Raw genomic sequence first — 60387 nt, forward strand, 5'->3', positions numbered from 1 at the left:
GAGGGACTGTAAGTGAGAACGCAAATGTCTGAGTCACTTTCTCTGGACATATTCAGAAACCTTTCCTGCAGCTCTCTTTAGTAAAGTATCTGAAAACATCTCAGAGTGAGTCAACATGAGCAGAAAATGTCCTTAAAATTCAAAACTGAAGTATCTCACAAATACCTCAGGATGAGTGAGAGGTATGAGGACAAGGGCCTATCCACCGACATGTCCACACCTCGTTTTCTCTGCGGTTTTCAGCCTTCATACTGAAAACACATGTAGTAGATGGCTTCTGCATCAGATGGACTAAGGTTCAGCCGTCTCTGCAGTTTCCTCTTTCATCTTTTTGGAATTAGCTCCACAAAGGAAGTTGTTTCCCGTTGTCTGTTTGTCTCTGAGCAGGTTTACGCTAAAACTGCACCAACGACTTCCAGGACAAATTGCTGTAATGGTCGTTCTGATGGAGAAGCACGAGTTTCTCTTCACGTGTGCACTCTCTGGTTTTTGTTTATTCTCTTCTAGTTATAACAATCGGAATAAATAGCCTGATGAGAAGACTTCACGGTCGTGTTTACAGTTTCTATCTCTGAGCAGATGTGAAACGTAGGATTTTAATTCAGGCCGAGATTAATTTCAACACTTTCATTAGGAGCACATCACCGGGATGTTAATTGACTCAATCACAGCAGTGTTCTTAGTGACGGCTTCATTCACTGATGATGCACTGAGCAGCTTGTTGGTGTTTATCTTTGGGAGAATACAATCAGTCGGTGTGTGTGTGTGGGGGGGGGGGGGGGGAGCCCAAGGGACCCTTTGATTATTGATTCCCTGTCCGGTAAACAAAAAATACACCCGGTGCAGCTGAGAGTCACATCATCTGTTCCTCATTTAGACGTAACACACTTAACATTGTTTGTCCTTGGCACCGACTCATTTAATAATGCAAATGTGATGTTGGCTCTTTCTGTTACGCTCGTGGGTAAATATGAACTCAGACCCCCCCCCCTGCCCTCCTCCTGGCGGTGGTGACACACACACACACACACACACACACAAGCTTCAAACTGGGCACATGTTGGGATAAAGGCTGCTTCGACTATGAAAAGGGAAAAAGTGAAGACAAGAGAGAAGCTGAGGAAAGACCTGGGGGGGGGGGGGGGGGGTCATGGAGCTCTAAAGGCTGATTTGCAGGTGAAATGATGGCACACTCTGCTTTGTGGCCATTGTCCTGCGCTCCGGCCAGATGGCCTCCTAAAGTGCTTCAGAGCTGAACCCCCCCCCCCCCCCACACACACACACACTCACACACACACACAGTGGGGGTGCATGTGCGGCCGGGGGGGTTCTGTCTCACTAATGGGCTAATTTGGCAGCTACAGCTCATATTAAGTGGTTTAATTTTAAGACTGACAGCCCCGTCCCTAGGATTGTGATTATGAGAGATCTCATAAAACCTCCCATAATGCATTTCACATAAGATAATATGATGTAATATACGACAGACCATAAGAATGACCCATGTGGGGAAATCTCCCCTGCACAGTGTCTGCGGTATAAAAACACACGGTATATAAAAACCTGCAATAACTTTAAAAATGTTGTGTCCAACTTATAACTTGAATTGATTTTTTTTTCCTATGTTTTCACAGGGACACTTTAACATTATCAGCGTACTCACAAAGCCAACGATCTGTTTTCTCACAGGACTGCAGCTATATTGAAAAACACAATCATCTTCAAATCTATATAGCGACGGCGTAATTTATAAATCTCAGACCAGTGTTTTGAAGCTTTACTGTGTTTTTTAAAACCTGAAAACTTGGGCCTGTGAAAGATTATAGCCACAGGCAAATTTTCACAATGCACCAGAGAAATGTTGCACATAAGAATTAATTTCTTCCTATAATACAAATAAATGTTTTTACAGTTATCTTCTGCAGGAACCTGGAAGGCATTCACTTTACTGGACTATTTGTGAGGCATTCACAGGAGAACTGAAGCAAACTTTCAGAACTTTTGGGATAAGAAATCAAATCAAAAAGGTGAAGAAAGTTCTGCACATCAAAAAAATGTCTTGGGTGCCTTTGAATAATCAATTTGCATTAATCAACAAGTGAATTCCAAGTTATTATTCATCATGTTTCTGTTTGCAAATGGAAAGTCTCTGTGCACAATGCTGAAAGGAAAACACCCCGGAGCAGAAAATGCAAGAACAACAAAAATAAGGAATCAAACAGTTTATTAAAACTGAAATATTTGTGGACATTTACAAGCGTCTTGCGTCTCGGCCATTGAGGACAAAATAGTGCTTTTTGTAAATATCATTAATCGAAGCAAATCCGTACATTTACATCCATTCACAAGATATAAGACAAACAAAAACAAAAATACATTCACTTGTTTGAATGTTCAAAAACTGGAAAAACAACATCTTGATAAATTAAACAAACATTTTTAGAATAAATATAAAAATGCCCATAAATAATATAAATAACGCAAAATTGTAGAATTTCATGTCAGGAACACAAACACACACAAAATAAAAATGAAATACTTTAAATTAAAATAACGTTAAATCCCATTGGTCCAGTCCATGTGGATGTTCTGCATGTGGGAATATGAATAGTCTTTAAGTTGTGTTGTTGTTCATCGTATTGTTTTGCACTGAGCTGCGTCACTGGAGCTTGTGTGGGTCTGGATCTTGGTTTCTGTCGATCTCCTCCTCTTTGCGAAGAAATCTGCCAGGAAAACAAGAAGAGAGAACAAGTTAGGATGAGTCCAGGTTCTCTAAATAAGAATATGTAAGAGGATGAAGTGAAATATTAAAAGACACATTGTGCATTTGCACTTGTCTACTTGTTCCTCACCTGTAATTCGTGCGTAATTCCGGGGTTTGGCTGCGGGTTTGGAGAGAGACCTCTTCCTCCGGACGGGCGTCACCTCAGCGGGACGCTTGGTGTTGAGGATGCGGGGACAGTTCTCCTGATTTGTCCCTGCGCTTCCTCCCCTGTCATCAGCACCACCACCACCATCACCACCAGCAGCACCAGCAGAAGAACCATCCTCATCCCCAGTGACCGGGGCACCGACAGCCTCCCTTGGCTCCGCAGGCTCCAGGTAGAAGGCAGCAGCGCAGTCCGATGGTATCTCCTCCCACTGGAACCGGCCGGGCAGCGGCGTCTCCGCCTGGAAGTTGAAGTTCCAGCGGCGGCTGTCCTGCTCGCTCATCTCCCGCAGCCTCTGCCTCAGGTCCCGGCGCAGCTGCTCCTGGTCCACGGGGCCGAACAGACTCCGGCACACCGACTCCCTGCGACTGATGGAGGTCATTGTGCAGATGGGTTTCCTGGTGGAGCTGGAGAGTCTCTGTGCAGATTGAATGAGTGAAGCTGCTGCTGTCTCCGTCTCGGCCTCTTGTTCTGGTGCGTAATTCGGCTGCAGGGCGTTTTAAAAGCGACGGGACGCACGGTGCCGTGTTTGTACACAATGAGCGCAGGACGCTGATTGGCTGCAGCGGTCTGAATTGGAGGTTAAAGGGGCGGAGGGTGAGGGTCATCCATTGTGTGATGACGACCATTGACACAATAAATAAAAAACTCATTGTTTATATATAAATGAACATAGTTAGTTTAGGGTTGAACCCCAGTGGCCCCAGTGGTAGATGTTGAATAAATCCCCAAATATCACAAAAGAAATGTGGGCCACCTTTGGCACCTTTATTTGACAGGAGGTATGCTATGGCCCAATTTCCATCATCCCTAGTGCTATGTAGCCCGGATGTGGGCAGAGTCTGGGCCAAAACGATTCTGCTATGGGGAATCAAACCAGCCTGTTTGGAAAGGGCTGTTTACTTGGCCTGTGTTGATGCTCTGCAGCTTCTGGAGAATTAATTATTCACAATAAACTGTCACTTTTTATTGTTTGTGCTGGACGTTGTGTGCAGAGCTTTTTAAACACAGTAGAAAACTTCACGTTCATCCTTCCTGGTTTATCTGCAATGAAGATTTTATTCTCAATGACTTCAGACCCAAGTCCACAACTTTTCAAGAGAAACGCTCTGTAACTCAGCTCCATATAAAGCATTAAGGCAACAAAGTGAACATTACGCTATAACCTTGAGGACAAACTCTGTGACCGGAAGTGATTCTATGAATGTTTCTGTCAAGACGGAGATCAGCACCATCAACTAAAGTATAAATCTCTGTGTCAGGTTGATGTTGCTGCTGTAGTTTATCCGTGGACGTAGAAGAAGACATGTTCAACTTGCCCCCGATGAATTTGTATTAATTTGAAGGTGTTGTGGGTCTAAACTGCACCAAAGTTAACACGGCTGTTCCCGAGGACATTGAGAATTCACATACCAAGTGTGAAGCTGATAAAATTAATGGTTTACACACACAGACAGTCAGATGTAGATACAATGATAAAGTTTTTTCTAACCAACCATCAGTCTTGAATCTTATTCTAGGATCATGTGACATCTACATTTGTAAGTGTTGTCATTGTGAGTCCATCCTACTTTTCATCTTCTCTCCCTGTTGCAACTGTTAGTGAGTGAAGCCCCCTGGTTGCAGTCGTTCTGTCCCTGTGCCGCCTCTGTGAGTTTCATCTTCTCAGTGAACTGAATCAAAATGCAGTACTGCAGCCGAGCCTCCAGGGAGCGGTGATAAGTGGCCGCTACCGGGATTTCTGCCTGCGGGCCAAAGAGGCCGGAGTCTTCTCGAGACTGAGAGTTAAGTGGATGGTCTGAAAGGAGAACTGGTTCAAATCAGGAGAAGAGGTTTTCTTTAAGTTACATTTAGGTCAAGACCAGAGTAATTAAAAAGTCGTTGCTTTAATTGCTTTTCATTCCCATCGGAAGAGGAGTGTCCACAGGTTGGAGTTTGTACAAATGTTCTCGTTTTTGCATTTCCCTTCGAAACCCAAATCCCGTGTGTGATCATTAATATCTGAAAGTTTAATTTCTACTCAAGTAAAAAATTATTTCTTTAACTTTGACTGAGAAACCAGAGGAAGGAGGAACGTCCTCACTCACCTTATCAAACTCTTATAGCTCCCAGTGACACCACAGACTGGTTTTCTGACCACACACTGTGCAGCACCACTGGAGACATGGGGGGGTTATGGGTCTTGCACCAGGGCACCTTGACTTGGTCCTGACCTGGCCACAACTGACTGGGATTCAAACCTTCACAGGCTCATTATAATATGAAAAAATGGTTTTGGAATATTGAGCCAGGAGTCTGGAAAGTTGCTGCTCATCGATGTGTTCGGTTGAGTTCAGCTCAGTTGTTGTGTCCCAGGTGGGAAACTTGGCTCGAGTCAGGAGCACAAGATAAAAACAACAGTACAATACAAAAAACAATAATAAAATGAAAGTACAGATATGATCCATGCAGAGATGTCTCCATAACAACTATACAAAGACCGATCCACAACACCCCCGATCCCCAAAATGACCGAGTGGAGATTAAGCTTCACCACGTCTCTAACTTGGCTCTGCTTCGGCACAAACAACGTTCAGATGTTGTGTTATTGATCAGAGTTTTCTACAGGATGCAACTTTGTTTGTGAACTTTCATTATGTAAAAAAACATATTTTATTTACCTTGTGTTCCACTTTAATTGTCTCTGATCCTGTAACATCTATTCTACTGCTTACTAAGATCTAACAAGTGCTGTTTATGTAGATACCAGGATTATTCATATAGACCTTGTAATTGCAGAGATATACTCGTTTATTATTATTTTAGTCGTGCATGAGCCAGGTGGAGAGATTAAATTATTTTCCTGTTGTCCACTGATTTGAAATTTATACAGTTATAAAATTGTATATTAGTGTATACTCTATATATACAGTCTATGGTGTATACATATTGAAGGAAGTAAGTCTCGTGACACCTGAAGTGTGTTTTTGGCCAGCAGGGGCTTTTGATGCTGATGAGAGGAAAGTGTCCCCAGCCAACCGACATGCAAAGTAACGGAGCCGATGCAGGATTGGCCGGAGGGAGAGTCCCACCTTTGACACACTTCCTGTTGGCCCAGGTACTTCACCTGAGGGACAGAAGGAAAACTTCCCTTCACAGGTGTGGTTCAGCAGGAGAAGGTGATCTGTCCCAGACATGCAGGAGAGAAAAGAAGTACCTCTGGTGAGTGTTTATCACATTTAAACAGGCCTATGAAAGAATACTATATATTTTGTGTTTAAACTTAAAACTTTGAGTCTACTCTTTGTATTTTTCTTCTTTATGTGTTGCATGATGTAAAATTGCATATGGTTTTATTTATTTCTGTTCTATTGAGGAAATCATTGAAGGTTTTGACTTGAAGATGAAGCCCAAGTTGTGGGTTTGGTGTTTTTCTGACCTATAATACTGCAAGTACAGTATTTCTTCACAACAATCACGTACTAAATTAATATTTATATTCATCAAAACCTTTTTATGTATAAATGAATAAACTCTCATGCCTTATTGCATTAATACAGAAAGAAAAAATACCAGGCGTCAAGTAATTTATTCAAGATTGGACAATCATTTCAGATCAATAGTTTTCCTCAAAAGTTTATATTTCTTTCTTCAGGTGGATATGTACATTTATTCTGTGTTTATTTTCCAACGATGGATCTTTTGGATCATGTGTCTAAACATGATTTTGATTCATTGACTCATATGCTGCAGCTGTGTATTGGCTTTCTGCTTCAGTTACACAAATTGAGTCAAACGTCCCAGATCAGCTTCTGTTCCTCCTGAGAAAAGAGGAGTTCATGCTGGAGCCCCACAGACACACAGTTGGCCGTCCCTCCCTCCTTCTACCTTTGCATGCAAATCGTCCTGTTTGCATACCCAGTCGTCTTCTCTCTCCCCGACCCGGACTCGCAGTCAAATAAAAGCTCCCACAACAAGCTGCTGGCTTACATTAGAGCAGATGGCTCCACACTAAATGACTCTCAGCGTGCCTGTTAACCACCGCGCCACCGCTCTATTAAAACACTTTCCTCTCAGTTCAAGGTGCATGGGGGGGGGGGGGGTTGCTGGTTTCTGTCAGAGAAATACACACTTCTGCTGCACCTTTTTTTTTTCATCATCTTTCACGAGCGGTTCAAGTGCCAGATGCAAATAAGGCTGGCAAATGAAAGTCATCGTTTACTCAGGCAAAGGGATAATCTTATTAAAAATGAAACAGTTTCTTTTCTGAGCTCGGAGCCATTTATTCCTATGAACATAATCATTGCGAGAAATATGGACTGTGGCTGTTTTCAGGCAAAACACTGCACACACCACATTGTGCACACTTGTATAGAAATAGTTTTATGTTTAAAAGGTCTTGTTGGAGCTAAATATACATTTTTCATGTTCTATATATATATGTATATTTACACCTATGTCATCTACTCTATATGAGTGACACCTTTTTGTGTTTCAAAGATCAGGCAGGAAGCTCTTTGCATATGAGGCGAGGAGGAAAATCCTGATAATTTTGCATTGACCACAAGTACTTCTAAGGACCTTTGCATATGTGATAAGTGAGTGGTTAGTGAGTCATAAAGCATTAAGGGAAGAGGTTGGAAGTAATATCTCTGTTTTACTTTTGTGTGCAAGGGGACGCTGCAGCCGCGGACACGATGCCTCCAATGTGGGGATGTACTGGAGTGGTCGGAGGAGCACAGGTCTGTGTGTGTGTGTGTGTGTGTGTGTGTGTGTGTGTGTGTGAGAGAGTGCAAACCAATGAATCATAAACCAATCTATACCATACATCCATGACTATATAGGTCAAAGCTCTTATCTGAAGCGAGTGATGGCCCCGTTCAATATTCAAGGTGAAAAAAGAGAAGAAAAGAATCAGATCCCCAGAAAATAGATGTCCAGATCAGTCCGCTGATTCACGGACCATTAGAGGCCTCAGTTGATTCCAAGTCCAGTTTCCCGTTTAATTATACATGAGAGCGGGACATCGTTCCCGAGCTGTAGAATAAAAATGCTCCCCTCTAATGTTAAATACTAAGAAAAGCAAAGTGCTGCATCCTTGATACAGTAGATTAAACTATAAAGCACGTGAAGTACCTCCAATGAAACTAAATCATACAAACAAGGTTTTATTCAAAGAAACAAAACACGTGTTTGGATTGTTAATCCATTTTTCTGCATCTGGATCCACTTCAACGTGAGACGCCTCTGATGCCCAATTAAGGGATGAAAGTGAATATTAAATTACACTGGAGATTAATTAAGTTATATGTCAAACAAAAGAAGAATAAACCTGACTTGTAAACAAAATAACAAAAGAAAGAGTCCACATTTGTTTTCCTGTTGAGGAGGAATTTATTTAACGGGGATTTATAAGTGGCTTCACGGTGGCATTTGTCTTTCTCTTGCCTTTGATCCACAGCTTCACTGTCCTGAAACGCCGATCAAGCTAAATCCCTGATAACATGCAAACGAGCAAACAGAAGTAAACAGTCACCTCTTTGATGCAGGTTAGATCACTGAGTGGTTAAAGGAGAGATTGTGACTTTCCATGTAGAAGCTGTAGAGATCAGATTAAAACTTCAGATTCAGGCCCAAGTGCCTCAAACCTAAATTATCTAGATTGTCCCTAACCCAGCAGCTAAGGTGTTGTGACTCTGGGTTCAGTCAGACTTTAAAAAGCTGAGAGTTGAGTCTGCGTCGGAAGGTTCCTCGCTACTTTCTCGACTCCTGGAAAGTGCGAGGACATGATGTTCCAGGTGAGCAGTTCACCTGAGACTGCGCCTCGGGAGGAAGATCTCTTTTTTTCTTCTTCTTCTTCTTTTAACTTTGTGCTTTCGTAGAACCGACTGTATATCTTTGTGTCTGTCAGTGTCCTGCTGGGCTGCTCCTGCTGCTCCACGGCAGATGAAACACTGGAGAAAGTAGCCAGAGGCCTGGCCAGCAGAATGAAGAGGGAGAGGAGTCACTGGGCAGACGGAAGAGTGGGAGACATCGACTTCACCGGCTCCACTAAGAAGAGAGGAAAGGTGAAGAGCAGGCGGCATGAGAGATACCGTGGGTTCTATAACGGGAGGTTGGCCCCGAGCGCCGCTGACATGTCAACTTGTCCGTGTGTGTTCAGTTTGTGAGGGTGTCCAGCAACACCGACCCGGTCCTGATCTACCAGATGCTGACGGAGGAGTGGGGCCTGGCTCCTCCGCACCTGGTGGTGGCGCTGGTGGGAGGAGACGAGCTGGCCCAGATGAAGCCCTGGCTGAGGGACACTCTGAGGAAGGGACTGGTGAAGGCGGCCCAGAGCACAGGTCCCAGTAACCTCATCTGTTGACCGGCTGCAGGATTAATATAGAAACACGTCTCAGAGATAAAAGCTCTTTCTTTTCATTTTTGCATTTAGATGCACGAGGCATAAATTATTTATAGTTTTTTCATGTGTTTTTTAAGTGCATGATTATAAAAATATTTTTCCATCAATTTTAATCTATGTAAGGAGGACTAACACTGAAGGCTTTATAAATACATATGGTAAAAATATAATTAGCACCATCAATGGACCAGCTGCTTATAGGAAAATACCAGAACGCAACTTTCCAACTTAGTAAATATTCCTTATTTGTTTCTCTGGACCTATACAAACACACACACACACACACACACACACACACACACACACACACACACTCACACACTCATATGCATCTGCTCCCTCTGTTCTCCAGGGGCCTGGATTTTGACTAATGGGCTTCGTTTCGGCATCACCAAGCACTTGGGCCAGGCGGTGAGAGATCACTCCTTGGCCAGCACCTCCTCTAAAGTTCGTGTAGTGGCCATTGGCATCGCCCCCTGGAACATGATCCACAACCGAGAGGCTCTGCTCTCTGCCAAGGTTCCACCCACACACACACACACACACACACACACACACACACACAAACACACACAGACACACAAAGATAATCCAAAAAACAGCAAAGCAGCAACGGCTATACGTCTCCCTGCTTCTCAAGGTGGATGAGCCCACTGCCTACAAGCCACAGGACCTGCCGCATGGCTCGGTGTATTCCCTGGACAGCCATCACTCCCACTTTGTGCTGGTGGAGGAGGATCCCAGCCGGCCGGGAGCCACCAGTGAAATGAGGGTGAAGCTGCTCAAGCACATCTCCCTCCAGCGCACTGGCTACGGAGGTAAAGCCCCTCTGGGTCACTGCTGGGAACCAGTAATAGGATGAGAATCGTTTCCTCAAGTGGCGATAATAAAAATACCAGAATGCAGAATGACTCCATTAGATGTTGAAGTCCTGCATTGGCTGTTTCTTATATAAAATGCACACAAAAAATAAACCGTAAAATGTGCTTAAATATTATAAGTGGGAGTACTCAATCTGACAAATGGTCCCTTTCATGGTGTTAAATATTCAATGTGTTAACCATAATTCAACTGTGGTGCTGTTTGTAGTTCAGGTAGCTGCTTTATTCACTGCCAGCTTCAAAAGAGCCTGATTCATATTTCATCTGTTGGAAAAAATCATATGGTTTAGAATTGTAGACATACGCAGGGATGAGAGTAAATGTGCTCAGAACAGTAGCCTCGGTATCTGCTGTTGAACCAAATACTTTAAGATACACAGCTTCACGACGCCTCGGAGTAATCAAAAGTACTTTTGGGGGTTTTTCCTTGTAAACAAACAAGTTGTTTACTCACCGTGTTTACCTCGAGGTCTAAGAAATGTGTCCAATGCATTTCTCTTCCTCAAGGAAAATATTTATGAAAGCCAATGTTTTGAATAGTACAAATTATAATAACTCATATAGTTTGTACCTTGTGTTCTTGTCGACTGCAGTTTCAGGGCCATCGCTGTGATTCCTTGTGTATTAACCACATAGACTGTAAATAAGGATGGAGGGACACAAAAATGAAGCCAAAATATCACAAAATGTGTTTATTTTTTCATCCTTTTCTCACCTGCATATTTTATATTTGTCCTCAGGCCTCCGAAACTGTCTTAAATTTACCAATCTGATCAGGTAACATCACCCTTTTAGTCCAACTGCTCACAACTGGCAAACAGAAGCTGAGGAATAAAAGCTATTTGTCACCATGAGTACAAAAAACCACTTTGGGCAGAGATGGGTTGTTTTGCAGTTGGCAGGAGAAACGGATGCATCATTCACACGAGAGCGGAAAGGAAATAACAGAGCGGCAGTAACTTGAGATGCAAAACAATAGTATCATGAATTGTTGGTGCTTTCAGGTGCAGGCAGTTTTGAGATCCCTGTTCTGTGTCTCCTGGTTCACGGGGAGCCCAGGATCCTGCAAGTAAGTTGGATTTCATTATGCAACTAGCTAAGGTTTTCAAACAAGGCCCCCTTTTTGGAATAAAGCCAGATATCTGCTGTGTCATGGTGAACGTGCATCTTCTGACTTTGAACGCTGGTTTGAGATTCACGCTCCGGATCAAATCTTTCTGTTTACACAAAACGAATCTCTGCGAGTTAAAAGCCTGTCAAGACACCCAGTGATTTGCATAACTAGACCCATATCTGAGGAGATTAGAGAGGACGTCTTGCACCGATCATTTCCCTCCTCTGTTGATATTTACCGGCGAAGTTATTAAGTCAAAAACAATGAGCTCGTCTGCCCCGTCTGCACACTGTGTCCCCTTCTGCAGAGGATGCACAAAGGCATTGGCAATTCCACACCATGGCTGATTCTGGCCGGCTCGGGAGGCGTGGCCGACATCCTGGTCACGCTGATGAATAGCGGCTGCTGGGATGCGGACGGCGTTCGCGAGCTGCTGCTGGACACCTTTCCAAATGCCCACCACAGCACAGACATCAGTAACTGGGTCAAGCTGGTGAGAGCCAAGTGCACACAGCATGGAGGCAGCCACATGCACAGATACACACATCACAGGGCCCGAGCGTTGCCAGAAAAATGGGGCACAGTGGGAAAGAGTGAGAGAGAAAGTAACGTAATGAATGCTAATGTTTCATCCTTATCACGAAAATGTGTATGTGATGACCTAATTAACAATATGAAGGGGGGGGGGGGGGATACAGATAATATAACTTATACTTCTCAAGCTGACAGTGAAGGGGTTGAAAGAAAATTGCACTTTACTTGAATATCTGTCCACCTGTCGTTCAGATCCAGAAGGTTCTCGATCACGGGCATCTCCTCACCGTGCACGACCCCCAGCAGGAGAGCTCTGAGCTGGACACGGTCATCCTCAAAGCTCTGGTCAAGGGTAAGGTGCTTCTTCTGAGGAACGAGTTATCAAGGAACTTGCCAAAAAAATCTCCTTGAAATCCCGTGTGATGATGTGTGTTTGTGTGTGTTCCTCAGCTTGTAAGAGCCAGAGTCAGGAGGCTCAGGACTTCCTGGACGAACTGAAGCTGGCCGTGGCCTGGAACAGGGTGGACATTGCCAAGAGTGACATCTTCAATGGAGACGTGGAGTGGAAGGTGAGAGACGTACAGAGACACTTCTTCAGAGGTTTAATGACACTCCAGGAAGTATCCTTGCCCTACATTCACTGAGGCTAACGCTGTGAAGTGTGTATTTATGTATTTACAACATTTCCTGGTATAAGGGACGAAACTTGTACCATTGGATGACATTGCTTGCACGATATGACATAACATAATATATCACATACATTAAACACCGTTCTTGACCTTATAGTGACATCATGATGACATCATACCTGGAATGTGATCGCTAATCATTTTTTGATCTATATAAACCCTAGGTCTTGTCTATAGTTTTTCAAAGCGTCTAAAAATGTATTTTTGATCAATGCATGATGTCATTTTGTGAATTCTTTGCAACTTCTTTATGGCGTCACTTATTGGACGACATCACAAAATGGGGATTAGGGATCCAGCCCTGTTATTAGTGGATACATCTAGGAGTCGACACTGTGGTAAAGACCCGTGATCTCTGCAGGCTCAGGACCTCGAGGAGGTGATGATGGACGCACTGATCAACGACAAACCAGACTTCGTTCGCCTCTTCGTGGACAACGGCGTGAACCTGGGCGAGTTCCTCACCTACGGCCGTCTGCAGGAGCTTTACTGGTCCGTGTCGGAGAAGAGCCTCCTCCACAACCTGCTCCTGAAGAAGTACGAGGAGAAGCAGCTGCTGCTCGGGGCCGCCAGGACGCCCGGTCCGCCCGGCAGCCATCCGCCCGACCAGGGGAAACCCCGCTTCACGCTCTTCGAGGTTGCCAAAGTGCTGAAAGACTTTCTCCACGACTCCTGCAAAGGCTTTTACCAAAAGATTCCCACAGTGAGTGTCTGCGCCGGGGAAATCACATGCTTACGAATTTCAGCTGATAAATTAGGTTCCATTTGGTGTCGTTGTGTTGAGGGAATTATTCAAATCAGGCTTATTTATGCGGCGGACATCTGTGACTTTGTGCAATTTGCTGCGGCTTGATTGAATTTGAGGGAACTGTTGGGCCTTGACGGAGGTGAACGCTCCACTGAGTGACATAGTCTAGTTTGAACTCTTCAAGGCCTAAAGGTTGAAGATGCAATGAAATGTGACCTCGTAAAATAAAGTCCTGGCAGTTTTCTGTCCCAACTTTCAATTCTTTCTCCCCTAAAATTGATTTTTCCATTGGTTTAAACTTTGGAAGGATCTTCTCCTGCGTCACGTCTCATCTCCAGAAACCTGAAGTTGAAGGTCCCTCAGAGAACAGATCTCTGCCACGTTAAAGAAAGACAATAAACACCCATTTTCTGTATCTGCCCAAAAATTCAATGGGTTCCATCCTTTCAAAGTTTCATGGTTCCTCAGTTTTTGAGTAATCTAGTTAATGGACAGAGCAATAAATACATTACCTCCTTGGCAGAAAGTAATTAATCATTTTGTTTCCTCCCAGGGAATAATTTATAGTTTTTGATGAAAAGAAAAACCAGGCTGTGTTCGACTGAATTGAAGTGGACTGCTGGGCCTTGGTGTGGTTATGTGCTCAGTTTACCGATGTAATGGGAAAATTGAACATGATTTGTGCATCAAAACTCTGTAATTTTCCTGTTCTCCCATCACCATTATTCATTATTAGTCCATAATTTCACCATAACTGGAGGAAAGTAGAGAGGTATCACTTTTAAAAAACCAAGCCTGCTGGCACATCCTGAAAACACCTGTCTAAACACAGTATATCCTCAGCACACTCTCTATGTTGTGTTGTTCATATTGTACAACAAAATAGTCGTGCTGTCTTTTGGCTGAAGGTCTGATTCCTCAACGTATATCATAGAAATCCCTTGATGCTATTTTAAATTCCTACAGTATACATCTTGTTAACAGTCAAACAGACAACAAGGCAGAAATAACCCTCTTGGCAGAGGAAGTGATTGGCTCCCCAGTGAAGACCGCCATAGATTGTGTGACTCATGTCACATTTTTCTGTTGTGTAAACGTTGTGTAAATGTAATACATGCAGAGTTCTGTCCGTGTGCTCCAGGAGAAGCCAGCAAAGGGTCGACTGTTCCACAGCCAGAAGAACCTGGCGGAGTTAGAGGAGTGCTGTGAGCATCCCTGGAGGGACCTGTTCCTCTGGGCCGTGCTTCAGAACCGACAGCAGATGGCGAACTACTTCTGGGCCATGGTCAGTCTTGTCAGCTACTTTCACTTCCTGCTCGTGGTGTCTCAGCGCTGTGCGGTCCAATCAATAACGGGTCTCGATGTGCCCGGCATCGGCAAGCACCACTCAGAGCCGAGCGAAGTGGGCTGAATCACAAGCTGCTCGTTTGTATTCTGAATTCAGCGTGAACAAGAGCGAGGCGGGCCAGTGTGGCGCCGGCGCAGGTCACGCCTGCCATATGAAAATGTCACTCCAGATAAAAGAGCCCGGCAAACGGCGAACTTATCAAAAAACGGAGGTGAACTAAAAAGCCATCTTATCTCCAAGAGCATTATTCAAATGAAGGTCACGCCAGTTGGCAGGGCAGCATATTCAGCAGCAGTAAACCAGCAGCAGGTCCTGAGGAAATTAATGAGTATATCCTGACGTGTAATTGATGTTCTATGATTAGTTAAATGACACCAGTCAGTGGTAATTACTCTTTGTTTTCTGCATCTTTTCATTTCTTTACAGCGCTTCCCTGAACTAAGGGAACCAATTATTCTAATCTGTAACGCGGCCACCCTTTTCCTATGTCTTATTTCAAAGATTATCGGAAATTATGGTAATTGTATTCACTGTGTGTGTGTGTGTGTGTGTGTGTGTGTGTGTGTGTACATCCCCCCGCTGCTGGAGTCTGGTTGGGGTATATCTGCATTCATAATTTGATTGTTTGAAGTATCTTTCATGTTGAAGGCCTCATCGCAATTATCTTTGCGCGCTGGCGTATGCAAGCCCGATAGCTCCGATTTAACAAGTACATATGTATAAACCCAGAAGTTGACATTATACAGTATAATATCATGGGATCATTGTGAGGGGTATAAGCCCTCTGCTTTTGTATGTTGGACCACAGTTACACAATTGTCGTGTTAAGCCCGGTAAATGTTTCCTCTATGAATCATAGACTCTTAAAATTCTTCAGCCTATTTAAATAAATCTCTTTAGGACCAAATAAAGATTTTCTCTGTGAAAAATGATGTATGGGTTATGGTCAACGCCTCTGTTCCTTTAACCATCATCTTCCTGGACGATAAATCAATCTGATGTTAAAACTCTGGTTTGAAGAAGCAGAAATAAGTTTATTTATCGTCTTCATGAGAGATTGATGAGAAGATCAACACAGCTTTTTTTAAGATATGCTTATTTTAAATTATCAATATGTTATTTCACGCTTGATTTGTTGAAAATGTATTAAATACTACTGAATACTCAGTGCAGTAATGACTACTGAGAACTCATTGGTTGGAAAAGCAACATGTGATCCTGAGGCAAATATCCCAAAAACGTGTTTCTTCTCCCCCTGCTGCTGTTTGTGTTCATTGTGTGTCTCTTTGTGGTGATTGTACACATCCGTGTGGTCAATTCACTTCTCTCTGGAATCATTTTGTGTCTTTATTGCGTTTTTTCTTCTATCCTTCGCAAGCAATCACCTTGCACAGAGGTTCTGCCCCGGTGGCTCCCCCCTCTGGCCCTGGGCTTGTTTAGTAATCCATCAGTGACCCGAGCAGACAGGGGGCTCAGCCGACACACTGACTGATGTGAAGCTGTCAAAGCTTTGTGCATATCTATACTGTTGGTTAACAAAGGTTAATTATGTGTATATTTATAGTATAGCTCTAAATTACATGGTCAAATCAAACAGTGAACCTCAACAAACACAGAGATGTGGATCTACTGCAGCCTGACGCCCCTTTACGTGCAACAGACACAGCGCTCCACAATTCCCAACCTGATTCCTCAGATCCCTCTTTCAGACTCATTTCTTGGATTCAGCTTTCTTTTAATCCTTCAGGGCCCCGAGGCGGTGGCGGCGGCGCTGGCGGGTTGTAAGATTCTGAAGGAGATGGCGCGACTGGAATCCGAGGCGGAGTCTGCACGTAGGATGAAGGAGGCCAAGTACGAGCAGTTTGCCCTCGGTGAGTGTGTGCACCATCAGGTCTGATCACAGGAGAAGAAAAAAATAGGTAAAAGGTAGAAAGAAAAACCAGCGGTGCGTTCACTGACCTCAGAACAACACGTGCACAAGCTGATCCGGCTGATGGGGAATCATATATGATTCTAAATGAGTGGATATTTGCAATGTAGCCGAGAGGTTGACTCTGTTTCAACTGTGGCAGATGTGTTCGGAGAGTGTTACTCCAACAGTGAAGACCGGGCTTATGCTCTGCTGGTGAGGAGAACTCACTGCTGGAGCAGATCCACCGTCCTCAACTTGGCCACGGAGGCTGACGCCAAAGCCTTCTTTGCCCACGATGGCGTTCAGGTAAACAAAGACTGCAAAACATTTAACTTTCAAGCAAATCCTTTCAAAGTTTTGTGCCTGTTCTAAATCTGCCTGTTTGGAATGAGCTGGTCTCTTGTGTCCCGTGTTGATGTTCTGGAGAGTTTAGCACAAGTTAGAAAACTTTACGTTCATCCTACCTGGTTCATCTACAATGACGATTTTATTTTTGTTTCTTTTTTATTCAAGCGTGTGTGAATGTTTCATTTTTTCACACATTGCACGTTGACTATTGCAGAGTTTTATTCTGGCAAAGCAACACAATCCTGAACCACAAAGTTCACAGCTCTTCAAAGTAATAGTAGCAGCTGTTGCCTCAGCTTGATCAAAAAACATCACAGCAAAAACAAGGGCTGCGATTTTACTTTGAAGACAACTTGCCCCCACCCCCCCCAAAAAAAAAAAAGCCATTCTAATGATGCTGTTGCCATGACTAAGATGAGAGTCACCAGTGAATGTTTGTGTCGGTCGGATATGATGAAATAAAAATAACTTTAAATGATCTACCGGTGATTTTGACCCAGTTGCCGACCACATGCACTTACTTTGCACTTATGCACTTAGACATAGAAGAAGACAGGATCCTCTCCCTGCTACCACTGACTGCTAGTCGCCTGTTTATTCACTTTCTATTAATATTGAAAATGTCCTAATTGCACTTCCTCAGGTAATTTACAATAAACAAGCGTGAAGCTGATTCAGTGAATGGTTCGTTGTGTGGAATTAGTAGGTAGATGCCTCCTGTATTTAAATACACTATATCCCAGCAGTTACTAAAACCTTCTCCAGTCTTGTGCTTAATCTTTTTTTGTAATCACATATTTGTTGCTCACTGGTTTCCATTCACTCAACATCCCCCAGCAGACGTCCCTGTCATTAGAAACTCATCATTGGGAGTTAATTGGTATTCACTGTCAGCAGGGGATGTTAGCGTGGAGAAGCTTCTCCTGACAGTGAAGTGATATTTTATTTAAGGCACACAGATGGAATAATGTCGCCGTTCACAAAGTAGATTTTAATTCAGTTCATGTGTCGCGTTTCAAGAGAATCTACATTTTTTCATGGTGTGGTTCTGACATCATTCACAAACCATCACATGGACGTGACTCCGTCCTGAACTGTGACTTGACAGTTGTGGTTCACAAGTAGTTCACACATCATATGAAACAATCTGATCAGGAGGGATCTGATCTTCTTCTTGTAGGACTGTAGGGCAGAAACATAACAATGGCTTTGCTGCCCTCTTGTGGTTAACCTCATTCAGCTAAGTGGATCCTCGTTTTCATCTGAACTGTCCCTGCAGGCTCTCCTCACTAAGATCTGGTGGGGGGCGATGACCACCGACACGGGCATCTCCAAACTCGTGGTGTCTTTCTTCTGTCCGGCTCTGATCTGGACCAACCTCATAAAGTTCAGGTGATCGGCCTCATGCTGCCTCAACTTCTGCCTGAGTCATGTGGAGGGACTGAATGTCAGATTTTTGTCTGTTTGTCATTTCATTGTTTTGATGTTGTTGTCTTGTCTGAGTCAGATCTGGCTTTTCTATGATTTGCTTTTTTTGCTCTTATATTTTACTTTGTGCAGCACCTTGTAGCTGTCTAATTATTATTATATTATTATTATTTTGCTGTGTGTCTCAGTGATGAGGAGCTTGATAACCGTAATGGCCGCGAGCAGCTGGTGGAGCTGGACAGTCTGGACACAGAAAAGGCTTTGATGTTAACTGATGATGACGATCCTTTGTGAGTTAACAGTCTTTACTTAGTCACTTTACTCAAATCTATGTAAAGCTATGAATTCCAAACCTTAAACTTTATTTTTGTTCTGTTGTTTCTGCATTTGTTTTTCTCTTTTGCATCATTTCTTTCTAGAATATGTTGCTTTTGTTTACTTTGCAGTCAATGACCTCAACCTGAATTCAGCTTAAGCATAACAATCAAATGCACGACTACTGCAATACAAGTTTTAATTTGTCTTAGACATGAATTTAACACAACATTAACTTATTAAAAATAGGTAAAACACACACTCACATCTCCTTTCCACTCTTTCCCCCAGGGACTCTCTACCTGGAGATCCAGCAGCTCAGAGCTGTGCCTCGGTCTGGTGGCGCTTCCTGCTCCGCCGGTGGCGCCGCTTCTGGAGCGCTCCTGTCACCGTGTTCCTCGGTAACGTCATCATGTACTTCGCCTTCCTCTTCCTCTTCACCTACGTGCTCCTGCTGGACTTCCGCCCGCCGCCACCCGCTGGCCCAGGACCCCAGGAGATCATACTCTACTTCTGGGTCTTCACCTTGGTGCTGGAGGAACTTCGACAGGTGACTGGTTCTATTCTGAACTATTCTATTCTATTCTCACATCGCTTTTAAGTGATTTTTCATTATCCATATTAATAGTGGTGTTTTTCTCGAGTCCTCCCGCTTCCTCCCACAGTCCAAAGACATGTAGATGGGGGTAAGGTTAGTTGGAGACTCTAAATTAAAGGTGTGATTGTGAGTGTGAATGGTTGTTTGTCTCGATATGTTGGCCCAGTGAGATGTCAGCCTTTTGGCCTGTGTCAGCTGTCTCTAGCCCTCCCTGTGACTCTCGAAGGATAAACGGTATAGATGATGATGGATGGACAGACGCATGGATGGATGAAGGCACTTTAGGTCAATAGGAAACTCAACAATTCTCTGGGATGGACTCGAGACCAGTTCAGAGTCCTTCTCTCACTCAATGTCAACTGGGGTTGGCTCCAGCCCTCTACTTCTCTCAAGGGATAAGCAGTGTATCTAATGGAGGGATGAATGGACATCGATCAATTGATGCATCGTGACACTTATTTTGAATAACTGTTATTTTTACTAGATGTGTTTGCATGACAGTGTTTATGGAGGAGCTGAAGCGAGTCGCTGCATGGAGTTCATTCTCTCCGGGGGTTTTAAGGATTCATGAGCCTTTTTACCTCTCAGCCTGAGTCTCTCCAGGTCGAACAAGCACAATCCACTCATGCCGTCGAAGCCTCCTCCCCTGGGCACAGAAGCCCCAGATGAGACAAGACCTTCAGCTCTGTTTCCTCAGCTCAAAGATTTCCATCGTGCATCTCAGGAAGTCCCTGAGCTGAACAGAGCTAAGTCACAGGTTTCCAAAAAAAGAACCGCGCTGCCTGAGGCGGTGCTGGCATACTACCAAGCCCAGCGGGGACCCGGGGCCTTCAAAGTGATGGCTCTAGGGGGCATACCTTCCCTGAGGGAGGACAGCACCACCGGGGGCCCTGCTCTTACTTTATCTTCTCACGGAACAAGATTAAAGACTGTCGATTTAATAGCATTTTAAATCTGATGGACGTACTGATGCAAAGCTCCTCACTCTCATTAAGCTGTGACATTAGACTGTTGCAAAGATGACGACATGACACCTCCCCAAATCGTCTCGATAGCCGTGAACCCAGCCTCCTTCATGTTAGGTGATGAGACATTCGCCCAATTAAAAAGTTGAAGTACACGTCGTTTTCTGAAAGATGGTTTCCTGGATTTTAGGTAGTTCAGATTACACTGATGTAGTTCCCAGTGAGTTTAGGTTTAGTTAGTTTAGTTTTGTAAAAAGGTTTAATATAGTTACAGGAAGTACATTGTGAAATAAATTGACCATCAGATTCATAACTGTAGATCCACAAATCAACAATGAACTCAGAAATGCTCCTGCAGAGTTTAAAGTTGTATTTGTGGAGAAACTTAAAGTACAGAGAGACAGATTCCTCCATTTATTATGTGTACTAGTGGAAAATAAATATTAAAAAGACGCATCAGAGGCGTAGATGTTAAACCTACCAAGAATATCTTTTCATTATATGTCTTAACTAAGCTTAATATATTAAGCTTAGTTAAGACATATACATAGTAAAGTTATGATCCAGGCTAAAAGCAGCAGTTTGTATTTCCGAATTAATAGGTTTATAATAATAGGCCCCCATCATTAGAACATGAGTGGATGAGACTGTGTTTGTTCAATGCATGGCTCTGAATGGCGTGAAGGACAATTTCAATGTTATTCTATCACCTGAAATAACATAAGTCTCCAGCAGATTCAGCAAATTACAAATAAATTAAAAAACCTAATGGATACTGGTAAGTAGACTCACTCTCTTATCACACAAGTGCAACACTCTCTGGGCTTTAGAGCTGCAGGCGCTCTTGCAGCAGTAATGAAATGGCTTTGGCAGCCAACAGGGGAAAAAGAAGCTGGAATGAAGATGACAGGAGGAGGCCTCCTACACAGGAGCACGATCCTGCTGAGGAGCTGGGCCTCAGATAAAACATCATCAGGGAGAGCCAAGGAGGTTCGACAGTCTCTGAACACTCTCATCTTCCCCAGAGACGCTCGGAAATCTGCCCACTGAGCTCAGGGTCGTCTACTAGGGACGACTTCACCTTCCAAGAGAAGTGATTGGTCAGACGGGGATGTTTTCCTGCTCCAGACATAAGTCAGCGTGCAGGTTTTACCCCTGTGAGAAGTGAACCACAGCCTCTACGCTCCAGTTTGTCTCTTTGTGAAAGCAGCGCACGTCTCTCGGCTCAAATCATTTTTGCCATCAGGAGAACATGCAGAATCGCAGGTGGCCCAGTTCAGGCCACAGGAGACACTGAACCTCGCACTTCAGGTGTAAGAGACATTTCACAGGGGTGAGAATGTGGGACGCTGCAGGTGCTTCTAATGCAGCCGGGCTGTGAACCTGCTAACTCCCTGCAGTGTGTCTTAATGGAGCTGCAGCGTTTGACCTGGAGGAGACGTGACAAGTCAACGTCAGGAAACTAAAAATCACTTTGGTTATATAATAACTGATGTTTTAAAATGTTTTATAAAGTCTCATTTACCAGCACAATTGCAGAATCCCTCTTCTAGTATTTTGTCATATTTAATTTCTTTCCTATATTCCTTTATTTATTTGTTTATTATATATTTATTAATTCTTGCACCAATACACGACTGCAAATTCCTTGTATGTATAAACTAAATATTTTGAATATTGTGATTTATTGTGTAATGTAAATTATATATTAGTCCCAATCTTTGAGCCAACATTTTCAAAATAATGTATGAAGGGTGCACGTTAATATCATGCAGTGTATTCAGATCATTTTTACTTTTATCATAAAACAAAACACACATCACTTTCTGTTAAATTTCTAAAGTTCACAAAGAATATTGAGCAATATCAGAATTAGAAGTGAAACGCAGACTTAGAGAGGAATAAATGTCACGTCACAGTGAGGCTGGGATGTTGTGTCTTACAGTTCTATGGTTTTATTTTCAATATCTATATTTGATAAAAAAAATGTACTGATAGTATTTCATTAGAATTTTAGTGTTGACTATATATTATGATCTAAAAGTTGTTTTGTTGTTTTCTTTTCTATTATTGATTGTTTTGCTTTAGTCTCTAAATCTTTCTCAGTTTTTAAATACACATTTAAAGCACTTTGAATTGGATATGAATCATATTTTTGATTGATTGGTATTATGACGCAGAGCTTTTTCACGGACGAAGAGATGAACATCCTGAAGAAATTCAAACTGTATCTGGAGGACAACTGGAACAAGTGTGACATGGTCGCCATCTTACTCTTTGTTGTTGGGGTTTCCTGCAGGTCGGTAACATTAAAATGACCCTGAGAGAAAAACAAGCTTCTACACTTACTTATTGTTGTTATGAGTATTAACGTTTGTCTAAATTGATTTCGCAGGATGGCCAGTGGCACCTATGAGGCCGGCCGGACGGTCCTGGCCATAGACTTCATGGTTTTCACTTTACGTCTGATCCACATCTTCGCTATTCACAAGCAGCTCGGGCCCAAAATCATCATTGTGGAGAGAATGGTGGGGAAACAAAACACAAGTCAAACACAAAGACGCTGCCGACCAGAGGGAGATTAAATAAAAGTCTGTTTCCTTCTTGACAGATGAAGGACGTCTTCTTCTTCCTCTTTTTCCTGAGCGTGTGGCTCATTGCGTACGGTGTCGCCACTCAGGCTCTTCTCCACCCCAATGACCCCAGGATCGACTGGGTGTTCCGCCGCGCCCTGTACCGCCCCTACCTGCACATCTTTGGTCAGATCCCCCTGGAGGAAATAGATGGTAAACTACACTGGTACCACTTTTTCTTTGAAATGTTTCTCCAGTTCGCACATACAATAGTTTTGTGTCTTCTTGTTCTTTCGGATCACAGCTGCTCGCTTCCCTCAAATTAACTGCACCAATGACCGAGAGGAGATCATCCTGGGCCTGCGGCCGCCATGTCCCAACGTCTACGCCAACTGGCTGGTCATCCTGCTGCTGGTCATCTTCCTGCTTGTCACCAACGTCCTGCTGCTCAACCTGCTGATCGCCATGTTCAGGTCAGCAGGGGAGGGAATCCACAGAACTGTCCATATATCTGAGGAAATGAGTTCAGCTCATGGCATCTTTGGTCATTGGAAGATCGGAAGAAACCAGCCCGGTTGTTTATCGTGTTTTTCTTCTTGTTTCCCTACTGATACCTACAGCTACACATTCCAGGTGGTGCAGGGCAACACGGATATCTTCTGGAAGTTCCAGAGATACAACCTGATCGTGGAATACCACAGCCGCCCGGCGCTGGCTCCGCCCTTCATCATCATCAGCCACCTCAGTCAGATCCTCCTCAGCCTGGTCAAACGGCCCGAGTCCAAGCAGGAGCATCTGGGTACGAAGGCTCCATCTGCTTAATTCAGCACATTTTCCCCTCAGGAACCGTTGTGACATTCTGCCTCATTTCAAGCAGATGAAATAGTTTATTGTGGCTTATCTGGTTAAATTAAATTAAATGGAATAGAGGCAAACACACACTTGGCTGTTATCTCTGACCTTCACCTTCTCTGTGCACTGTTGTTTAATTGGTTTTTGGAATGACTTATTTTGTGTGTGTGTGTGTGCGCGTGTGTGTGTGTCTTTGTGTGTGTCTGTGCTTGTGTACACTCTTTTCTATGGCTGTCACGGTTTAAAATCTAACTTTGTGAGGACAATTGATCTTCTCCTAACTACTTCAAAGGGCTTTTTTGAGTGTAAAGTTTTAACTTTATTTTATTTGTCTATTTATTCAACATGTAGAGATAGATAGATAGATAGATAGATAACTGTGTGTGTGTGTGTGTGTGTGTGTGTGTGTGTGTGTGTGTGTTGTCAGAGAGGGAGCTGCCAGTGGGGCTCGACCAGAGGCTGATCACATGGGAGACGGTGCAGAAAGAGAACTACCTGGCCAAACTGGAGCGGCAGCACTGGGAGAGCAGTGAGGAGAGACTAAAGAGCACCTCCTCAAAGTAAACACTCTTATTCTAATAGGATGTAATAATATTCAATAAATGAGCTCTGATAAACCCACTGCACCTGACCAGCACCACAGCCCAGCTTGTTATAAAGCTCTTCTACCTTCTAGTGGTGAAAATGGATTACTGCAGCACTGACTCTGGCTGTGACTGATTTTTTGCTTTGTGACCCAGAGTTCAGAGCCTGCTGAGGATTGTCGGTGGGTTTAAAGACCAAGAGAAGCGTCTGGGGTCCATGGAGGCTCAGGTAAACAAAACCTTTTCAGCAAAGTAAACCACATATTCTGCAGATTTGAGCCTATTATCAATCAGTCATTTCTATCTGCCTGGTCTCTAGGTCAGATACTGTGGAGAGGTGTTGTCCTGGATGGCCGAGTGCTTTGCTCAGAGCACGCTCAACTGTGGGAAAGACGCTCCGAATGCTCCGGGTGAGTATAAAAGCCCGACAGAGGAACTGACTCGTGATTTAATGTGTGAAAATAGACAAAACACAGTCTTTCACTGCGTTTACTGTGCATTTAATATTAATGTGGCCGTTACTTTTCAGTGTCTCTGACGGGCTGCGAGGCGAGCGGCACCAAGGACACATCTCCAGGTCAACCAGAGAGAGAAGTCAAAGAGGAAAGTGGAGAAGTCAGACCAGGTCACCCAGGATATGGAGCTAACAAGAAATTCCCTTATATCGATGAATAATATAACAGTCAATCTCTTTATTTAATATTAATATTGTGGTACATCGTTCTGTAAGGTGATGGGAATGTTGTTTGGACTTTAATTTAAATGTATAAAACGAAGATGCCTGCCTGGTGATTGGCTGTTGTTTTGTTTCAGGACACATTGATGCGTCTGCAGCTTCCTGTTGTTGACACACATTCTAACAACACGGCTCTGACTGTTCTAACTGTGAAACACAAGGTGGAGCAAGTCATCATATGAGTCACTTTGGTTCCTCAGGAGCGTGACAAACACATACAGGAATAAAACTCAGTTAAAAGGCTGTTTTTCCTATTATAATGTAACAAAGGAAATGTTTACATGGACACCAATAATACAATATTAACCCAAACCTTTAAGACAATACTCTGAATAAGACAGTGGCATGTAAACAGCATTTTCTGATGACCTTAACCTGAATTAAGGTCAAACTCGGAATAAGGGATAATCAAATGAAGGCATGTCAAGTCACCTGACCTTAGTCTCACTATGTTTACGTCTTAATCACATTATAAAATGTGTATATACTGTTTTTACAGTATTTTAAGACACTGACAAGTACCTCAGACTATGCTCTGTAATGTAAATATGAAATGAATATTATACTAGCAACTCGTGTAAACGTTGTAATATATATAATATTTAGAATGTAACACAAGTCGTTGTATGGTCTAATGAGGTTAGCTTAGCATTAATTTAAGGCAGCATTTGATCCCAAATACTCCAAATAATATCTTATTGATATTGTTTATACACTGAAACCAATGCAATAATAAAGCAAGCGTAAAATCTTTTATCCACATCTTTAAAAGCTTAACAGGCAGCATAATATATCAGAGGATGTGATGTACATCTACTCTCGAAATATTCATATAAGTCACATTTGGCAGGAGCTACGAGTGAAAGGCACAAATAAAAAGTACAATGAGCAGCTTCTGCTCCGCTCTCATGCTTTCAGCAAAAATATACAGTGTTGACGAAACACAAAAACGCTCCGTGTTGACAAAAGCTGTGCGTCAAAGAGACACAACAAGGTCAGACGATTGAAGAAAGAAATCTATGAATGAAAGTTTGCTTTTGGAGAGCACATGAATTTGAAAACGGATATTCCCGATCCTTACAATCACCTTCTTTTAAAGAACCCTGTGGAGCTTTGTAAAGACATGATGTTTACATCAAAATACACTGGTGTGTCTTTAAGGTCCAACAAGTACATTTCCTTCCTCACAAAGCAGAGTTGTGAATATTCTGAAACTTGCATCGTCCTTAAACATCCATAAATACGCCAACTTTTACACTTTCTCTTCAGTCTCTCTTGGAACATTTCTAAGATACTAACAAGGTTACTGCAACCACATATCCAACATAAAAATGAAAATGAAACCATACAGCTGACACACATAGCCGTTCTTCTGTTTAGAGGTCATGACCAGACTTGCTTTTGCTTTCAGATTGTGAGCAGGTTTTCACCAGCACTCTCTGTACATACACGTGGATGAGGTTAGAAGAGGATAAGGTTAAAAAGACTGTGATCTATTTGACCAAACACTGCTACAGAGAGACACCAGAGGTCTTAAAGTCTTTATCTTAAAAAATATTTGTACCACCTCAAACAACCACAAGCAGAGAGCCATGTCTGTAGTAATGCTCATTCTGCAGCAGCACGAACACGACTTTAACTGGAAATCTGGAGCTGATTATACATGAACTATTTAAACAATTGGTACCATGTGTGGGTGAGAACACATATTGAAAAGTGAACTTTAAATGAATGTATTGTATTCATCTATTAATATAATATATATATATATATATATATATATATATATATATATATATATATGTATCTATATATATATCATATATCATGTCAGCATAATGACAATCCCATGGATGTGGGTTTGACTTTAGTCCCTTGAAACCGATGCCTCGGGCCCTCGAGGCTGCACCGCCGGCCCCTCACGATTCGGCATATTGTCAAAACGCGACGTCACATCGCAGCGGATAAGTAAGGTGTCATCTTTGACATAGGCTCTCTGTTTCAGCTGATGCAGGTGCATGAAGGTAACGTAGCCAAATCCTTTGGGATTGCGCTGGATGGTGGGCTTCTGAAAGGCCTGCAGGTCTGGTTTGGTTTCCATCACCTCCACGTGGTGCTGACCCTCAAGGCCCTGGTCGAGGATGGCGAGCCGGATGGTGCCTTGGAACGGCCAGGTCAGCTCCCCGTCAAAAGCTCCCTGCATGGTGTGGACAAAGAGGGAGATGTAGTTGGAGCAGCGCTGGGCGTTGGGCGTCTGCAGGTGTAAACGCAGGCACAGCTTGTAGCCCGGGTAGCCCGTGTAGAAGCCAGGGCTGTGCTCGACCACCGCGAGTCCAGCTTCTTGGTTCCGCATGTGGGCAGAGAAACCTTTGAGGCGCCAGATGAAGATACCGCGGCACTGCTGGGCCTCCAGCTCCTTCACCGTGTCCTCCAGCATTGACACCCTATTCCGGAGCTCTGCAAGCTGACCTGCCTGTGAAAGAGACAGAACAAGAGTTTTAGAGGATTGGGACAAGATCTAAAAAGCTACAGACGAGCTAAGCCAAACAATAGAGAAAGAAAATGTGGCTAAATATAGCTTGAAGGTCCATCATGGCTGAAGCTTCACTTTTGAATAAATAAATAGAGCTTTGTTATATAAGTCAAGTTTTACGTCTCCCCAAAAGGGCCAAATCAAATACACTGGAACATCTCCTACATGTGTTTCCTTTAAGATGGAGAGCTCAACTAGCCGATGATCCTGCTTCACCAATCGTCCGTCCATCTCTCTGAGCCGCTGCATCTCTTCATTTGGCTGAGTTGCCGAAGCACAGTTGCCACCACCGCCGCCTGCAGCTCCTTTGAGCCCTCCAGAGGAAGATAGTGATGCTGCAGCTCCTTGATCCTCGGAAGAGACAGACGGTCCACTCGCCCACAGGGCTTTGGGCGTGTTGCCATTGAGGCTAAGGCCACGCAGGAACTCAGCCATGTACCACATGTGCATCTGCGTGAACTCCTGCATGTGCTGAGCCAGGTCATGGCGCTGCATCTGAAGAGGCAAATAGTTTTCAATCTAGTTTGCAGCGACTGACTTCTCAACAATTTTTCTCATGTATGGGAGATTTGTAAAACAAGAAACTTTTAATTTGATCACTTACCCTTTCCTTACATCCAAAGGTGCTGAAGTTACAGGCGATGGGGGCCTTTGTGCAATCTGTGTCACAATGAGATTCAATCTGCAAAACAGAACATCGTCAGATTTGTTTCACAGGATTATTTATTGAACTCAGGTTTTGAAGATGAAGTTCAGAATATCGGTTATTACTGTGTAGTAATTTCCTACAAAACTAACACAAAAACTATTTAAACATCAGTGTTTGCACTTGGTATTGCAGAAGGTTTGGGAGCACTCAGTGACGGTGATTGTGTTTGGAACGGTTCCCTGTCATTTAAATGAAAGAGAAGTTCCAATGATCCACTACTTCTCACTAAAACCAGATCCCTTTTTTCATGGCCCGACATTGTTGCACTCACCTGGTCTCTGATGAGATCCATGCCACAGTACTGACAGTTCACGCTAGCAAAGGGACACTGCTGCTGGTGAAGCTGATGGGAGCAACAAAAAAAAGATAATGTACGAGTGAAATCCTCAGATACACAATGCAACTACTGTTATGACAACTATAATGGGGAAAAAGAGCAGGAGGGGGAATTGAGTAAGTGAGTGAGTGTCAGTACCTCGCTCTCCTCAAAGACGAAGCATTCCACACAATCAGGGCAGGACACAGGCCTCCTCTGGCACTCCACAGTGGTGTGCTCCTCTAAGTGGCTCTTTCTCACCGACTGCTGGCACTGTGGACAAGTCTCAGTCGCAAACTGACACTGCGCCAAATGATTCTGGAAAGAAAACGATATATTGAAACAATGCAGTTAATAATACTCTATAGTGGTGGGGTGGGGAAGGGGGGGGCAATAATGCTCTTATTGTCTACACCATAGAAAGATGAAGATCCTGCACTTACAGTCTTTTTAGTCTCAATTGTTACTCTAACTAAAGTATAGTGGTTCTCCAGCATAAAATGTGCACTTTCAAGCTCCTTCAAAACCTATAGTGACTTCCAGACATTTTTGTATTTGTTATTCTCATAACCAGCATCATTTTAAATGTGTTGCCTCTGAGCCACACTTTCCATACGTTTGATAGTCACTCCTTGAATTCTCACCTCCAAGTTTCGAAGCTCCATTTCATCAACACAACCAGAGTTTGGACAGCGAACAGTTAGCGATAGAATCTCTCGTTTGGCAAAGTTATCAGGAAACAGCTGATCTTCTGTCAGCATTTCGTTGTCCACGGGGCATCTCTGTCCCGTGTCACTGTTTTAGCAAGAAGAGGAGTCATTTAGGCTGAGCAGGGAGATCATCAGTTTCTGCACAGTGATTTATATTTGAGGCGGAAAGCTAGTGTCAGTTAAAGTATTATCATTTATCACTTTCTAACACATTGTCTGTTACCATGAAGTTAGTGTTTACAGGGGCCTCATAATTGTGGCTCTGAAAGAATCACAATAGCATACCGAATGGATTTCTCAATGCAGTTCTTGCAGAAACGGTGACCGCAGGGTGTTTGAACAGCGTTCCTGAGAGCCATGAGGCAGATAGGACACTCATATTTACTCTCCAGGGGCGGGTCAAACTCCACGTCGTAGCCCTGCATGGGCATATCAGCCTGAAGACTGGCGGAGTTGCCAAGGGTGAGGTTGCCAAACGTCTCTACTGGGCTGAAAAAAAGGGATTCTCGCTCTATTTCCAGCATCGCCAAGCCACAATCAGACATCTCTCCACCAACAGGTCCATCGCAGCTGTCCTCCTCCAGACTCCCCTTGTTGGCATCATAGCAGGCCATCTGTGGAGAGTGCAACAAAGGCCATCTGTGGAGAGTGCAACAAAAATTTACATTTTCTTTCAATAACTGAAGTCGAGAAGTTAGAGCCCTTGAAGGAAAGCTTTGTATAACCTTCCAAGGCCAGCAGATGCCATGTGACTGTTGAGCCTTGAGATTGAATTGAGTAATCTTCCCCTGCACATGGTAACTCATTAAATGAAGAGGGAGTGTGTTACATTCAAAAGAATGTCAACATAACTATAGAGATGCTTATTTAACGGAGGAGGCAGCATTTATCTTTCCTTTCGTTCACCATCTATGAAAGGTTCTGTGGTCAGACTAGCACACAGGATCCGTAATGACCTGTCACACATGATGTTCTCTGAATACAATTTACCTTCAGGCAGACGTTATAGAGCCTGTAAGTGTAAAACCAACCACCTGAAGCTCTCATTCATCCCAATGTCCAGCACACTAATCAATATGGAAACATGTGGAAACACCTTTCTCTCTCAGGGTTTTAGATTCGAATGCCTCTTCATCTTTTCTGAGTTATCGTTTTAAGTGTTTTTAGGGCAGGTGCAATAATCAACCCACTTTTATTCTGCATTATTATTGGATGATGATTGACTATGATTGCAACAGGACTGCTTGACATACAATGCACCAACTCACATATTCTACCATTATTGACAATACCTCTATCAGACATTTTCTTATGTTTAAATACTTTAAACATTGGCCCATCGTGTTATAAACAGTTTCTTGGATTAAATGTGTTAAATACTGTTATTTTGCTGATGCTTGGACAGGATTGATCTCTCTCTCTCTCTCTCTCTCTCTCTCTCTCTCTCTCTCTCTCTCTCTCTCTCTCTCTCTCTCTCTCTCTCTCTGTTAATAGGTTTTTCTTTTGTTCAGGGTTAAGAACAGATAATGTCACACCTTGTTAAGTCCTACAACACTAATTGCAATTTGAATATAACGGCTATACAATCCTGATTGATTGATTGATTGATTATTATTCTGTGTCTACCACGTTATAGGACACATCTGTACGGTCTTGTGTTCTGCAGCTGCTGTAGCACTTTGGCACAAGGAACGTTTAACCCCCATGGAGAAAATAAAGACATCTACACATTAACTCTGTTCTCCAGTGATTTCAGATTTTAAAAACACACTCAGACGTGTGAGCCCAGAAGAGTCGGTGTTAGTAAGGTGGTCACTGGATGAGCAGCCATGCCCCAGGATGCGGAACTAGAAGTTTACTGTTGAAATAAGAGGTGAAAGCAAAGGCTCTGACAAACAAAACAGAAAACAACACGAGTGCTGGGATTCGAACTTACACAAGGGCCACAGTCCAAATCGATACTCGTACAAACAAACGCACCTTTGACGTGACGAAACTTCTCTGACTTGTCGTTTTCAGCTGAATTTCCTGTTTTTTTTTTTCTTCTTCTTCTTCTTCTTCTTCTCCCCGCCCCCACAGACGTCACCGAGGAACTTGAAGCCGACTCGTTTTTTTTTCGAGCAGCGCCCCCGTGCGTCCGGAGGCCGGCGCTGCAAGAAGGCCACCGAAGACAGAAAGATGGCGGACCTCGGGAAAATCTGTCCCGAGCCTTCGCCCTGTCGCCTCAGCTGTCCGAGGAGAGCGTCGTGTCGGGGGAGGCTCCTCGTCCTCCTCTGCCTGCTCATAGTGGACTCCGGCGGGGCCACGACGCACTGGGTCGTCACGGAGGACGGCAAAATCCAACAGCAGGTAAACAGCTTAGCTAGCTTAGCTCGTTGCCCCCCCCCATTTGCTAGCGCGTACGTTAGGCGGCTAGCTTGTGGGGCTAACTGTTTTGCTAGCATCGATACAACGGGGTGTTTTTTGTACGACTTTATCTCATTTGCTATTTATTTTATTGAATTATTGTATTTTAAGTCAACGATATTATTATAATGGCGTCCGTGTTATTTCAAGAGTACGCGGGAATTCGCCTGAATCACATCAAATCGGACGTTATCGTTTGGTGTTTGAGGTCAAGATGACCAGAGCGTTCCAGGGCCCGGGTCAACGTCCGCTACCGACACATCATCATTAATACATCACAGATTGTGTTAATGTCAGTCGGCAGCAGCTGTCAGGACGCTGCCTCCTTCATTTCAGAGGTACAGACAAAGTGACAGCGCCGATGTGACAGGTCGTGGATCAGCTGGGTTTTGCTCACCTGCAGTTAAGAGACGGGGTTTCGAACCTGTGTCCGCAGCAGCACTTGAATAAACAGTCACGCCGTTCGGTTCCTCCACTTGGCCTGGGATCTGTTTCGGGGGAACTTGGGTCGTCCCCAGGACGTCATGTGCTAACCGAAATTTGTTTGTTTGTTTTTGGTTTCAGGTTGACTCGCCTCTGAATCTGAAGCATCCACACGACGTGGTGATCTTCATGAGGCAGGAGACTCGTGTGAACTACCTGAAGAAGCTGGAGGTTTGTTGGTTTCACTTTGACTATGTTGACTATATATTCCCCCCCCCCCCCCCCCCCCATGTCACCCAGCTCTCTTGGTTTCATGACAGTGTGAACGGCACAATTCATTTGGAAGGTACTCTTTTCAAATCAGATCTTTCACATGTGGTTTTTTAAATCAGATACAGATCAGGTTTATTTCAAACAGCCATGTGAACCGTTTTCCAAATTCAGTGCATCTTTTAAGCCACTCTACATCATCGGTGGGAGACGTTCAGCAAAAACGAACATGGAAGACGGTGAGGCTTTAGACCTTAACGTCTGTACAAGCCAAACTTGACAGTTTTTATTCATATCAAGAGAAACATTTAACTATAAACACTCACATCTGTGGCCTCCAGGATTATTAACGACTTATTCTCTATGTTTACTTCTGTACACATCGTGCTGCGTGTGATGTCTTGTTATTCTTCTGCGCATGTGGGTCACATGTGGACCATGACCAGTTCAGATTGGAGTCTGATCCAGGCCACATTTTAAAAGATAATGTGACCAGCTACATGAAAGAATCAGATGTAGAATCAAATCAGAATTGAACACTAAGCCTTGCAGTATGAATGTAGTGTTTGTCTGTGTAATGTGCAAGGATGTTGTTTAAAAGTTTCTGTCTGGTCGTTCAGGTCGACCTCACCAACTCTAGAGATTTGCCTTTTACACTTTTTTCTGTCAACTGCCCATTTCCTGTCCACACACTGACTGGTCATCCTTGATTTATTGCTGAGCAGAAGCAGCTTGTGGCACAGAAAATTCACATTGAGGAGAATGAGGACAGAGACACAGGGCTGGAGCAGAGACACTACAAAGAAGATGCTGACTGCGTCCTGGCTAAGGTTCCCCTGGGAGACCTGGACCTGTACGATGGAACTTATATCTCACTGGAGAGCAAAGACATCAGGTATGCTCCTCTTAATAAAGCAACATCATTATTCGCACCTCTACAGTGATTTTGTGAAGTGGATGTGGAGCTTTTGGATGTCTAGTGTTTTTTAATGATCTTGTCATCTGTAAACAATTCTCTCGTCCCTGCAGTCCTGAAGACTATGTACAGCCGCGGTCAGCTCTGCCTCCAGATCTAGAAAAGCCTGACTGCGCAAAAGTGTTTGAACTACCTTATAGTATCCATGCTTTCCAGCATCTCAGGGTGAGTGGAGGTCAAACTTGTCGATACAACATAGAACTGACTCACATAAGCATCACACAGCTAATATTTTGTTCGAACTAATATGGCAAAGAACTCCTTTAAGCGGGGGGAAGCCTCTGAGATGCCGTTACATCTCCAGTGGAAGGTTGAATAGGCTTCTGTCAGGTTTTTCTCATGCAAACATCCAATTGGGAAAGTAATTTACTTTTAGTTTGGTTAAACAGGCTTTTTTCCCACAACACTCTGTTAACAGTTTCAATTGAATATTATTTAAGGGGTTTAAGAGCAGACACATACAGAGGATAATGAAATACAACCATAATATCGGCTCGCAGTTTAAAAGAAAAAGGGATGAAGAATGCACACAAGTGATTATTCATATTACTCAGTGCCCTAACAACATCAGCTCTGGCTGGTTAGTGAAACTTAGACCAGAGCACAGAAAACGAGATATTAGATGGATATTTTATGGCAAATATATAAATAGTGATGCTAATTAAGTTCCTCAGTCAAGAAATGCAGTGTTGATTGTTTTAGTATTGCTTCAGGATTGACCCTAAGATCTTAATGTGAAAGTCAATCTAAAGAGCGATAGTGGAGGCAGCTGCATGCCAACAGATTAGAGCACAGTCATCCAGCACTAAAAAAAAAAAAACAGTTTCAACCCTCCCTTTGTTTCAGAGCAGAGCTCCAGACTAACTTTTCACTGTTGGCACTAGCCCTGCCAACCTTTGTACCAAACACATGGCTTGTTCACACCCCTTTTCACTATGGTGTTAAGGACACAGAGTCACAGAACAGGTTTCTACGTTGTTTGATATCACACCTATAAAGTATGAAACTTGCCGTTGGCATAAGTTGGATTCACTCTCTGCCAGTTTTTCTTTACCTGTGTGATGTTGGATTTGAAACTTGTGCTGCAGAGTTTCTCTTGGCAGTGTTGAACTTGATGATTCATTTGCCGTGCTCTAATCTAACCACTGAAAGGAAATGGATAGGAGCTCTGTGATTCATATGAAGCATCTGTTTCTGCAGGTTTTCTGTTTCTTACTGTGGTTGTACATCTACAAAGTTACTGTTGATCCAGGACAAACAAGTTTAGAGTTGCCAGCAATGGTCATACCTCATTACTTTGAATATACACACACAGCGTAACATTCCCGTTGTGCCACAACCACTTCACTACCGCATTAACACTCTTTCTTCTTCACTGGCTCACACTGTCTCCCTGTCTGCACGATCATCATCAGTTAGATCGGAGTTGAGTCCCCTCATCGGCTCTCCCTCTCCTTATTTTTTTCTAAAATCATCAGCTGAACAGTTCATCATCTTTAGAGCCATCATCTTCATTTTTAGATACATTTCAAGTGTGTTCTTGGAAAGTCGATATGCTGTTTATCTAGTCGTAAAATACCTTTCACTTAGCTTTGCTGCCTCGTGAGGTAATTTGTGCACTACACAACAGGGATGTGGCCGTTGTGTTGACTGATCACATGTTAAAAGTAAGTGATTGTTAATATTGATCTGTTCCAGGGTGTGCAGGAAAGAGCAAACTTGACCTCCCCACTTCTTTCAAAGGAGGACCCCATTTATATTGCACTGTCTCATATGCTGGGCCGCAGTGTTGATGAGGTGGGCCACCGCATCCACCAAGGTCTAGTGAGGGTAAGGTCTGCCGGTACAGCTTTACCTCACAAAGCGACATCTTCTTTGTGGGAAAAATAGTAAATAATCAATTCTGTAGCCAGAGGAGGAAATATTAGCAACTTTCTGTGACAGCATGTGCATTCGTACACCTGCACCACATTATTAACACATCGGTGAAGCATGAAGTCCTAAGTTACAAGGCCTAAAGGGTAGGAGTAAGTCCTTTGAAGAAGTTTTTAATTAACTGCATGTGTGCTTGTGTTCATTGTCTGTGTTTTCAAGAATTCCTCCTCCTGGGTTTTATACAACATGGCGTCATTTTACTGGCGTATGAGGAACGAGCCTCAGAGAGCAGTGGACTGTGTGGTGCGCGCTCTGCATTTCTCCCCAAGGTACTTTAAAGCTGTTCATGAAACCCACTGCATTGGTAAACTGTGCAATGTTGTATGAGGCTGCTCACAGGTGTCCACGTTCTCATGTTTTGTGGGGGTGTGTGTGTGTGTTGTACTTGTAGGGAGCACAAGGATGTAGCCTTGGTCAACATGGCCAACATCCTGCACCGTGCCCATTTCTCAGCAGATGCTGCTATTCTCGCGCATGCTGCCCTCGATCTCACATCAGACCTCTTCACCAGCCACTACACCCTGGGCAACATTTATGCTGTAAGTCAAAGGGACTGCATTCACTGCTTTAGAGGCTTTTGTATTCAAACCCCAAACGTACCCACGGGTTAACCAAATGGTTTACGGCATACTATCAATATTGTTTTCTGAATTTGTTGGACTAGTCTAAGGCCCAGGCCACAGTGCACACCTCACCTGTGCGTTATGGTCACAGAACATCTTGGTTGTCATTCAGTCTGTACGAGATGTGTGACTAAGGATTGGCTCGAGTCTGGAGTCTTGCACTTCATGCTGGTTTTACACGAGTGACACTTCTCAGCAAATATTGACAGATCTTTGATGGTCACATTAACAAAACATCTATCACGTAGTCATCATGCACAGGTGAGGTAGGTGGTGGGGCCCAGGCCTAAAAACTTAGTTTAAAACTTTTTTTATTCAACAAAGTGTGTCCTAAAACTAAATAACAGGAAGCTGAGTTCTCATTTTAACTAGGGTCAGGGTTAGGGTCAGCTGTTTATTTTCTCACTGTGTTCTGATGATACAGTGTATTGCCTGCAAAGACTTAAAATAACATGTTTCTAAAAGGACTCTATTAAATCGACAGGATTGCACAAAACTTATATTTATACTCCCCATAGCTGTATACCAGTGTTTCATACTCACTGTTCATAATATTTGCTCAGTTTAGTTTTTTTATGACTGATCTGTGTTTGCCCACCGCCATATCCATGACTCCTCTTTCACTGCTGTCTAACTAGATGCTCGGGGAATACAACCACTCAGTGCTGTGTTACGAGCAGGCACTGCAGGCCCACCCGGGCTTCGAGCAGGCCCTGAGAAGGAAGCATGCTGTGCTCTGTCAGCAGAAGCTGGAGCAGCGCCTGGAAGCCCAGCACAGGTAGACAAGCACTGAAATGATAAACCATCAGCTTACAAGTATAGTGTTTAATCCTAGACATTCTTTTGTCTTTCTTTTCAATTTGACTTCTATTTAATAGTTCTCTACTATTGAGCTTGTAAGTTTGTGAGCAGGTTAACGTACCTGACGCTCTCCTCTATATTTCTGTTTGAACAATGAGGATTTCAACCGACAGCGGCTTGCAAGAACAATCTCAGAGTTTCAGTGTGTGATTTCTCTTTTTTTCACAATTTGGAGTAGCCTGTGTGTAAGAAATAGGAAAGCACCCAGAGCTGGCAGAGAGTCAGTGTTCTGTTCATGAATGCAGTGGATCTATTTGCAGATACCCTGCATTGTATTTCTGCCAACAGCCCTGTATTTCCTGTCCTCATTTTCCTATATTTATAGGTCCCTGCAGCGAACGCTGAATGAGCTGAAGGAGTACCAGAAGCAGCACGACCACTACCTCCGCCAGCAGGAGGCACTGGACAAACACAAGCTGCTGCAGGAAGAGCAGATCCTGCACAACATTATCCACGAGACCCAGATGGCCAAGGAAGCCCAACTTGGTATTATGCCACACACGGCAATGACACCAGGGCATGATAGAGCTGACAGCAGGTGTACAAGAAGTGTACTTTTTTCAGATATAGTAATTTATATTTTCAATATATTAAATTCCAATAGACGAAGAAAAGTTAGTTGAACAATAAAGAAAATGTTGACTTTTGCTGGATGTGATTTAGCATGTTCTTTTCCAAACAAAATTGCATTTATAATGATTATAAAAAAGTTAGAGAACAAAAGGATAAATATAAATTTTAAAAGGGTAAGGACTCAAGAGAAATGTGATTTTATGGAAAAGAGAAGCATAATTTTACTTGAAAAGATGTGTCGTCACTTTACTGTAGCTTTAATCTTCAGGCTCATCACTTCATAAACATCCTCTTTTGATTGTGAAGCATAAAGCAGCACCTGAGTGTTGTGTGTCATGTGCTCTAGGGAACCATCAGATGTGTCAGCTGGGTCAGCAGCAGCGCAGCCTCTACTGCCCCTTTGACCTGCCTGTGCGCTATCACCGGGGTGATCTGTTCGAAAACGTCCACTATGTCCAGGTGAGTCTGGCAAATATTAAAAACTACGACAGTAATTAGTTTTCAGTGGATATTTATCAACGGAAGCAATTCAAAAGAAAAAGCTTTTTATTTTCCAAACACAAACGAGGAAAGCCTTCTGTTAAATTCTGGTTCTCAGCTCTTTCTGTTTTCGCTCTTTGTTCTCAGTTTGGAGAGGAGGTGTCAGTGGCCTCCAGCGTCGCGCTCGTGTCAGAGCGGAACTCAAATCAGACAGCAGCCAGTCCACAGCTTCATCCCTCTGTCTCTGGAGACCAAGATCCTGCCGCTGCCCTGTGGGGCAGCCGTCAGGATTACACACAGGTAAGTCAAAAAAAAAATTATAGAAAAACTGAAAGCCTTTGAAAACATTAGATGAGTTGAAATTGCAATAAGACGAGCACAAATTCCTGCAGAATATTTGATATTTCTTCAATTTTTCTGTGGTTTGCTTGTGTACTCTTGATAATGCTGAAAATAGACCATGGACAGCATGAGTTGCTAAACTGTGTTTGCCTTAGGACATTCAGAGGATGTTGTGGCCTCAGAGGACTGACTGTGCTCATGAGTACCCAAGTGTCCCCCCCGCTCACCTGCTCCCGACCTTTTTCCTTCCACCTGAAACTCAGGCCCTCAGGTCAGTGCACATTACTGAATTTGGGATATTTTGTGGGTAACATGTAGGAGCACAGCTTCATTCCACTTACGTTTGAAGTGTTAGCACCTGGTGATAAAGTTTGTGCTTATGTTGAATCATAGGGGAATGTATTGACAGATATGTGTGTTAAGAACTGTCCACTTCTGTTTGGATCACCCAAAATGCATTTTAAGGCCAGATATTCACAGGACCAGAGTCATAAAATAGAAGCACCTATCACAGCAAAGGATAAATTAGCAAATGGTAAGTTGGCGTCAAAACTTACAATGTTTAATTGTGCCTATTCAGCCCAGTGGCATCACTACTCTATGGGAAGAGCAGTCCTCCTCAGACTGTAGCTCTGCCGGACTGTGGTCCCAACCCTCAACCATATCCCGCCCTCCTGCCAGCATCACTAGACTGGCCGCTCGAAGAGAAGGAGCTGCCAGATCCCTTTGCCTCCCAGGTATCTGTCTGAGTGTGTGTGTGGTTTGAATAGGAAAGCGAGTGAGATAGATGCACACCATGTGCACAAAGTTTGATTGTTCCTTCACTTTGTATCTCTGTGTAATTTACTGCTGTGGATTAGTTTGTTTAAAATATAGAATTCAGATTTTCTATAAATATGTTGATAATACAAGCCAGTCATATAAAGTCATTATAATTATTTAAGATGGAAAAATATCTACAGAGAAGTCTGCAAATGGTATGACATTTTGAAGTTGGAAATGTGTAGGAACCCTGTGTGTGTGTATGATTTTCAGATACTGCAGTTACGCAGTGGAGGATGGACGCTGGAGCAGATTGGCTCCAGAGTAGCTGAAGTAATGAAGCAGGTGAGAGATCCTCTGTTCTCGTAGCATAATCATTTTAATCTCTCCACAAAGTAAAATAACAGAGTCTGAATCCGCAGAAAGTAGAACAACTATTGAATGGGACTTTACACTTTATTACTAACTCACTCCAACCACTGTGCTCCCAGTTCAAACCAGCTTCAGTCGCTAACAGAAGTTTGTTTGTATGTGTATAGGCCACTATACCCCGCTGGCAGGTCCACAATGAGGCAGCTCTTTTCTGGCGGGCTAAAGGCAATGGCAGCCGTGCCCTCCAGTGCCTGCGCCAAGTGTTGAGCTCAGCTCCGCCTCCCCACCGCCACTTGCCCCTCACCAACGCTGCTAACCTGCTGCTGCACCACGGCTTGACCACCCACGCACAAACACTACTGGAGCAAGCATTGGCACTTAATCAATCAGAGGTAAATGCACACTGGGAAATAACCTGCTGGGTTTTATCGTCTTGGAGTTCCTCACATATACTGTATTACCTGCACTTTAAACTCTACTCACACGTGAGCTGCTTTTTGTGGTAAACAACAATATCATGTCACAGTCGTGTACCAGTATTGATAAAATCCCAATTAGATCATAGTAGTTATTAAACTTGTCATGATCTTGCTGTATGAGCTAATTATATTTAAACATAAATCTGAATATTGAGCTTTTTGTTTCACTGTACATGGTTATGCAAAGATACTCTGGCCTGTGTTTGACGTGTGTCTTTGCCCACAGTCACTACCAACTATACTATGAGGAACAAAATATTAATTTGAATGCTCTGTCACGCAGGAATGTTGCCGTCTTCTTGTAATGGCCACATTGAACTCTTCGTCAATTCAAATTGTCCAGGGTGAAGTTATATTGTGTCAAAAAAGCACTCATCATCGCAGGGTGATTTCAAGAAACATAATTTACTGCTTTAGTGGACCGCATATTGTTCACAACCCTACAGAGTATCAGAGGAAGAAGTGTTGAGTCAGCACGGACTGAAATAGATAAGGCACATTTCCAAAACCTTGTTAAATCAAGCCTTGAAGAAAACATGCCCTTTATGAGGTAGAAGCCAATGACGTGGCCATATGTGTAAACATGGATGATGTAAATATAACATCCACTAACCACAGGTGGAGAAAATATGTAAGAACTGAAGAGTCATTTATACAACTCAACCTAACTTAATCTCCATAAACTTAAACTTTGTTCTTTCAGTTTTTGGAAAATATGCAGATCTCATGTTTTGTTCACAAAGTGTCAGTTTCCGTGTGTGTTTCCCATCAGCTAATGTTCCTTTGTTTTGTTTTGTTTTGTTTTCCTCAGCCTCACACTCTGCTCAGCCTGGTGAGCGTGCACTTGGCCCAGGGCAATGTGACAGGTGCTCTGGCCTTGTTCCGCCACACTCTGGTGACGGCCCTGTCCTCCTCCTCTTCCTTCTCATCCTTAGCCGGCTGTGAGCAGTGTCGCACCAGCCTGCCGCTGCTGCGCTGTCTGCAGTTTTACCCCTTCCTTTACAATCTCTCACACCGGCAGCCCTGCCCACGTGAGTAACTCACACACACACAGGACACTTTTCCAAATCTCTTACATTTAAGGGAACATTTTTCTAGATTTACAACTTTTAAAGGTACATTGATTTTTGTGTACTGGGGAGTTTTTAAAGAGAGCTTTGCATGTCAAGACCTCGAGTCCGAAACAATTAAGTCATTATCAACCTTTCATAGAAGTTACTGCAGTTCCTAAGTTTATGTTTACCCATATAAATACATAATTTTTAAGGAATAGATACTTCAGAAAATATTTGCATTTATTTGTATGTAGTATGTAAAACAATATTTATTTTTGATTCCAGGTTGATTTATGTGTATGTATATAAAGACTAATGAGTGAACATTGTTTGTTACTCTTGTCTTTTCATAAATACCGCAAACCTAAAGTTTTGCAATAGAAAGATTTACACATCCTGGAAACAAATCACTCACTTATAAAAGATGTTGTGTGTTCTGAATATTGAAATATTTAAAGATATCCATATGGGTGAAAAAAAATTGTATCCACTTTAGCAGAACCAGACAATTTGTTTTTGTATTTATATTTATATTTTGACCATATATTTATAGTTTGTTTTGTTTGGGTCTAACTCTTCCAGTTTGGTCGATCGAACTGAAAATTAGCCCTGGACTCAAAGCGCACTCGCTCTGGGCCTCACACTCAGAACTATGTTGATGTTCGAAGCTGCGAGAAACAAGTAGTATGTTCTGATGTGCACAGAGGCTGCATCTGCTTCTTTATTCATATCAGTGGGAGTGAAGAGAAAAGTGCTTTGAAGTGGAGAAATTTTGCCACTCAATAATTTAAGCTGCAGAAAATAGCTTATGCCAAATATAGAAGGGTCTATATTTTATTCTCCAAAGCTAAATATTGCTCCCACAAAGCACGGCGGGTACATGAGGTCACAAAAGCGATCATAAAAAACACACACCCACGCCCAAAATGTTATAGTGGCTGCAGGTCCTCCCACATGTTTGATCCTTTTAGCAGTATTGCTGGTTGTGGGGAAAAAAAACAAAATATCAAACATAGGTCTTAATCTTAGTTTGACGTAAACAACTACACCTGAGAACCGGCTCCTTTTAGCTTCTTGTGTTTCCTCGATCCTTTAAAATGAAAACACAGGAAGAGCCAACATTATGACACAGGCCAATGAAAAGCAGTAATCCACAAGTACTCTACTTCTCGGCACAATAACAGTAAGAAATATTGTGAACTAGCTAACAAACAGCCTATCAATGCAACAATGAGCCGTATACAGCTGCTACAATAAGACCATTCTTACAATGATGCAGTGTCACAGGGTTTAATCCACAACAGGGCACGTTAACATCATTTTATAATATCGAAAACCTGGCATAAGAGCATTTTAATATAATAAATAATAAATACTGTTTATACAACTCTTTTTGTGGCTACTAATGAAGCGCGGCGATCTAATGTTTTCCTCACAACTCTCCCCATGCTGAGAAGTTTGAAAACTTGTTTTCAAGAATGATTTTAGACGTGAATGAAATCAGCAATGGAGAGACAAAGAAGCTTCAAAGTAAATTTCCAAACTGCCTCAGTAGCTTCTCTGTTGTAACATGACCTGTTACATTATTCAACACATATGAGTGGGAGTCTCACAATATTAATTTAGTTCCAGATTTACGAATGTACTTATGTGCATCACTTAAATATCTATGAATACACAGAAAAGTGTTTGGGAATAAATGTAACATTTGTTCTTTTCACACAATTGTCTGTTTTTGTGTATTATGGGATCTCTACTGGAGAGATTTGGTGTAATCGTGTTTCCTTTGTTGCTCCAGAGGGCGCTGCCTGCTTGGCTGAGGAGGAACTTGGGATACAGCTGGAGGAATGGGAGGAAGAGAAGCAGGACGCTCCGGCCATGTCTGCAATGGAGGACTCCTTACTCTTTGAGAGTAAGAATATGATGATGATGATAATATCAAACTTGCAAGAAAATTTTCCAGCTGTAAAGAGCGTTTGGTTCAATGAAGTCGTTAAGAGGTGGATCTTTATTTCCACATGTGGCACAAGCTTCCTTTCCCTTCATAGATTTCACACCACTGTCGTACATGATGACATTTTAATATTTGGGCACACTGCGGTTCAATCTGGTTTATTTCGTCAAAGTATTTTTTTTTTTATATATAAGTTGACTCAATTTGCTGCCCTGAAGAACAACGTTTCTGTCCTGCTCAGATTGATGAATCTCCCTGTAGCTCGACACCACTCTAACAAACTTCCCTTCTTTCATACGACCCCTCCAGAGGTTATCCTGGACAGTAATGGCTCGGGTGAAACAGCTGGACAGCTCCGGACTTCTCCTTCTGTCTCAGGAGCGAATAAAATGGCCACCCCGTTTGGAGGAGGCGCAGTGGAAGGCGAGGAGGAGTGGCAGCTGAAGGAGGACCTGATGGGAGCGTTTGAGGGAGCGCTGGATGTCGGAGGCAAACGAGGGGACCTGCGAGGAATCCGGGTGCTAAAGAATGACCGAGTCATGGGTACCCGGGCCGGTGGTGGGCCCTGCTTTGGGAACTGTGAAGACGACGAGGGAGCAGAGTGGGTGAGTGTGGCGGAGATATGAACGTGATAGATGTGATTTGAAGTGTGTGTAGCTGATTGTTTTGCTGTTGTTCCTCAGATCACCTTCCAGGTGAAGCGGGTCAGGAAGGCTAAGGTTGATGGGACAGAGGGTGTTGCCGGCTCTGATGACGGCCAGAACATGGAGTCTCTGCCTGGAGGACACTCTGTCCTGGAGATCAGCGGGCCAACAATACCATCGCCCGGCCCTTCAGGTGCAGCACACACCTCCATTTTTATACACATCAAGCAGCTGGACTTCACCCAACTGAGAGAGAGGCCTTTGTGGTTTTGTGTGTTGTGCAGGTCGATGGAGGGACTACACAAGTCTTGGCTGGCCGGGACCAGAGGAGTGCCAGCGGACACGCAGGGTAGACCTCACCACTGTAGCTAGCACCTGGTTGGCTGTTTCTGCCAAGAACATCGAGTAAGACCCGTGTTTGTCATTATCAATTTGAATTCAGTAGATGCTGAAATATTCACCATAGTAGATGAGATTCCATAGAAATATCCACACATATTTAAATCTCTTAGGCAGTAGGTCAATGGTTCATCTCCCTGCCCGACTTCTAACCACATGTCATTCCCCCTCATTTTGTCACTCTCTCTTACTCTCTCTCTCTGTTTCCTGTCTCTCTTCAGTGTCTCTATTTAATATATAAAAATATATTTGTCTTTATTTCTTTTCAGCATCACAGAGCACATAGACTTTGCCACTCCGCTCCAGGAGCCAGCAGCTGAACCTTTATGCAACGCCAACCTCGCCGCCAGCATGCACACCCTCGACCACCTGGCCGGGGTGGCCAATCGAGCCGCCATACACTACACCGGGGAAAGTCAACTGCGTGAGGTAAAGTGAGGCCGACGCCATAATGTGAACTAACAATGTGCAGGAGGAAAAGAGCTTCAACTGGATACCACAGGAAATAATCAGTGCTGCACCACTCCTGAGTCTCAACTGTGTCTTCTTGTCCTCGTCCACAGGTCCTGCAGAACCTCGGCAAAGATAAGTTCTCCCCTCAGTCCTTTGAGCAGGTGGGAACACGTATCGCTAAAGTGCTGGAGAAGGTGAGAGCTCTCTGGCAGATCCAGTTTGCTAGAAACATCTACTTTAAAATCCTTTTCAATTAGCAGTATGTGAATTTGTATTCTATCTTTAATCCCTGAAACTGCAGAACCAGACATCATGGGTTTTATCCAGCATGGCTGCTCTGTACTGGAGGGTGAAAGGTCAAGGCAAGAGAGCTATCGACTGTCTACGTCAGGCTCTCAACTACGCCCCCCATCACATGAAGGCAAGTTACACATCAGCTCTTCCAAAACACTCACAACCTACATACAGAATAAAGTATTGTTTTAAACATGACAAATAATCTGTATTCTCTCTTCTTTCCCCCTGAATCCTAAACTAGGATGTGCCCCTCATCAGCTTGGCCAACATCTTCCAGAACGCTCGGCTGTGGGACGACGCCCTGACGGTCGCCCGCATGGCCGTAGAGATCGCCCCACACTTTGTGGTGAACCACTTCACCCTCGCCAACGTCTATATAGCAATGGTAAGGCCTTAGTACTCGGTCCTCATTTGTTTCCTTGTGGTGAAGTTAACCCTGTGCTACAGCAGAAAGTCAAAGCATTGATCAAGCAGTAGTCCCGGGTGGTCTCGATGACGTGGTTGTGTTTCCTCACCGCAGGAGGAGTTTGAGAAAGCCATGCGCTGGTACGAGTCCACCCTGAAGCTGCAGCCGGAGTTCGCCCCCGCCAAAGATCGACTCAGAACCATCCAGTGTTACCTGCTCACCAAGAGGGAACGCCGTCAGCCCTAAACCACGATTCCAGTCCGATACCAGTACCTCTGATACCAGTACCCTGTGCTCATACACTACCAGATACAGTACACACACATACACACACACACTTATCTGAAGACCACTGATAATTTACACTAATAAAAGTGTAAGAAACTTAAATGTGGTTAAAGGTGAGGTTTCAAGATTCATATCCTGACATGTATATCTTCTTCTCTTTGAGATCTGTCCTCAGAAAGAAGCAGGTCTGAAATGTCACAGAGAACAACTGTAGATAATTTTACCCACATCTTATTTCAAATAGTTCTAGACTCCAACTCCTTCAAGGCTCCACATTTACAGTTAATTCTGCTTTAATTTGAGCTGAATCGGTTCTAATTTGAAGAATAAATCTCACTGTCGTCTTCTCGAAGACATTTTAGCATCTGAAACAAAGGGAAATATTGTTTTTATTTTTGTTCTAAAGGAGCAAACACACTACATCCTGGGAAATTCATTTTAATTTCAATGTTTTGCTGAGATGGTTAGGAATGTGCTCCTCAGTTCGGAGGTTAAATGAGACAAATTGAATAACCCCTCGTTACTTCTGCCTCATAACATGGACGGGAATTCTCTTTTTTTTTTTGCACTTTTCTTCTATATCATTCCTATTTATATGGGACCTACAAACAGATTTTTGCTCCAAGCTAATTTAAATACAGAAGAAAGAAGAAAATGAAATATGCTATTACATGTGCTTCTTAACTTATGGAAATCATCCGGCAGGAAAAGGATTTGCCATTGACCAGCTGTTTAAAAAAAAAACTAAAGTGGAATCTGTATTAAATGTACAGTATTAAAGGCAACGTGTGGATTTCATCAGTTTATTTCTCTGTGTTTGTTCTTTGTCTCTTGAGGAATTACAAAAAAAAAACTGTTGGTAGAGTTGTTGAACTTCAAATTAAACTGTGAATCTATATTTTTTTTAATGAATCCATGATTGAAAACTTCATAGAAACAAACACAACTGCAATATTTTTAATTTAGTAGAGATTATAAAACCGACCCAATGGTGGCAGTGTCCAACTTTTTAAGAATCACTTCTTGTATCAGTTCCTACAAACTCCTTCAGTCTATGAGCGTCCAAAATAAATCATATTAGTTTAAAAGACACTTTTGTGATGGAAATACACAAATGAATCTGTATGGAGTGAAACCAACTGTTCTGACAGACATATTCACATCCAACCATGTAGATATTAACATACATGTCTTTCTTTGGTTCAAGACTTTTAAACAGAAGGGAGAGAATTCAGTTTCAGGAAGAGATTGAATAATGTTGACAGATTTTTTTATTTTGTACTTCACAATTTGATTTGTTGCTTTAATGTGTTGAAACCTTTTTCAAATACTCATAAAACGTGAATGGTGGCTGCTGGATAAGTTACATGTGTGCCCATCCAGTTTCACACAGACTCTGTTAATCTCTTCCAGGATTAAAGAGCATCAGACATCCCCTGTTTTTATAGCATCACATAACTAGCACAAATACAGACTTATCAGGAATATCAAATCGTGAACATACAACAGTGTGAAAATAACGACCCAAAAGAAATGAGCCGTCTTTGAGAATTATGTATTTGACATACACTTTTTTTTTTCTGAGGCAGGGTTTATGACCTGTACTGCAGCCAGCCACCAGGGGGAGGTCACGATGCTTTGGCTTCACTTAAAAGATCTTAATAATTCAAGATAATTTAATGTCTACTTTCCCAGTCAACTACACACTGTAAAATATGATTTTTAGACAGTAAATAACAGCCCTTGGATTCTACACTTCATAAGACGTGAAGTCTGAGTTTGTGTGAAGTATTAGAAGTAGAGTTTAGAAACTGCAGCTTGAATCGACTGTGCCTGCAGGGAGGTGGAGCCTGCAGACAATGAGAGCACACGACCGAAGCAATTCAGCAACTGTGATGCTGCAGCAGAATCGACAACAAGATGCTCATGGATTTTTACACCTTAGTCCAGAGAGTCAATTTTTTAAAAGGCTACGATCAAAACTTTTTATTGACGACCTTCTGCCAAATCTAGTGTTTGATCTGTGAAATAACATTTTGTCCCAAATCTGCTTCTACTCACAGATGAGCTTCACAAAGAGTCAAACATGACAACACATCAATTTTAAGGTGAAGTTGTCGATGTTTTTTGTTTCCTCACCTTAAGAACATGAGACACATGCAAAAGTACATTTTTATATTGCCTTTTGACAACTACAGCCCTGAAATGTGATATTATCTTTGCTTTCACAGCACTTTACAAAACAAGTGAATTTACCTCCTGTCTCATAAATGTTTAAAGCAATAAACGCGGGACACATTAATTAAAACCTTGCAGTTCGAAGCTGTTTTTTTTTAATGAGATTGGCGAGTCGGCTTGTTGCAGCAGCAGCAGCAGCAGCTAACTGAAGATGGAACACTGTGTCCATCCGTTCACACACAAAAAAAAGAAAGTGCGACCCCATAGTACCCGTGTGAAACAGCACTTTCTTTTTTTTTCTGCAGCCTCTTTTCTTTTTTTCTCGCTCTTTAAATTGCAAGAACTAAAAATGGCCCACGCACAGTGCAGCGGGCTATTTTTAGCCTCCCGTGAAGGAACAAGATGGATGCAGAGGAGCTGACGTGTATGCACAGACTCCTATAAATACAAGCACAACACATGAGAGAGCAAATTTGCAGCCCACCATCCCCCCCCACACCCCCCAGCCCCCCAGATCCTCCACCACTGAGGACAAACGCTGCTGCTGCTGCTGCTGCTGCTGCTGCATCGCTAATGGACATTATTTATCGTGAGCTGCTTTGGTCTATTCCTGTGCAGCCGAGCCCCACTCCCAGCTCTGTTTGGGAATGTTTCTCAATGAATAATTGACTGGAGCGGTATTTTTGACCGGCCCCGTCTTGGGTGCAGTTTATAAATAGCTCATGTGTAGCAGAGCGCGCGTGGATTTGCCAGGGGCGTCGGGGGCCTGGGAGTAGGAGCCCTGTTATGTAATAGGCATGTGAGTTGGCACACCACAGAGACACTGCATTTTGTGTGTGTGTGTGTGTGTGTGTGTGTGTGTGATGCTCCCATTGAATGTTTTCAGAGTGATAGTAGAGTGATAGTAGCCTCACTGGTCCTTTGGTAAAGCTCATTGTGTTGCTGTTAAATATCGACTGAACAAACAGTTTCACGTTCGACAAACCAGCATCATCACGACACAATTGAGCTTTTAATATGTATTAATGTCTCTATTATTGATTTACATGATACTAGACAAGCAAATATTGCTGTTGATGTAGACCTGGTGTTGTAAAAATACAGTGAGACGCTATAACATCCCATACTATCGCTTGTAAATAATAGGCAACTGTTTTTGTGAAACACACTTTCTTAAAAGTTTCCTTTCCTCTGATGCAGCCTTGTGTTGACATATTCAAGTCAACAACTTTATGTGTGTTTGTGCCGGTCAGGCAAACTCACCAGGGCTGAAAATAGTAACACTGAATGGATGTTGTTGCAGGATGTTATATAATAGTAGTGAATTTCCTACATGGGCATGAAAGGAGGAGGCTATTTTGAATCCACGGTGATGTACGACTGGATCAAGATTCTAACGCACACGCAGGGGAAGGAATGTGAGTTTATGTGAATGAGGCTGCGTCTCATTTGTGGTGTCGACTTGTAGCACGAACATCCGCGTGTGTTGACGTGTGATCATGTGATGTCGGGAGCTGGCTCCTCGGCTGCTGCACCAGAATAACACTGGACCTGATTATTACATATTATTCCTTCAAAAACTCTAAATAGTACAAAACCAGAATGAGAAAATAAAATGTAATTGTTTGATGTACACTAAACAATCAGACATCGTGTCAAGTAGGCAGTATGAGTATTGTATGTACATGTGAGTTTTCATCTCACTAAACATACAAGTCTGCATATTGTCTAGATTTGTGTATTTGTGGTTGAAGACGTGCAGCTGGAGATCTCAAGAGGTAAAATCCTATTATCTCCATTTGCACTCGTTCCCCTTTTGGCCCGATTTCATCTAAATCCCCCTGCTCACATTCACAGAGCCTTTGTGTGTGTGGGATATTCAGTGTGTTTCTGTTTTGAAGTTTTCTAATCCTAACTCTCTTCCTGCAGTGTCAGTTTATTTCTGTAGTTATTTCTGTAGTTACTTAAATTTACTATGTTTTCCTTGGATGGGCGACAATTCATCCATTATCTGTATTGTTTCTCCTTTGAAGGTTGCTGGTGCCAATCCCAGCTGAGATTGGTCAACGCTCACATTCACTTCTACCGTCAATTTCAAGTCTCCAATTATTAACCTAGGATGAAAAGACATGCACGGACAAGTTGAGAACATGTAAACTCAAGCTTCGAACCCAGAACCTTCTTGCTGTGAGTCGACAGTGCTGACTGCTGCCCCTATTAACAACACTGCTATATTGGTATTTCAAACATTTATCAATTTTTATTTAGTCGGAAACATTTAAAAGAAATATGTGGAAAATGCTCATCTCCATTTCCCAGAGTGACGACTTTAAATGTCTTGTTTTGTCCAATGGAGAAGCCGTCATTGAATTGTATTAATATCATATGAGGAAGAGAAAAGAAAAGCAGGAACATTTCACATTTTAAAATCTGGAAAGAGCAAAGGTTTGACATATTTTCATGAAGAATCATCCCAACAACGAAGCTTATGTATCACATGATATTTTTTTTACAGATGTTTGTATTTATTTTAAAGGTCATGATGTGAACTCCTCACTCCCGGCTGTGGTAAGTGTTTTCCAGTACCATGGACAGCTCCAGTGTAATCATGCTATTCTCTCAATGACACATAATAATACAACTTTATTTATACAGCATCTTTCAATCTTTCAGTTTTTCACACAACACACATTAAGAGCTGCTGACAAATAATAGGAAATAATTAAACACTAATTTTAAGATCACAAAAGATTGGGGAAGAACCAGAAATTCTAAATCCTTCTAAAATGATTATGATAGTCAGATCAGACTCAGGGTGACGTCTTTTCACAGTAAAATGTTTTTGTTTCCTTTTTAAAAGATGAACAGGAAGAGTATATTTATGATGGGATGAATACAAATGTCCTCTACGTGATCTGAGAGGACGTCACGGACCCATGTGTCAGTTCTGCATCTCAGTGGGATCTGTTTGTTGGTCTTTGCTTCTCGTTCAGTAACACAATCCTGGATCAATGTACTGTTACAGCGCAATCCCCCTCCAGTGTGTGAGAGGTGACTGTATTATCATTTATAAATAGACCTGCGTCTGTTTTTCAAAGATTAATCATGTGTGTGTGTGTATAAACCTGATTATAAATCTAAATGTAAAGTAATTGTGTCATCGTGCATCAATTGTTGTGACACGACATAACGTCTAAATTAAGAAAATGACGTCGAATCTCCTGCAACTACCGTTTGAATCCTACAGGTTGCAGCTTTAATGAATGAGGCAGGGTCTCGTTCTTAAAGGGACAGAGATCAAGAACAGAAAGTCTCAGAATGTAATGAGGGTTATTTTTAAATCTCATATTTCGTGTATCAAAGGTGGAACCAGATCCAGTCGTGCTCCTGGAAGCAGTCGTGTGTTTATGTTTTGCCTCTCGTGCGGCAGTAGGCCACCTTGAGCAGAGAAACCCGCAGCGCCAGGCATGTTGAGCACGGGAGTTAAAAATAGCATCATGGCTCGGCCAAGAGCCGCTCCGTTACTACGCGTTTCAGCATTCTGCCCTGTGCAGGGGGGAGTCTGCAGGACGGAGCCTGGAATCACACTCCCACCTCTGCATCCCCACACCGGGGAGAGAGGGCCTCTTCTCTGGGGGGGGGGGTGGAACCTGCAACCTCTCCTCCACATCCTCAGGCCTTGTGGTTTTCAAATAAGGGAGAGAGATCTAAGCATACATAGTCCCATTGTCTCCAGTTTTATTTAATTTACACCACACTCCTTTGTAAATATGTGTTTCACTATACACTCCAGAGTGGATGAGGAGGAGGAGGAAGCTGCGTCTTCCTCATCAGCCTGTCCTCTGCTGGTTTACGCTTCCAGCTGGTGCTTCACTGGTTTCTAACCCCCGTGCATGCACCGGAGCCTCCTGCCTTCAAAGTGGGAGATTCTCCACCTGACGTCAATGCCTGGTGACTGACGCAGCTCCCATGAGACTGGCTCTGTTTGAATTCTCCATTTCTTTCAAATAGGAAACAGGCAGTGGAGATATCACGATGATGGGCAGAATTAAAGGTTTGCTTGAGGGAGTTTTTTTAATAATCTGAAAGGGTGGGGACGAGCGTTTGTGTGCGTGTGCTCATGCACGGTGCGTGTGCATGTGTGTGTCACCGTGTATCATGCCAACAAAATAAATGTCTCACACTTTCCATTTAAACGCTGGATCTCCACCAGCACCAGCATCATTACATCGGGCTACATACGGACGAGATGCTCTTGCTCTGTGTCGTGCACGCGCCTCAGCCGCGCACGACTAGGGAGGGAGGGGGAGCTCGTGCCGCTTCTCAAAACGACGCACGCACGAAATTCCTCCAAGGAACCTCTGCGAGCTTTTCTCGTTTTTTTTTTTTCTCTCTCTCTCTCTCTCTCTCTCTCTCTCTCTCCATCACAAGGGCTAAAAATAGAAACGGGGTTGGATCGTGATCCAGAAATAGATAAGGGGCATCACTCCTATAAAAGGCTCACCATTCAAGAGTACAGTGTGTGCACGGTGTGAAGAGGAGGGAAGCTCCGGCTGCTTCTTTGTGGAGGAAAAAGATGAAGATTCTTCCTCTTTTTGTGTGGGTCTCTTTTTTGTTGTTGTGCAAGGCAACGGTTGGTGTCGGCTGAGGAGGCTCCGCTGTCACGGTGAGTCTCCACACCTCCTCCTGCTCCTTTTGTGTGTCTTTCTCCCATCGTGATCGTTTTTTATTCTGTCGTGGCTTCGCTGTAAATGTGTTTGTGTCTTTTTTTTTTTTAATCAAGTGCAAAAGTGGAAATGTGGTCGTTGTGGAGGCTGGGGTTTCTGCTGGGTGTTTTTTTTTTTTTTTTTTTTTTGGCATGAGGGAGAATCAAACCTGTGTCTCTGCAGCTACACGGGAATCTCCCTCAGTTCGAACAATGAGCAGTGGATGTTCTATCTGTTCTGGTTAATTGATGATTGTTGTTTCTGTTGTGTTGAAAAACGTCTGGATGGTTTTATAGCGAGTGCACCGGGGAGCTGTCCTCTCGCTGTGGTGCTGAAATCTTCCAGGGGTTTTTAGCTCTTTCTCCACTCAGCGTCCTTTTTTGTTTTACACCATTTCCAAGTTTGATGCAGCAGATTTTCACACCAATAAGATCTTTAGTGTTGAGCCCTCGCTCCTCTTCAGGGGAATCGTGCACATCTCCGCCTCAGCCCGGAAGGTTTTCACAGATTTCCCGCTGCAGGAGCTGAAGGGCGAAGCGGCTCACATGCAAATCCCGCGATTCCCTCGCTCGTGGTCTATTTTTTTCCTCCAACATCCCCGTTCGTGCACGACGAGGCTCGGAGTCGTGACTGCTAAAAGTGAGTAAGGCGCGTGCTGCGTCAGTGGCGTCTGGCTCCGGTGCGCTCGAGACAGATGGGGGGGAATCGTGACCGGCTGAGGGGGGGAGACGCGTCCACGGATGAGAGGCTGCACGGCCCAATGAAAACGGAGCGAGGGTGGGGCCCCTGGTTCCTCGGCGGCTGGAGGTTCTGGAGCCACATTAACCCCTTTTGCAGATCAGGGGAACTTTGCAATAACGCCACCGGACGCGCTGATGCTTCTGAAGCTTGAGTTTTTATTTTTCTCTCGTAGTCTTGAAGGAAAACCACACATCTGTCCACATCTGTCTCTGCAGCCTCTTGAGTTCGCATGTGAGGGTCCTCTGCTGCTCCAGTGTAAAGGTGCATGTAGGAGGGGTAGTAATGAAACCGTCAGGTGCCTCGGCCTCCTGCTTAGGTGCTCTTCTCCTCCGCCTTCCCATTGGTGGATGACGAGTCGTCCCGTCCAACCAGATCGCAGCTGATCCCTCCGCTGCGCGTTAAAGTCTGGAACGGCGACGAGATGCCGCCTCTCCTCGCCGCCGCTCTTTTTTAATGATGATGCTGCAAAGCAACAGCAGAGACGATCCAGCGGAGACAAAAAACACACAACACACCCGTCCTCGTGCACAGCGCACACATCTGGGAACACCTGGGAGACCCGGAGGAGACGCGGAGGGGACTGAAGTGGATACGGGAGATGGATTTGTCCGTCACGAATCTTTTTGCGGTCTGGGCTTGCTGTGCATACATGACTCTGGGAAGCCCTTACCCCAAAAAGCATTTGTGGAGGATGTACACGTCGCTCGTGTTGTTTTTGTTGGGATGCTGAGGAGTCACACACACACACACACACACCACCACACCACATCTCACCATACCACACACACACAGACACACACACACACACACACACACACACACACACCACACCACACCAAACCGCAGACACACACACACGCCTACACAGTCACACACAAACACACAAACACACTGATGCTGCTGTGAAGATAAACAAAGAAGATGTGTTGTAATAAACAGAAAGCGGACAAGTGTGTGACCCACCCCTTCCACACACACAATCACACACACTCACACACACACAGTTATGTCTCCATTACTACAGTATATACTATAACCTTAACCATAGTAAGTCTTTTCCTTAACGTGCAAGGATCTATATGATGGGATTAACAGATAGGTCCCCACTACATGAGGAACACACACACACACACACACACACACACACACATTCAGGACGTATAGACCCAGCACTGGACCGACACGTGTCAAGAGGACGAGCGTGAATCAGCTGTTGTTGTCGTATTTACTCAAAGCAGCTCCTCAACAATGTTACAGAGAAATCGTAACCTATTGTTTTTTTTGTGTCAATTAAATAATAATATTCTTGAAATCATTCAATCTGTGAAACCTGAATCTCAGCTGTGAATGTTCCTCAGTGAACAAAATGCCATTTTACAAAGTGCAACAACTCGTGTTGTGTGTCCTGACAGCAAATTACATGAAGATGCTCCTGATGATTTGAGTTTCTTCTGTTTTTCTATCGTTTGCATTTTGTTCAATTACTCCTTCATTCACTGTTTTCAATTAATACCAATTTCAAATCAGTTTTCTGTCCTCTGGAAATATCGTTGTATTTGAATTCTAATGTTATATATTTTTTTTGTGTGAACTTTACAGGTTCTTCATGTCAGACACACACACACAAACACACACACACACACACACACACACACACACACACACACACACACACATACTCCATTGGGAATCCACAGCAGCGTCCAATCCACAGCGAGGTCAGAAGGAGGAATCCACTCTGTGAGTCGGGAAGTAAACAAGGTTTTATCGTGATGTCGAGTAACATCAGCCGCTGACGTGCTCGTGACCCCCCCCCCCCCCCCATCCTCCTCACTTCCTTTCATTTGTGTCTTGTGTGTGAGCCTTTGATTTTAATTCTCCTTTTCTCCCATTCTTCTTATCTTGCAGCCGATACAAGAATCTTTATTTTGTCAACTCGACCCGATACGTCTTTTCAAACAGTGTGTGTAGGTTATCGGCTTCCCCGGCCGGATAATCTGAAATAAAAAGGAACTTGTTTTTATTTTAAGCTGAGGGCGAGCTCACATCTTAATAGTTGTCAACCATGCAAGTCATTTGATTTCCTCCTTTTCAGGCTCAGCTCTGAAAACAGAGCTCAAGTGTCACCACATGACATCATGTTGACTCTGAAACATTCAAAATATTTTAATGGGCCAACACTTCAGCTGCCAGCACTCGTGGTAACTTTAAAAGCCTCACGCTGTCGTGTGGAAAGCAGCTGTTTGATCAAGTCTCTGCAGAGTCTTCAAGTCCTCAGATTATTGCTAATGTTGTAAATAAAAATTAATAGACCTCAACATCCGTCAGAAAATCTGAAGTGACACGTCCTCTTTCTTGCAAAATCTCCAGAGTGAATATTGAAAGGATCAATTGACGTGAATGAAGGGCCCCTGTATTGAATCTTAAATCTGCATTTTGGAATATTTCCTATGGAAGCAGTAGTTTCGGAGGCCCTCGCGTCCTGGGGTCTCACCCCCACACGAGCCCACAGTGAACCCCTCTTAGCAGCTCCACGCCTGGTTTGATGCTGAGCTCCTTCTCACTGCAGTTTCCCCTTCAGGCCATCTTTATTTTAATCAGCTCACCTGCTTAAAGGAGAGGTAACAACCAGTCAGGATTCACACACTGGCTAGAGGACAAGCTGTTCCTGTGGCCCGCCTTTATTTTGAGGAGTGAGGATAGAATCAATAACATGTAAAAGACAGATAATTAATGTAAAAAAGGTAATGAGCTGTCCACAGTGAATCCACTACTTTAAAATCATCACACAATTCACTTTACAGAGATTTATTGAGAGTTTAGATTCAGGGAGTGAAGATGTTGTGTCCTCTTCTTTCTACCGGGTCTTTTTTGTGAGTCATTTTTTATGTATTTGGACTTTTGTCATCTCTTTTATTTCCTTGGATTTTCTCTTTTGTTTATTCTTTTTTTTCTGTGGTGACATTAGTACAACTCCTTAGTTTTGACAGTTGAGACCTTTGAATTGAGTGTATGAAGATACTGTGCATGTATGATGTAGAGGTGTGTTTGTGTGTGTGTGTGTGTGTGTGTGTGTGTGTGTGTGTGTGTGTGTTATTTTTAAATTACAATCCAAATAATTACAGGTGTACCGTACATATGAACAGTGAAGTTACAGAGTAAGTTGTGTGTCCTTGTACGTACTTGATGAAGCCTGACAGTGTGTGTGTGTGTGTGTGTGTGTTACACTTTATTCACCTTTTATTTTATACCTTCCTTTCTTCTCCTCCCTGTTTGTTGAAATGTATTTATTGTACATACGTTCTTTTTTCATTTTGTTTCCATTCTAATCTTAACGTCTTATTCTGTCTGATCCCCCCCCCCCCTCGTCTAAATATGACATACTATCTTTGTACTAAGCAATAAAGCAATTTAAATATATAAATCTTTCAGTCATATGCTTTGAATGTCTGAATGTAGTTTTGATAGGTTGATCTCACTTGCTGTGATTATGATTTATTTAGTCAGTTTAGTTTATTATTGACTGTGTGTGTTTTGTTTCAGCAGGTTCTGTGTTTTCATTTCATGATACTTTCCACATTTTGCAGCAGACTTGTTTCACAGTATGAACTTTCACGAATCCTTATTGATCTTACATGTGTACCTGTAGTAAATTACACTAATGCATTATCGGCTCAAGTGTTTCAAAAAGTGTTTATATCTAATTTCACCTTCGTTTCAGTTCATGTACTATGAGGCACTGTCTCTGTCTGTCTCTGTATGATGTGTGAGAAAATAAGAATAAAGATCAACTTCAAATTACTGCTTTTCTTAACAATAAAAATGTGGTAAGAAACATTAGTGTATAGTGTTTTGTCTTCTTCGGTGTGTGTTGTGTGTGTGTGTGTGTGTGTGAGAGAGAGAGAAAGAGAGAGAAATAAATAATTAAAAAGAAGAAAAGAAAGTGAAAGTTAGATATGACACCAGGGAAGTTACAGAATAAAATATTGTTTTTTATCCTGTAAAATTCACAAAGAACATAATTTACTAAGTTTATGTTTGTTGCTTTATGAATGTGGTGTTCTGTGTGTGTGTGTGTTTGTGTCTGTGTGTGCCTGTGTTTGTGTGTGTGTGTGTGTGTGTGTTTTGTCCAATAAAAGACACATTTCTCTCAATGTTCATTGTTGTAAATCTCCGACGTTTCAGATCGATTCTCAAAAATAAACAGAAAAAGATGATGACGTGGAGCTGTCCATAGACATGTGGTGCTGAATCTTTGGTGGGATATTGTAGGATAAAAAAGACGTCCACATATTTCAAATATGACGTTTAAACGTTATTGTCTGTCCATCATGATGAAGTGCAACAGTTTAAACTCTCACTCTCACTCACACGTGGACTTCAGGCCTCCACTCGCCCGCAGCCTCTCGTGGTCATGATCTGCAGCCGGTCCACTCACGTCGGAGAAGACACTTTAACAACAGATTTCATTCAGGTTCCTTTGAAAGCTCAGAGCCAACAGTTCAGACTCCTGTTTACCATTGCTGCATTTCTATTTTTAGATGCAATGCTCTTATATAACGCTCACTTGCACATTATGGACCAGTGCTGTCTGCTCCACTTGGCTGGACCGGGTTCGCCGAGTGTGTCTGTACACGGAGTTGGATTCAAATGTAACTGGTAACTTCTATGATATAAAAAAAAAAATTAAATGAAAAATGATTGTGTTATAGATATACAGTGGATATAAAAAGTCTACACACCCCTGTTAACATGCAAGGTTTTTGTGATGTAAACATGAGACAGAGATACATCCTGTCTGAACTTGTTCCACCTTTGGAGTGACTTATAACGTGAACAATTCAGTTGAAAAACAAACTGATCTAAAAAATAAAAAACTTGCAATAACCTGGTTGCATAGTGGTCACACCCTTAACCTAATACTCTGTTGAAGCACCTTTGGATTATATTACAGCACTCAGTCTTTTGGGATAGGAATCTATTAGCATGACACATCTTGACGTGGCAATAACTGCCCACTCTTCTTTGCAAAAGGGCTCCAAATCTGTCGGATTGCGAAGGCGTCTCCTGTGCACAGCCCTCTTCCTATCACCCCACAGATGTTCAATTGGAATCAGGTCTGGGGTCTGGCTGGGTCATTCCAAAACATTAACCTTCTTCTGGTGAAGCCATGTTTTTGTTGATTTGGATGTGTGCTTTGGGTCGTTGTCGTGCTGATAGGTGAAATTCCTCTTCAACTTCAGCTTTCTAACGGAAGCCTGAAGGTTTTGTGCCTAAACTGACTGGTATTTTTTATCTGTTCATAATTCCCTCCACCTTGACTAAGGCCCCTGTTCCAGCTGAAGTAAAAGAGCCCCAAAGCATGATGCTGCCACCACCATGCTTCACTGATGGTATGGTGTTCTTTGGGTGAGCATACGTTTGGAATTATGGCCAAAAAGTTCAACCTTGGTTTCATCAGACCATAACACATTTTCCCACATGCTTTTTGGAGACTTCATGTATTTTTTTGCAAAATTTTGCCAGGCTTGGATGTTTTTCTTGGTAAGAAAAGGCTTCTGTCTTGCCACCCTACCTCATGGCCCAAACATATGAATAATATGGAAGATTATTGTCACATGTAGTACACAGCAAGTCCTTGCCAGAAATTTCTGCAGCTCCTTTAATGTTGCTGTCGGCCTCTTGGACGTCTCCCTGACCAGTTTTTTCATCAATTTTGGAGGGATGTGCGATATTTTCTCCACTTGATGATGGCTGTCTTCACTGTGTTCCATGGTATATCAAATGCCTTGGACAATATTTTGTGCCCTTCAACAACCTTTCAACAATGAGATCCCTCTGATGCTTAGGAAGCTCTCTCCAGATTATGGCTCTTGCTGTAAGATGCAACTAAGAGAATGTCAGGAAAATCCTACTAGAACAGCTAAACCTTATTTAGGATTAATTTTGAATACAGCCACATCCCCAGTTATAAGAGGGTGTGCACACTTATACAACCACATTATTTTATTTTTTAATTTTTCCTTCTCAAAGATTTCACTTTCTTTTTTCAATTGAATTGTTCATGTTAAAGGTCAAATTAAAGGTGGAAAAAATTCGGACAGGATTTTGCTTTGTCTCATTTGTTTACGTCACAAAAACCTTTCATTTTAACAGGGGTGTGTAGACTTTTTATATCCACTGTATATATATATATATATATGCTATATTTTAAACTGAGCCTCGGTCATGCAGGTGGTTGGAGAAACTAAACACACAAACAAACATTTCACAACAAACACAAAATATCTAATGTTAGAAAAATCCTGTGTGGTGAAGTATTTTTGGGCAGTTGTACAATTAATAGCCTTTCTTAAAATGATTCTTTCAAATTCAAAGTAAATTCTCAAGATGATTATGGTTGTAATTTGTTGTGTTAATAGATTTTATAAAGCCTTGTTATATTTCATAAATTCTTGTTTTTATAAGGAAATTAAAATCTGTATCTTATTTCCAAAAATCTGAGCCTGATCTACAATTTATATATTATTTGACCGTACTTCAGTTAATACAGTTCTTGTATCTATACAAAAAACACAAAGGAAAACAATCTCAGTGTTTAAAATATTATCTTCTAGTTTTCATGAGAACAGATACAGGACTCAGGTTTTTATAAAAAAAAACAATAATCCCTGGAATTCAAAATAGTATTTTTGTGGTTTTATTTTCAACTTACTCAATTGGAGAAAAATAAACAAAATAAAACATTAACAGGGAAAAATACCTGCAATGAGTCAATCATTTCCCCAAAAGGTTATAAACAGCTGTCGGCTGAATACAAACTCCAGTTAAACATGGTTATAAAAAGCACCTTTAAAACAACATTTTGCTAAATTCAAAAGAGCAAAAAACAACTAAACCAACCCACAACAACATAAATATAAATCTATTGAGCAAAAATAAAATGGAAACTATCAAAACAACAATAAGCATAAAAACAGGGCTCTCATTCTTAGTTGAAAACAAAGGAATATAGTTACATTAACATGAGATTAAAAACTGTGAAGGGGCAAATCTAACATTCAGAGAAAACTGCAAAGACAAGATCTCCTCTGTTCTTCGACCTCGACAGGACCTGTGGTTGATCTGAGACACTCTGCAACTCGCCCAGTGAAGAAAACTCCTCGGTAAAAGACGTCTGCATTTCTAAACCGTTTTCACGTTGGGGAATTTGAATATATGACTTTAATACAGCGTGGATCAGGGAAGATTCTTGGTTTATAACGTGCATGTGAACAAACCAGAAAGCGTGAAGCACAAATAAAACTTGCAGAGCAGATAATGAGTGTGCGTCACTGGAAGTTAAATCAGGATTGTTATTATTAAGAATGGAGACTCAAGGTTCATCTTATCGTCAGGGACAGGATCCTAACTCCATGAACAAAACATGAAACATGAGATCTACAGCATTCCTGCTGAGGCCTTCACACCTCAGACCAACCATCTGTGAGACATTACTTTGTTCAGGCTTAGTAAATGTCAAACACAATATCCATGTTGTGATGAAGTACTGT

General features: G+C 42.8%; 4 protein-coding genes across 13 annotated transcripts; 2 read left to right on the top strand and 2 right to left on the bottom strand.

Moving 5' to 3' along the window:
- Positions 1-2631: 2631 nt before the first annotated feature.
- Positions 2632-3312, bottom strand: cdkn1ca (cyclin-dependent kinase inhibitor 1Ca). Its single transcript, XM_053435717.1, has 2 exons — positions 2853-3312; positions 2632-2723 (listed from the first exon to the last, which is right to left on the bottom strand). The coding sequence occupies exons 1-2, from the start codon at positions 3310-3312 to the stop codon at positions 2632-2634; spliced, it is 552 nt and encodes a 183-aa protein (XP_053291692.1).
- Positions 3313-6040: 2728 nt separating this feature from the next.
- trpm5 (transient receptor potential cation channel, subfamily M, member 5) lies at positions 6041-24999 on the top strand. Its single transcript, XM_053433669.1, has 26 exons — positions 6041-6131; positions 7584-7651; positions 8821-8977; positions 9073-9253; positions 9668-9834; positions 9956-10133; positions 11201-11265; positions 11618-11803; positions 12097-12196; positions 12295-12413; positions 12898-13239; positions 14426-14569; positions 16380-16503; positions 16705-16850; positions 18172-18284; positions 18509-18610; positions 18927-19185; positions 22379-22497; positions 22594-22726; positions 22810-22984; positions 23076-23244; positions 23392-23570; positions 24051-24183; positions 24364-24436; positions 24527-24617; positions 24737-24999. The coding sequence occupies exons 1-26, from the start codon at positions 6105-6107 to the stop codon at positions 24880-24882; spliced, it is 3696 nt and encodes a 1231-aa protein (XP_053289644.1). The 5' UTR covers positions 6041-6104; the 3' UTR covers positions 24883-24999.
- Positions 24878-32273, bottom strand: traf6 (TNF receptor-associated factor 6). Of its 6 annotated transcripts, none has more exons than XM_053434527.1 (8): positions 32015-32273; positions 29497-29825; positions 29146-29296; positions 28661-28819; positions 28457-28528; positions 28081-28158; positions 27642-27971; positions 24878-27416 (listed from the first exon to the last, which is right to left on the bottom strand). In XM_053434527.1, exons 2-8 carry the CDS (start codon positions 29823-29825, stop codon positions 26811-26813), a joined length of 1725 nt encoding a protein of 574 aa, XP_053290502.1. In that variant the 5' UTR covers positions 32015-32273; the 3' UTR covers positions 24878-26810. The 6 variants fall into 6 exon arrangements, with proteins under 6 accessions (XP_053290502.1, XP_053290333.1, XP_053290246.1 ...); XM_053434358.1 differs by having other exon boundaries at positions 29497-29850; XM_053434271.1 differs by lacking the exon at positions 32015-32273 and adding an exon at positions 31192-31279 and having other exon boundaries at positions 29497-29850.
- Positions 31371-46015, top strand: ttc17 (tetratricopeptide repeat domain 17). Of its 5 annotated transcripts, none has more exons than XM_053433721.1 (25): positions 31371-31560; positions 32182-32271; positions 33036-33205; positions 33340-33451; positions 34985-35116; positions 35381-35490; positions 35613-35760; positions 36483-36622; positions 37031-37191; positions 37625-37737; positions 37906-38058; positions 38256-38371; positions 38681-38837; positions 39136-39207; positions 39402-39626; positions 40525-40744; positions 42567-42680; positions 43032-43327; positions 43406-43559; positions 43651-43771; positions 44035-44194; positions 44329-44412; positions 44520-44639; positions 44757-44900; positions 45036-46015. In XM_053433721.1, the coding sequence occupies exons 1-25, from the start codon at positions 31390-31392 to the stop codon at positions 45165-45167; spliced, it is 3615 nt and encodes a 1204-aa protein (XP_053289696.1). In that variant the 5' UTR covers positions 31371-31389; the 3' UTR covers positions 45168-46015. The 5 variants fall into 5 exon arrangements, with proteins under 5 accessions (XP_053289696.1, XP_053289741.1, XP_053289804.1 ...); XM_053433766.1 differs by having other exon boundaries at positions 38265-38371; XM_053433829.1 differs by lacking the exon at positions 31371-31560 and adding an exon at positions 31840-31955.
- The last annotated feature ends 14372 nt before the right edge of the window (positions 46016-60387 follow it).

The sequence above is a fragment of the Pleuronectes platessa genome, chromosome 1, assembly GCF_947347685.1.
Source record: "Pleuronectes platessa chromosome 1, fPlePla1.1, whole genome shotgun sequence".
In the NCBI taxonomy this organism is placed as follows: domain Eukaryota; kingdom Metazoa; phylum Chordata; class Actinopteri; order Pleuronectiformes; family Pleuronectidae; genus Pleuronectes; species Pleuronectes platessa.

Bases quoted from the DNA above. Each gene is read 5' to 3' on its own strand.
- cdkn1ca (XM_053435717.1), bottom strand. From the start codon at position 3,312: ATGACCTCCATCAGTCGCAGGGAGTCGGTGTGCCGGAGTCTGTTCGGC. The intron at 2,724-2,852 runs GTGAGGAACAAG...TTTTCCTGGCAG, and splicing joins GAATTACGCACGAATTACAG to ATTTCTTCGCAAAGAGGAGG.
- trpm5 (XM_053433669.1), top strand. From the start codon at position 6,105: ATGCAGGAGAGAAAAGAAGTACCTCTG. The intron at 10,134-11,200 runs GTAAAGCCCCTC...TGGTGCTTTCAG, and splicing joins CCAGCGCACTGGCTACGGAG to GTGCAGGCAGTTTTGAGATC. The intron at 22,985-23,075 runs GTAAACTACACT...TTCGGATCACAG, and splicing joins CCCCCTGGAGGAAATAGATG to CTGCTCGCTTCCCTCAAATT.
- traf6 (XM_053434527.1), bottom strand. From the start codon at position 29,825: ATGGCCTGCTATGATGCCAACAAGGGGAGTCTGGAGGAGGACAGCTGC. The intron at 29,297-29,496 runs GTATGCTATTGT...TTGCTAAAACAG, and splicing joins TGCATTGAGAAATCCATTCG to TGACACGGGACAGAGATGCC. The intron at 27,972-28,080 runs GTAAGTGATCAA...TTGCCTCTTCAG, and splicing joins CCTTTGGATGTAAGGAAAGG to ATGCAGCGCCATGACCTGGC.
- ttc17 (XM_053433721.1), top strand. From the start codon at position 31,390: ATGGCGGACCTCGGGAAAATCTGTCCCGAGCCTTCGCCCTGTCGCCTC. The intron at 35,761-36,482 runs GTAAGTCAAAGG...CTGTCTAACTAG, and splicing joins CCCTGGGCAACATTTATGCT to ATGCTCGGGGAATACAACCA. The intron at 40,745-42,566 runs GTGAGTAACTCA...TTGTTGCTCCAG, and splicing joins ACACCGGCAGCCCTGCCCAC to AGGGCGCTGCCTGCTTGGCT.